This window comes from Dermacentor albipictus, chromosome 8 (genome assembly GCF_038994185.2).
Source record: "Dermacentor albipictus isolate Rhodes 1998 colony chromosome 8, USDA_Dalb.pri_finalv2, whole genome shotgun sequence".
NCBI lineage: Eukaryota > Metazoa > Arthropoda > Arachnida > Ixodida > Ixodidae > Dermacentor > Dermacentor albipictus.
Window position 1 is genome coordinate 36,032,777 of NC_091828.1, and position 72,089 is coordinate 36,104,865.

Genomic DNA, 72,089 nt, shown 5'->3' on the forward strand with positions numbered 1-72,089 from the left:
GCGTAAAAAATTATGGGGTTTTACGTGCCAAAACCACTTTCTGATTATGAGGCACGCCGTAGTGGAGGACTCCGGAAATTTCGACCACCTGGGGTTCTTAACGTGCACCTAAATCTAAGTACACGGGTGTTTTCGCATTTCGCCCCCATTGAAATGCGGCCGCCGAAGCCGGGATTCGATCCCGCGACCTCGTGCTCAGCAGCCCAACACCACCATAGCCACTGAGCAAGCACGACGGGGAAAAAAAGAAAAGGAAAAGAAACTGCGCGTAAGCGGCAGCGTCTATTTGCTGGAACGCACTGTAGTACTTGGTTGCACGCACATCGTACGCCAGCGCACACTTCTGGCATATACCACATAGGACAAATGCACGCTGCCGAGACATGTGGGTTTTTCGAGGAATCTTCGTGGGTAGCACGATCAACACGGAAGGCACGAGCGACAGGAGTGCAACCCGCGCACGTTAAACACGGCAACACGAAAGCAAGATACGGACGACAGGGGTGTAAGCTGCGCCACACGAGCAGATTTGATGATTTCCGACTGACACTGTTGCAACGGGCACTAAAACGTCGCACACTGCACATGTGTCGCTCGGAGATCGCGTCAACGATGTCTGAGGCTATATAGTTGATGTGAACGACAGCAGGAAGTTATTTAAATTGAAGTGACGGCGCAGGTAGCACGGGGAGCAGCGAAATGCGTAATTCACGGTTTTTATGAGAGGTAACTGAAGTGAAAATCGTTCGAATAGCGTCACCGCAACGGCTTTCTATAGGGTTAACATTTTCAGATCTCGAAGGCCATGCTTTTGCTGGCTGCAGATAGCCGAAGCGATTCAAATTGAAAATGCGTTATAGAATTTCTTTCTATGCCAAGCTATAGCTTACAATATAGACTTATCTTTGGTTCTCTTTGTCTTGCAACAGCTATGCGCAATTAGGCAGCCGCACAAATCCTCAGATGACGCTAGCCGAGACATTGGCTGGCCCCAACCGACCTGTTCGTGGCGCCACCTACCGTCCCGTTTCCTATCCAATCCAATCCAATCAGCCTGTCGCTCTGTTTTCGAGTCGGTCGGGTGTGCGAGCTGCAACGATGTGCTTGTTAGATCGTGTGTTTTTGTGTTTGCTGTAACCAAATGTGACTTAGTTCGCGTGCGCATAAGCGCCACAGACAACTTGTGTCTCGCTGCAAACTCGCCGTGTGCGTGGCGCGCCAGCGAAATGTGGACCAACGATGTTCATGCTGTGGAGTGCGTTCCCTTTGTCTCTGGTTGTCGTGGAAAGTTCGGTGGACGTCGCGAAGAAATAATGCGTGTTGTTAGCGTGCCACTGCTCGTCCACTATGCACCGGTATGTCTGCTGGGAGTAGCATCGAAGCACTGGCAACTTGGAGGGCGCTTTTCGACCGCGTCGGGCCGTTCAAAAGGTGAGTAACCGTGCTTGCTAACTACACACGTGTTGTGCGTGCTTCTCGTGTGGGCATAGGGTGCCTTGCGAACGTAGGAAAGAGAACTCCCACGACAACAGTGAAACCTATGCCGATGCTTGCTGGGTGTCAGAGTTTAGTTGCGCGAATTAATTGCCATAATGCAGAATTGAAAATCTTGATAAGCGTTTTCTTCTGATGAGAAAGATTACGTTCAGAAATAATCGTGTTCATCATGCGCGCTTGTGCGTGAGCTCCCGTTTTTCTGCTGAAGTCGCATGATAACGACTCATCTACCTCTTGACCGATTCTTACTGCTATGACGTTTCCTCGCTTATAAATGATTCGACGTTGTAGATAATCTCTGTTTACAAGGTTTTCGGTTTACGAGCAGTATTGGGGAAAAAAAAATGTAAGCAATCACAGCGTGCTACTAGTACAGGTTTGTTTTGAAGGGGTGTTGCCATAACTTCGACGTAAGTAAACATTACAAGGGATAGTTACTTGAGTTATGAAGGAAACTCTAGAATCGTTATGTAAACAAACATTCATGTAATGCGCTGCTGCTCCTGCGTGTGAAATTTTGCCTTGTTGAAGGGGTCCCTGTTATCGTGACATTCATCAGTAACTTTGACTTTGTGCTCTGTTGCCACCCTGCACCAGTGCATGCATTGTTTTCATGACTGTTTTTACATGCTCCTTGCATGTGTTCACTATGTGATAGTCTTACTGTGCCACAGCTATAAGTTAACACAGAATTCTCTTTGTAGTGGTGAAGCCGTGACCCATAACAGTGTCCACATAACCTGTGGCCATGGCTGCAGCAACACGGCGTGTAATCTGGATGGATATGTCAGGTATGCTTTAAGTGTACGTGTTCACAAAAGTAGGATCTCGGTATCATTAGTGGATAAGTGTAACGACATATTACTTAATGCATCTTGCTAAATAGGCTAAATATTTCTGCAACATCATTCCACTTGCTGCTTATTTGTGTTTGTAGATATTATGCACACATTATCTTGTTCTGTTAAAACTACACGTCGCATGTCCTGACGTTTAGTATTTTTCTCGCATCAATTGCTTGGCTCTAAGTCCATTTTATTTTTGCCTATTACACAGTATGTTTCTTTTTATCTTGGTTTTATTTGTTTGGAACTGTTTCTTATGCTGTAGCCCATATTTCCCTGTTTTCATTTCTGCTTATGATACACACATGTGCTGTTTTTGTCCATGTAAGAATTCGAAGTGTAGTGTGCCATATATGTCACAGGTCTCAGCACGCAGTGTGCCTACCATTGTTTAACATTGATATTTACAATCATGTCTGTCTTGTTCTCAGAATAACTTTCACTGGCAAATACACATTTGATGAACTAGAATTTCTTGAAATGAAATAGGAAGGCCAGTATTCATTGTGCTGCAGTTACTTAAGTAGTGAGGTGTTTTCTGGTAAGCTTTCTATTTTTTCTCTCACTTTCTTTGTATTCTTTTCTTTGCAAGCTGCCCTTATTCATGCTGGTAGGCATTGTAGCAGTTGTGAGTGTGTTTACTGCAGCAATGTCACAGCTAGTTTGCACACACTAGAGGATGCCAACAGATACCCATCACTGTTTTTGTGCATTTCTGAGAACCAGCTGTGTCCACTCGGCGAAACTTGTAGTGTCCATTTGAATTTACCAATCAGTTCATGTAACATTTCAGGACAAAATTTACGCAGTGAGAGAAGGGAGACTATGCAACATGACCTTGGCTAACAACTGACTGTTTAAGTTTGGAAGGAAGGACTAACAAAAATTGGAAGGACTAACAAAAATAGCACTGGATGTGCACTTGTGTTGTGCACCAGTTAATTTGAGAGGGATGGCAGAAGTTATAATTCAAAGGCATAAAATCATAGTAAATGGTGTCTGCATAAAAAGAAGTAAATAGGCACAGACTAATTTCTATCCCTTGTAATCTACAAAGGATGCCTTTCTTCATGCATTGATAATGGGGGCTGGCTCACACTTATTGTTATTTATGTGGTGCGCCTGACTGATTTCTCTTGCCAATTTTCAGCCATGGGTGAAAACAGATAAACAATCCTAATCTGGGCTGAAGCCCCATTGCAGATATGTGTGGCCAAGTCGGACGAGCATACTGGTCTTTTGAATGAAATATGGGGATCTCACAGGTACATATTTAGGCACCAGCCAGTCTGCGCTATGTACATTTGACCACATGTGAAAGGAATACAGCACAGTGCCTCTGACACGCACTGGACAAATTTGGTGCTACCTTTAACCAAGCAAGCCTCGCTTGCCTCCTTGCGTTTCTCGATTCAATTTTCAATTCAATCAGTTCATGTAACTTTTCAGGACAAAATTTGCGCAGCGAGGGAAGGGAGACCATACAACATGACTGTTGTGCATATGCTGCCTAATTTATTTTTGCTGAAAATATACGTGCATTGCAGTCCACAAGTGAATTGACAAAGGCACCCAGGCATTGGAGGCTTGCTTAGTTAAAAATACCCAAAATTTGTCTCGTATCTTTCAGGGTTAATGTAGGCTACTCTTTTGATCACGTGCATATTTGGTCCAATGTACATCGGGCACGCTGACTAGCCGGTGCCTCAGCATGCGCCTAGGAGGGCACCATAATTCACTCAAAGGACCAGTGTGCTCGTCTTATTTGACCATGCATTGACACGACAAGCTGTGCACTGGATTTAGCTTGTTTATCTGTTTCGTTCGCCTATGGCAACCGACTGATACAACAAAATCAGTGAAGAATACCACAGCCAAAAATGGGACGTGTGTCAGTCGACGCTCATTATGATTGCATGACAAAGAGGAATACTCTCTAATGACGTGGCATAGCAACCACCATGCTTATTTATTAAATTATTTTTATGCAAGCTTGTTTGTCATGCTTCTACGCATTTGTTTTTCAACTTGTGCCCTCCCTCTGAAAGCAGTGCTCGGGTGTAAATGATAAAAAACCCCAGACATGGTGTGGTGTATTTCTTGAATGGGATATATGCCATCATTCAGGAGGCCAACACATGCATGACATAGTAGGCTTGGAATGTATGAGAACTGTGCCCGTAGCTGATGCAAATATTCTATAACGACTGGCACTTGGATGTCTCTGGGATGCATTGGGTTGCCCATACACAAACACTCCTACGCTTATTTCCATGCCAAGTAATTAGTGAGAATTTCTCATTCACGCTAGCAATCCACAGACACTGCTGTCCTTTGTCAAGTGGAAACCGATATAGCTGAAGTAGTTCACGACATGTACACACGCCACAGCTGATCCATGTTGCACATTTGTTCAGCCAAGAGCAATTTCTGCTTACTGTAGTTACTGCTGCACCCAAAGGCCACACAGTGGTTCCTCAACTTTGTGTGAACCGACACCACATAAATTTTTCGCAGAACTAGCTATAACGTCTCCAGACCGTTCTGCAGCAAGTGATACAGCGTGTATTTCTGTGGTTCATTGCCAAGTTTTGTTAATTATCTGTCCTTTCTACCATGCAGGGTACACATGCACTTACTTCAAGATGACGACACTCCACCTCAAGAACAGCCTCTCCTCAGTGATAAGTAGCGAGATTAAATGAAAGGGAGATATCACATCCGTAACCAGGCTGATACTGTGTTTTCCTTTCATTTAACCTCCTTCTGCATTTAAGGAAGCATTGATATGCCCAATAAATGTTTTTGTTAAATTTCTTTCGTTGAGTAATGTCTAACATGCAGCATATGTAATGCCCATGTACATGTCAGAAGTGCTGCATCTTCACTGGACATACATGCATACAGGCTGCATATATATAGCACCAAAGATAGTCACGCACAGGTAACATATTTAAATAAGGTCTGACTGCCATTGGGACACATGAGAAAATGTTACCACACGTGGTGGCCAATTTTGTTATAGGAGTAATACGAGCACCGGCAGTCTAATGTATAAGCTCATTAGAGATTCGCTAGGAAGACGTGAGAAAGTCACAAGAAAACTGCTTTGGAGCGCACATTAGGAAGACATTTCATGCTCACAAGAAAAGCACTCGTCAAGAGTTCTACAGAAAGACGGTGGCCAATATGTTATAGAACGACATTAGGAATACATCAGAAAATTCCAAAGAAACTCATCAGAAAGTCTAATGGCTGTGATGTCAAAACTCGTCAGACTTTCATGTGAAACTCATCTCATATTTTCATAAGGGTTTAAAGCTACGACAAGATTTGGTAGCCTCACAAATCGGTGTTAGGGAAACGCGCGACATAGGGGCAAAATGCACGGAAAGAACTTGTACGACACTTAGACAACCGGATATCGACATGCCATGAACACGCGTTTCTGCATTTCGTATATCGTCGTTCCGTGCATTGTTGGTTGCAGATTAGTGTGTTTAAATTGAACATGAACAACAAGAACATTTGGTATGCTGGCTTGATAAATCCTGAAATTACCTGTTTCGCAGAAACAACAGGTGCAATTATACACATAGTAATTCACGTTGGCATGCATCATATGCTGGGCGGCGGAAATAATATTTTATCCTCCTGGACAGTTTGAAGCCCGGGTGTGCAATTTTCCATTGTATGTTGCTCGGATGATACGGCAAATACTGATACACTACACAAATTTAAGGCAATGAATATTACACATTGTTGATTTTGGACATGAATGTATTAAGCAAAGCAACAATATCATATAAGTTGATTAAGTAACTACTTTGCTTAGTAGGCTACTGATGTATTACGGTCCTACATTTTCAAAAGGTCATAATCATTATCAAGCAAAATTATTTAGTCTGATCAGGCTGCTTTAGCTGGGATGCAAAACACGAGTACAAACTATGTACAGTATGGCATAGCTAGAAAAAGCCTTATCAGTCTTTTTTTTTTTTTTCGCACTGTCATTGGCTTAACGCGGTATATGCTTTCTGGCCCACAACTGAATTTGCGGCACCTATTCATGTGATTGGAATTCCTCTGCGCCATCCATCCTCATGTATTCAAAAATATGTACAGGCCTCTATAATCGTAATCAGGCGCAATCTGTTTGTAGATGTGCATACATTTTTATCGATTGTCATTTTGTTTTGGGATGTCGACATCTCTAATTCATCGAAAGAAGGTTTGCCAAAATACACCGATCGAAAAACTTGAAGTGAGCTCTACCACCAAAATCGGAAGCCTTATGCCTCAACACGTGGTTCGAAAGGAGTGGTCTTGCCAGCGGAAAACGCTGAGCTACATCTAGAAAGCTCGTGCATACGTAATATAGTTTCAGCGTGTTCGCACGCTACAGTGATGCGGCTGCTTTCGTCGATGATCGAGGAAACCGCGATCCCCATTCCATTTCTCCAAACGAGAGGGAGTAAGGGCTTCTCACCATGCCGCATATTTGTTACTTTATTTCTTACATTATGCGGACCCAAGTACAAGTAGCGTGGGCATCGTAAAAAAAGCAGAGTGAAAGAGACAGATGCTATATTTTATTGATCTTGACGAGGTTTGCCCCGTTTGCATTCCTAGAATGCTGCTCCTGATGGGTAGGATGAAAAATGAAATGATGTGCATGGTTCACAGCATATATACAGAACATACGCGAAGCACACCGCAACACTGAACAAACTAAAACATCTCAATGTTACCAGTGCCTCGGAGGAAGTTCAAAAGTGCCTTCGTTGCACGCGATGCTCAGAAAGCTTTAGTCTACGGGCCAAGCACGTGTCTTAGCGGAAGAAACGAAAAACACGGTGTGAGTGAATAAACAACAGTAATTCAATTCAATGTGATTTCAGGTAATTTAATGGAATGTTCGAGGTAAGCAATTATAGCCATGCATTTACGTGAAAGAAAAACATCTCGAATGTGTCTGTGCCGGCAAACTAAGACCCCAGGGCATAATCACGATGGTTAACGGTATGTCTGGTTCCTTAAGTGGGACATAAATGGTAAAAAGTTCCACTGCCAGGTCCTATTGATGAGCGAGCTAAGAGTCTCTAATCGCAACTATCTGGGAAAAAATATCTCGTCTAGAAAATACATTTAACCCAGTAAGTATGGTCGCCAACTCCCACCTGGTCGCGGATGCCCGAACCCAAAGGCATTCCGAGAATTCATCCGAACATTTTGTTTCCACCTTGCTCCACTGCACGCTACACATGGCTACTGCCGTACTTCTTCGCCGTCCAATATGCAAAAAACTTTCACTATGTCAGAGTAATAAAATTATGACACGTTGTATTTAGGTGATCAGGAATAGCCATCCAGAGCTCTCGTTATTGTGGCGTCTAATATCAGGCCACCTGTACTTATTGAGGAGAGATTCTGTCGTTTCCGGGGCCATCAATAAAGGTGCAGAATAATACCTCGCCTAATTTGATAAGATCATAAGGCCTATCTATCGAATGCTCTCTACGGTATAAGAGCTGCCCCTGGTTTTGCGTCAATGCGTGCGATCACACCGGAATGAAACATGAAGATGAGAAAACAAACCAGAGAACAAATTTTCTTTCCCGCTTTGATTGTTTCACTCATACAGAAAGTCTGTGATGTATTCATATAGTTCTTCTCTATCTTTCTCTCTCTCTCTAATTTATGCCATCCCAATTTTGCGGACAGAGCGCTTTTAGCGCTAGACTGGACCACGATAACATATATTAAAATAATGTCTTCATATTAGTAGCGGTGTCAATTATTCCTTTTCTCTGTCTTCCTGTTTGATAGCTCATACATTGCAACGAATGATTTCAGGTCTTTCTTGGGGGCTAAAGTTTTCAGTATACAGTAGATATAAGACAAGGTTTCTGGCCCTTAGCACGAATTTGACATTGTGGTGCTTGCATTGCGTGCGCGCTGCATACTTGTGCGTGTGCGTGGGTGTAACATGATGGCACTGATGTGCCTACTTTGTTACACATGCAAGACAATGCCGTCTTTAAAAGTTAAGTAAATAAGTTTCCTTCAGGCGAGCGTGCGTTTGACAAGGACGCCCTAGACTGCATCTGCCACAGAGCGTCGTTTATCCAATCTCTCTCGCGTGCAAAACGTTAGGTATTGAACGTGTTCGACGCTTCACTGAGGCGCCTAACGAACAGAAGTAATCTCCAGAAAGCCCCACGAAAACATTTGTGAGTTCACTGTCCCCATTGCAAATAATTCATTGAAAGTTGCGCTAGACCAAAACGAAGGCCAGGCCACGTGGCTGGTTCTGCAGCGAAATAAATTTCGTGATTTGGGCACGTGTGCTTGAGCACACCGTCAGTCGCTGTTTAATTTAGAAATGTGTCTTAATATTTCGCTGCTCTGCTTGCAATATATATTATGGTATTCTGCCATTTGCGTTTAAAGAGAATGGCGATGAGGACGTAGCGTGGTCTGGCCGGTGAAGGCAGAGTGTCTGAAGAAACGGAGACCACTCGAACGACTAATCACAGGTATCACAGATAAAATGTCGACTAACTACGATTTTAATCTATAATAGTCGGGACTGCAAATTTGAAGCTTAGCAGATGATGATGCCCGTTTCAGAGTATATATATATATAAGGGGACTAGCGACAGATTGTATATTGCAGAATTCTGACAATAAATCTCTGGCTAAGTACAGTCACTGATATCCCTTTGCTTATATTTCCATGTGTACTTTTTGTTAATTTGACGAAAAAACGCGAATAATCTTATATCTAACAGCACAACCCTTATTTTTTATGAAAAGCGCCACACCAATAAGCTACAATTTCATGTATGGCAGTGTTGAATGCGTTTAGGCGTCCAAAGAAAGAAGTGTTTTCTGGAAGCGCTGTGAATTAGCAACTTTTTTGCAGTAACGAATCTTAAGCAGAAATACTATGACTGGCACCGCTTTTAGGATATCTAACTAAAACTTGCTGGGAGACACAATGGCATTCGCGTGAATGCTATTCAGGAAAGCCTCTGTCTAATAGTTTGGTGTGAGTGAGTGAGTGAGTGAATAAACTTTTATTTGGTCCAGCAAAGCGCGATAAAACGCGCACCTGGCTAATCCCACGACGGGACTAACAGATCTAGTCTGCCGGCCCGATCGCGGGCGCGCTGGACGGCCAGGATTTGATCCTCAAAGACGGGACTTCGCAGGAGGGCGTCCCACTCTTCCTTGGTGAACTGATTTATTGAGAAATCTAACGCCTCTTTTAACAGGCGTTTGCGACGGATATATTTCGACACTGGCCAAGGCGCGGCTTCACAACTGTTAGGCCTCATTTTCTCTACTGAATCCCGTTCAGTAGAGTGAAACGTTTTGCAGCGAATGTGTGAATAATTACCTGAATGCTGCTATTATGATGCATATAACCTCCACCGTTCGCAAAATTCTAGTCGTAGAAAACCCCGATCACAACGTACAAAATTAAAATGAAAGGAAACCACGTGGCTTATGAACACACGTGCGCATCAATGAACATAGTTCGGCCATACAGTGCTAGGCCTCGGCATAAATAAAAATTTCGAACCCAGTACGTCAGTCAGCTTTGGAAGTTTACGTGCACGACTCACAAACTTTGGGATTATGTGCATAAAATTCCTAGGTGAAAAAAAAAAAGGAAATGCGCTCTTTGAATCTACAGCATTATATGCCGTCGAAAGTTCCATGAAAGCATGTTATTTTGTTTTAAGAAAGTTGGTTTGCCTAATAAAATGAATCTCAGCTGCACCACTGGAGATGCTTTCAATTTTCCCTTACCTGGCTCAAAATTTCAGTGTTAGAGCTTGAACAAAATAATTTCACAGGAACAACTCTTCTGGCCGAATAGCGTTTTCGGACATTTAGGCTGTTATCGCATCCGTCAAAACGAGAATATTCACCCCGGCATTTGCACGGTTTTTCTCCTACCCTCACCTGAGTTATCGCGATCGAATAGATTGTTTGCGAATAAAGCATTATTTGAATTACCGGACGGTAATTCAATCAATACACAGCGCTGCTAAAAATGTTTTTTTTTCATGCCCCCACGTTTTCTCTTTTATTTGTTCCATGTTCACTGCTTTGTTTCATTAGTGTAAATGTTGCACGTGCTGGTTCAAGCTTCCGTCCAAGTTACAATACTTTATCTGTATAAAGAGTAGCCACCGAATGTGCATACTACAGTTCACCAAATAAATGTGAAAGACAAATTCGGCTTGCGTAGCGTAGCCTGGGCTGAACACCACGTGGTATAACCAAGATATTACTGCACATATTTATTTTTGTCCTCCCTACAGCAAGTAGCGATCATGTGTTCCATGAGAGACAGCGGAGCACAATTTAATTTATTGCAAGAAAGCAAAAATAATAACATTAACGTTGTGACGAGGGAGCACTTAGGCTGCTCATTCAAAAATGCATGGCCTGCTTCTAAATGAGCGTGAGCACACGCAGCGCGTGGAAGCATGGCGCAAATGCAACTGCTACACATAGCAAAGTGTACAATCCAGCGGGTTTGTTAACGCTCATTTGTGAACAGTGCAAGTGAGATGAACTAGGCGGGAATAAATAATTGCCAAATAGATTTGCTCGAAGGTATGTTTTTCTTTGGAATAAAGATTTAATTTGCCTGTCAGCAAATTCCTTGTGTACTTCCTCCCACGGTCGCTTTATTCAAAAAAAGCACGCTGCACCTAATGCGACCAGCGCAAATGCTGTTTCGACACGTATTCGTGGCCTGCGTAAGCGTTGTTTCCACCGATGAATTGCAACAAATATGCTATCCCATGGCGCGAGAGCAAAAACTGCACCGTGATTCCCAAAACACTTCCGCTTGAACTATTTGCAAGACTATGTGCCTACTAATAGTCATTTTGAACGTACGAGGGCAGCGCAAGAGACCGAACGCCAGGTGAATTTTCTGCATGACATCTGAACAAAAAAAAATTATTTTCCACGCAAACAGTTTCACTTCACCGTTAAAGATGCCGTGCGTACAAGGCATTCTTGAATATTCATGTGTAGAGTGCGCAAATGGAAAATTTATTGTTCTACATTTTTGCCTTCTCATCCAATTTATATCAATTACTACAAATATGTGCTCGAGTTAGTGCTTGTGCAGAAATTACATGGGCGCGTCACTGGTAGTCAGGCTATGGACTCAACTGAAATGCTCAAAACATTGCATATGTATTGGAACGGGCTAAAGCCTTAAATCATAATTAACAAAAACATGCAGGATTCAAGTTGTATATAATGCAGACGGTAATAATTACTTCGTTTAAATATATGTGAATATGGCCGCTAAACCAGCAGATAAATAGTTCGTTGACCTCTGAGTCAATATTTCACATCAAATTTAAGCAATAAAAATGTTTCATTACTTTTATTTTTCGATGTCCTTTCACTCAGGGTGCGTATGACCATCCCCGACTACAAGTGTAATGATTGATTTCCCAAAAGGAATGCGATTCTGGAAGTTGGCTTTAGAGTTTGTCTTCTTGGCCCGCAGCTACTCTTAGACCGTTTTCAAGGTCTGGAATTTTTTCTGTAGAACGAAGACAGGGAAATACCTTGAGGCGAGCAAGAAGTTCACGGGTATTGTTTGCTCAGTGGGAGACGGAAAGGGGGGATGAGCACTTGACTGCGGTTTGTTAGAAAAACAGAAACCTGCCTTCGGCAGTACCCCTGCTAGTCGTCGTTTATTCCCTTTCACTTTTTGCCTGCCTTATCTTTCTTTTCGCTAGTGCGCTTTATTCCTGCCCCCTGTTTCCTGCTTAAACGTGTTGCTCTTCTCAGAATATGTTCCCCTACTCAATCCGAATGCTGAGCCCCTCGTTCGCTCTATCGCTATTGTATGCAGAGAGAAGGCAGCGCAAGTGAGAGAAGGTACGGGTTTGGGCTAGTTGGTGAAGATTGTTCGCGTACTACTTGGAACGAGGAGAGGGGAACGATAGACACAAGCGGGCTTGACACAAGATGGGACACGAGAGGGGGCACAAGAGGGGTTAAGGTGAGAGAGGGGGAAAGTGAAAATTGCCAGCGACGTCATGATGGCGCCTAAAATCACGTGTTCCTTCCTCATTCCTCTTTCTCCCTAACAAAGGGAACAGATCCTTTAAAAGCGCACATTTCTTTGGCCAACAACTACAGCTCTCCAGCTACCATCAAGATGAAGCTGTCTACACTCCTCACTGCAGCCGTCCTTGGGCTCTACGTTACGGGGGCCGCCGACGCCCTGTTCCTGACCAGCTTGGCCCTGCTCCCGATCACTGCGATCACAAGTCTCGGCGGCATCGCCGGTCTCAAGCTCGCACTCGCAATGACGATCCTCGGCATGCTCGGCTGGTGGAACGTGAGTCGCTACGGTGTTGGCCTGCGAGCCGGCATAGAAAGCAGCAAGCTGCCCGATGGCTTGGTGCCGCTTCCCAAGCCCAAGAGCATTTTCTCCGGACCGACGATCTCGATCCCTATTGCTGCGTTGCCGTACTTCCTCGGGGGCCGCGTCCAGAGGCCGCTCAGCATCCGGCTGCCTGTCAAGGACTTCGTCATGCTCGTGAACGCCACCACCCAATTCGATACGGCCAAGGTCAATTTCTCGACGCGGGGCTCGGCGAGCGTCAAGGGAATTAAGGGATCCGCACTTCACGCCTCTGGAACGCTGAGGAGCCCCTTGCTCAACGTGGAGTCTCAGCAGAAGGCAACCTTGCGCGTAAGTAGCCACGTCAGTTGTTCCTACATGTCCTGATTTCTTTGTATCTGCGTTAACAGTTTCTATAGTTAACGTACTGTAAAGCAGCCGCCTGGCTGTTTCCTTATGACGCTGTCTTGGCTTCTACACATTCAAGCGTCTATGACTATAATGAATACGTGGTGTGTTCCCTCCTTTTGGTCTAGTGTTAGCATTTGCGTGCCCACAATGATTTCCTTTCGATACTCAAAAGCAGCCTTCACTTGCTGAAGGCCAGTGAATGATAAATTTCGGTGAAATGTTTGGAGGCAACGTTTCACTTGCTTAAGCAGTTATAGATGATCTAATTGAAAGCATCGCTTATTCAGTGGTATGCACCGCACGAAGTTATTCTGAAGCCTAACTTCCTGTTTTTCCCGTATTTTCGCAGGGCCGACGCAGCATCGAAGGAGACCCGCAGGTGATCAAGGACGCTGTCAACCTGGTGCACGAGTTGGATAGGGACCGCTGTATACTGCGGCTTTCGTGCGAGGTCAGTGCGGACGCCTCCAGCTACGGTCCATACGGCCGCCGCGTCGCGTCCTTCATGCGCAGTCTCGAACCCATAGGCAGAGACTTGGCCTTCGTCGACTTCGAGAAAGCCTACAGGCAAGGCAGGTCCTACGGCATGCCTGGCTGCACCCAGACGTACTCTTCATGCAAGGTGGACCTCAAGGCGCTGGTGGCCTTTGTGCAGTCATCTTGATCTGCGATGCATATGAAGATGCATCAAGATATTATCTTGATCTGCTACCTGTATCTGCTGATACCTGTACCTGTTATACCTGTACCGTATCTGTATCCGTATCTGTATACCTGTACCGTATCTGTACCCTACCTGATACCTGTATCTGTACCTGTACCAGCACCTGTATACCTGTACCTGTTAGACCTGCTACCTGTATCACCTGCTACCTGTACCGTATAGACACCTGTATCTGTACCTGATCTGCTACCTGCTACCTCAAGATGTATGAAGATATCACCTTGATCTGCTACCTGTGATATGCAAATAGTGTATATATTCTCTGTAAATAGTCCGAAATAAAAATTTAGCAAAATCACATCTTGTCTGGCAGTGTGTCGATGTAGCCTATCAGTCTCTTCGACTTGTTGCTCTCGACCTCGCGTGCAACTCGCGTCTTCGTATGCCCATCACAATCACGTGACCCATAATAAGGTAGAGAGTATGGGTCACGTCGTAGTGGCGGACTCCGGATTGATTTTTACACCATGGCTCTCTTACCGCGGATGTAGCGCGGTGGCGAGTGCATCCGCGACCTTGAGCCTGTGTACCATAGCGGCAAAGCTCCCACGGGAGTTTTAATTAACGCGGTTCTGCTTCTGCGCGGTTCTACATTAAAATCAAGTAGCATTGGCCAAGCCCACAGGTATTTTTCGCTCAGAAGTAGTTTCCACATGGGAGAGCACTCGTACGCTTTTCTTTATTCTTAAGGAGCTCTGGTTTGGTGAGGAAATAAAATCATCCGCGGACATCATATGCTGCCGTGACCATCTCAGACAAACTTCTCAGTCATCTGCGGTATATGGCGCTCATAAGCAGACCACGAATTCATCTTTTTCTCAATCTTCCATTTTGAAATGAAGCATTCACCTCACCCGTTTCGAAACTGCAGGCGTCTTGCATCGCCATCATATGCAATATTCCCATCAACGGCTGCTGTTGGCCGATATCTAAAGTCAGTCACAAAAGGGGGGGGTCTGGATCAGTGTGCTCCTTCCTTCTGTTTTTGTGTATATTTATTGACGCAGTTAACTCAACCGGCTATAACAGCCGAAAGCCTGTGTTTCAAATGTCGATAAGAGTTACGTATTTCTGGAATAAGCCGTCTACGCACGATCGCCCCCAGTACGAATGAAACATCGGCCACACGGCTTACCTGTGTCGTAGCCACTGGGTTTCGTTATTTTTGTTAGTTTCTAACACTCCCATAGCCTGGAACTACGTTAAACTTAACGTCAGACCACACGTACGTTTACATTCGAGAGAGGGCGTCACCTGGTGGCTCGTGGCTACACGCCTTCCAAGACATCGATATTTACTGAGCTAGTGATAGCACTTTACAATGCGCAATTTGCATGTGGATGTACTATCCATCGGTCAGGCTGACGCAGGACAAGGTAAGTCCGCAACTCGTAACACAGCCCGACAAAAGCACGTGAGCACCAGCACGCACTCCAGCCACATCGTGCAAGTGTAGCTGCGGTTACGGCTGCCGAAATGAGGCCGCTCGTTGTATTGCCTCTGAAAAAAAAAAGTTTGTCTAGTGACTCGAGTTCGATGCATATATGCCCCATATATGCATTCATAGGGAGCAGAGTTGCGCGTACCTTTTCTTTTCGGATAGATGCGAAGAGCGCCCCCTTTGGAACAGGGTGGTGGGTAGCGCCATGAATCATTTTTTTATTATATTGCCCCAATGTCCTACCTATGTGAAAAGAAAATCATGATAAATTCCCATAACCAAACTTTCCTGAACCCCTACTGTGAACTTTGTTTGTGGTCACCTATGTTGTTTGTCGTTTCCCTACTTTTCCACCAATGTTCTAGTCGCCTCTTACCGCGGTGAAGCTACTTAGACCGTGCCTCTTACTAATCTCTATTGCGGACACGTTTACTTTCCCCATGCTCTCGCTGAACCCAATGGCTTTAAGGAGGCCAGAGGTGCCTGAATCGACTGCTGGGCAGATATCTTCACATTCTAATAAAACATGCTCCATCGTTTCTGCCGCAGTTTAGCCGCAGCAAGCGCATGCTTCTTGTTGTTGTTGTATTTCCCTTTATGATTGCGAGATGGCACTCGCCGCTATATACCGAGCGCCATCTCACGGTACAAGATGAAGTCAAGTTCCGCGGCTATACTAAGATGCCAGCTTCACGAAAGGAAGACCATTCTTTTGTTACCTTCACTGCCATAACATCGCCACCAGCCGCTTCCATACTATGCATCACATGTCATGAATAGCATGTAATGACACGAATGACATAACGTGACATCAAGGGCTTGCATGTATGGCATCATGAATGACAGGAAATGCAGACTAGCATGAAATGCAACCTGCCCGCATGAAACAGATGACACGCATGACGCCTTACATACATAACATAAATGACACAGGATACGTGACATCATTATATGAATGACACTCACGTATGACATGTAATGATGAGTGACGTGACATCAATGGCATGCACGTATCACATGCCTCAAAAGAAAGAAGTGTCATGACATATGTGCATGACATGTTTGACAAAAATTGGGCAGGTTCGGTAAATTATTTACGTTGCATATTGCCCCAACGCTTACCTTCTTGAGGAGGAGGAGGGAGGAGGAATGAACTTTATTAGTTGAAATGAGCCGACGGTAAAATCGTCCGAGGTGTGCGGCGTCCCTAGTCCAGGATGCCGTCAGACTGAGCTGATAGCTTGGCCCTGCTCACCAGGCGATGCTGGTCTTCAGGGCTCGAGCTTGTCAGCTGGGCCTCCCACTGCTCGACGGTTGGTCCGGTGATGGGTGGTGTCGATGGGTTTTATTGACATTCCCATACCATGTGGTAGAGGGTATTGGGCGTAGAGCAGAAGGCGCATTTGTGAGTATAGCTCGTAGTATACTCTTGAGAGCTTTTTTTTTTCTTAGAGAGTGCACTGCACGATGTCATTGTGATACCCTACTCTGTTAGAAGCGCTATAAAGTTTGTTTTCGGAAGCATCATTTACTTGACCGGCACGCGCATTGATTGTGCGACATTCTGTTCCCGGCTGCAGCATTCACTTTACCGTAGGCAAGCGGAAAAAAAAGAAACTGTCGACCCATACGTTGAAGACGTCCAATACGTCGCATGGGTTGTACGCCAATACGACGAAAACGTCGAATCGCGAACGAAGTGCACGGGGGAAATTTTCGGGCATGTCGATGGTTTCCGTTCAGCCCCGTTAAGACTCTAAAGCAATTACGTCAGTTGTAAGCACGTTGTAGAGGCACTCGCATGCATGCGTTATTGTCAGCACAGACTCACTTCATGCTGCGCACACTGCTTATTAACCCGTCTCGCTGGTCACGGAAGCACGGTGGCATCGTGAATCGAAAAACAGCTCTTGCCGACGGTTAAAATATTTGTTCAAGCAGCTGGCAACGTGCGAGACACTTTGTAAGCGCGCGCTCTCCTTCGCTTTATGGCGAAGAAGAACGTAGCCTCGAACCAGCGCGCAGCACCGCTATGCTCCTCGCCCTGGCATGTGCGGATCCCCGTTTCTCCCATCGGTGCACTCATAGCGCGGTAATAGAGACGTTTAGCTTGTACGCTAATCCGGTAAACGGGAGCGGTTTGGGCGGGTTACCGGATGGTCGGGGCGTAAACGTGAGCGGTGAAGCCGCCTGGTGTTGTAGAGCTCAACCAGACAAACGCATAGCTAAAACTGCAGTAACTCACCATATCCTGCTTCGCCAATCGCGCAAATTTTTGGCAGCGGCGTAATTGTGAACACGATTACGCCACTGTCGAATATTTACCCCAGCAGCTAAGCAGAATACAGTAATTAGCTCTGTGGTTGTGTGGTTGAGCTTTGCGCCACCAGCTGGCGCCACCGATCGGGCCGCTCACCTTTACGCCCCCGCTAAACCGGAAAACCGCCCGCGCTTTCCCGGATACCGGACGCGCTAAAAGTCCCTAATGCTTAAGTTTACCGTTAGATGCACGCCACCTACAACACACAGGTGATGAGGTCACTAAGACAACTTGATATTTGTGTTTTTGTTAAGTTCCATCGCGGCTAGAGGTTACATATGTCACAAAGCAGCTACTCCAAAGGTTACTGCAATGTCAAATGTCTCCTAATTTTGAAATTGTAACTTGTAATAAATTTTATTCGTGGCTTGGGGGCTTATTTAATGGATTGGAAGGTTGCTGTTTATTGCGTCGTACTGTGATCCAGATATGTTTTGAGCCAGGACTGCCATGTAGAATAGGGTGTGCGGCCGCGGGACGTAGGCAGCTTGGACTAAATTAAATTGTTATTGGTGCCAGTTGAAAACAGATTATTAATGATTTCTCATGTTTGTTCCCTGTTCTCTTTATGCTAAACTAACAGTGCTTAGAAAAAAAAATGTATACACTTCCTTGTTTCCAATACTTCACGCTTTTGCTTTGACTATGATATGCCCCGGTTGTTGTTCATTTTGCTCTGCTTTGTTTAGTGTTCTGTTGTATAGCTTATCTACCTTATCTTTTGTATTTTGTTGAATATTGTTGCTTTTTCATTCTTTGTGTAACTCGCACATGTATTTATGTCGGGAAAAGAAAGTGTTCATGCCGGTCTGCTAGGCTCTCGGCTAAGAGCGGCAGTATTGTAAAATAAATAAATAAATAAATAAAAAATAAATCTTCGCTTTCGCAATGTAAAAAAACAAGCTTCAATCTTGCACGAGCGCATGCTCGAGTCAACCAGCAGCAATTCAGTGGTCAATGATCTATATTGTATGCGCATTGTTATAATGCAAAAGGAAACCACAGAAACAATGAACATACATCGGAGAAAATTGTGGCGAATGATGTGGCATAAATTATAAGTACTGTTCAATCTGGTGGAAAGCAACCCGCCACCACTGCAGGCACTTTAGGCCTTGGTATAAAATCTGCCTGCACAAAACTAAACGTGGATGTATTATGCCTGTTGAATATGCATTTGCACCCAATAATTTTTTTTTTACTTCCTTACTTATCAATGCATCCTTAAGTCGCGTTTGTGATATCTTCTCCGGAAACAGGACACCCTTTGACAGCCGGACGCACACTGAAGGACGCACACGGGCGCATGCTAGAGCACTGTAAAGGCATTACGACCGATAGAATAAAAGCGTCGACCAGCCCCAATAACTACTTTGTAGGGGAGAAAAATGCTTTGTTATAAAGCTTACTGTACACTGCAACGGAATGTAATACGCTGCCATGTTTTCTTTTATTTTGAATATCTAATGCATAAGAGGGGCTGGTTCCTAAATTGCAGCAAATGTCGGGTTCCTTAGAGGACGCCAGACACGCGCTACTTTTGCACGTTCACCAAGATGCGAGAAAGACGACGCTACATTTACATGGCAGCGGGCGACAGCTGCTCCAGTAAGGTCTCGTAGAAAGATGAACAAGCGCTCACGGTATGAGGCCACAATGGCGGCCGGCCAAATGAGGAGGGAGAAAATATGCAAATAAAGATGAACAGCAACCTCTGTAAACCATAAAATATTATAATGTTGATATATGTTTATGTGACGCTTTAACGGAACTGTAGGTTAATTTTTATTTTTAGTTGCGCTCTATAGGTGCCATAACCAAACGCGCTTCAGCTCGAGCCAAATATGAGCACAGACACGTCTCTCATGCGTTTATGTAGCGCTCAAGAAGCATGCCGGGAAGAGTATCACCGATGCGGTATTTTTTAAATGGTCGTGCCGCGCTTTGTTTCATTGCTTTAATTACATTTTAGCGCTATGTGATTCGGTGGCGTGCGCTTATTAAGCGTGTTGTGGGTCTGAGTCGCTCGTGACACGTGGTCCAGTTACCGAAAAGATTCCTAAAGATGCGCGAGCCACTGAAAAGAAGCCATGCCACCGTGGAGCAGCGACATGTTTGGCGCACTGCGTGGCTGCTGCAAGCAGCCGCCTTGCCGATGGACAATGGTAAAAGTTCTTCGCTAACGTGACATTGGTGAGCATCGCTTATGTTGTGGCCACTGTAACGAATTCTGAAGACAGCAATAAAAGTGACCCAGGTAAGCAATGCTTCTTGTTCAATCATATATTTGCTGGTGCGTGTGTGTTGTATATTTCACCGTCAATTCATGCTCATGCTTATGCTACTCAATTTTACTGAAGCGAACTACGTGCTCGCTTCATACACGTGTTTTTTGTATCTCTATCAGTCAGCGTGTTTGGTTATCCTTAAAGCTCGAGTATATGTTGCACTTTTGCACGTACACACAGCATTAGACCTCATACACGGAACTGGTGTTTTGTGCTGATATTTTACGAATGAATTTTTAGAATGAATTATTCAAATGAATTGTAAACTATCCTTAATTAAATATTATTAGTAGCAGTATATCAGTTGGTATTGACTTGATATTGCATTTCTACTGTTAAACTGTCTCATTCTTGGGTTGTTTTTGTACTAACCTGGAGAACGAACTTACTTGGCAAATAATTTGCATTGATTAGTTCTAATTGATTAATATTTTTTAGAATTAATCCTGATTCTATATTGCTATCGAAATTTCCTTGACAGAACATACTCAAATTTTGGGGGCCTAATTCTATCTTCTGTGGAAATATTTTATCTGTTTGTGGTTTACTTGTGCCTCTTTCATTACATGTTGATAGATGTTTACAGTGCGACTTAAGTAACTATAAGATTGTAAGATTGCTCATCTGTCCTTGTTGGCGCCACTGCCCAGAAAGGAGTTCGGAGAATCATCAAGTGAATACTGGTTGCAAGTGTACATGATTGTGCTCTCAACAGGGATGAAATCGTCTTCGTTATTATAGTCTAAACGTTATATGTTTTTGTATTGATACATATTGGACACAAACCTTCAACATTTATGCATATTTGCATCATTCCTGGTGCGTCTGTAGAAATAAATGTGTGCTGCCACGCAGCATGAAGATGATGGTGATGAAGCCTCAATCATTGTGATCGAAGGTCTTCGTTATTGCTTCATGGCCGTGAAGAAAAAAGAAACAAGACAAAAAAGAAACAGAGTAAGGCGAGATGCATTTTTCTTTGTGAAAGGAAAACTTTGAGTTGGCATGTTTTGTGTATGCAAATGAAGTAATGACATTTTCATTGAATGTTTTTGTCAACTTCTGTTCTCACAGTTGCTATGCACATAATTTCCATAATTTGGGTGTGGCCGCCTCATACCTCCATAAATTTCGCTTTGATGCAGGGAATTTGGCATGCAGAAATGCGTAGTGAGAAAAGGTTTATTGGCGGCTCCTAATGTAACGGCACAGCAACCGGGAACGGCGAAGCAGCCCGAAGCACTGTCCAAACGGACGCCAGCAATCAACAGCGCGAGCCGAGACGAGCCACGCGTTGGCGATGCGGCTGTGCCGCGAGGCGCGTCGTCTTCTTCACAATCTCCCCCCGGACAAAAAGAGCCAGCCTGGCGCCTTAAGAATCGGGAGGCAGAGGGTCGTGGTAGGGCTTGAGACGCGAGACGTGGACAATGTCACGTCCACGCCGGCGCAAGTCTTCAGGTAGTGACAGGGGCTCAATGAGAAAATTCACCGGGGATGTTTGCTCCAAGACTCGGTAAGGCCCTTCGAATTTTGGGACGAGTTTCGAGGAAAACCCCGGCTTTGGAAAGGGACCGACAACCACACAAGAACGCCTGGAGCGTAGGTCGTGCTTGGATGCGTGTCGAGGCGGTTTTCTTTCTGGCGCTGCTGTTGTTCTGCCGTAAAGGAGCGCGCTAGCTGGCGGCATTCTTCGGCTTGTCGGGCGACGTCGGAAACAGGTAGACACTCGGAGGCGTCAGGACGGTATGGAAGGAGCGTGTCGATGGTATGCGGAGGCTCGCGGCCATACAGGAGGAAGAAAGGGGAAAATCCCGTAGTGGCCTGGATCGCGGTGTTGTACGCGAACGTGATGAATGGAAGGATGCGGTCGCAGTTACCATGATCAGACGCCACGTACATAGAGAGCATATCACCAAGTGTGCGGTTAAATCGCTCTGTGAGCCCGTTAGTCTGTGGATGGTATGCCGTGCTTGTCCGATGAATAATATGGCATTGCGAAAGCAAACTTTCGACGACTTCGGAGAGGAAGGCGCGACCTCGATCGCTGAGGAGTTCCCGAGGTGCGCCGTGTCGAAGCACGAAGCGATGTAGGACGAAAGAGGCTACATCCCGCGCTGTAGCACTTGGTAAAGCAGCAGTTTCGGCGTAGCGTGTCAAATGATCAATAGCAACGACGATCCACCGATTGCCGTCTGGTGTCATAGGAAGCGGGCCGTATAGGTCGATGCCGACGCGATCGAAGGGTGTGGCAGGGCACGGGAGCGGCTGCAAGGCACCAGATGGGCGTAAAGGCGGCGATTTGCGGCGTTGACAGTCAAGACAGCACCGAACAAACTTGTGTACAAAATTGTACATGCCGCGCCAGTAGTAGCGGTGGCGAATTCGTTCGTACGTCTTGAAGACTCCGGCATGGCCACACTGCGGATCGTTGTGGAAAGCGGCACATATTTGAGACCTTAAGCTGCGGGGAACCACCAGAAGCCACCGACGACCATCAGGAGTGTAATTGCGTCGGTGCAGCAGCTGGTAACGAATGGCAAAATGAACTGCTTGGCGTCGGAGGGTTCGGGATACAGGGATGGTCGACGATCCAGAAAGATAGTCGAAAAGAGAAGCGACCCACGGGTCACGACGTTGTGCGGTTGCAAAGGAGTCCATGTCGAGAGATGACACGGAATGTGCGGAAGTTGTTGCGCAGGTCGAGTCTGGAGGTAAAGGTGAACGAGACAAGGCATCTGCGTCGGAGTGTGTGCGTCCACTGCGGTAGACGACGCGAATATCGTACTCCTGGATGCGTAGTGCCCAACGGGCTAGGCGGCCAGTGGGATCTTTCAAGTTGGCGAGCCAACAAAGCGCATGGTGATCTGTGACCAAGTCGAATGGGCGCCCGTACAGGTATGGTCGGAACTTGCCAAGTGCCCATACTAAAGCCAAGCACTCTTTTTCGGTCACGCTGTAATTGGCCTCAGGCTTCATCAGTGTGCGACTCGCATAGGCGACTACATATTCGGGGTAGCCCGCCTTTCGTTGGGCGAGTACGGCGCCGAGACCGACCCCGCTGGCATCTGTATGTACTTCAGTTGCAGCTGACGGGTCGAAATGGCGAAGAATAGGTGGGGAGATGAGAAGACGACGCAGCGTAGCAAAGGCGGAGTCACATGCAGGGGACCAGCAGGAGAGGGCGGCGTCACCGCGTAGAAGCTGAGTCAATGGCGCCATGATCGATGCGAAATTTCGAACAAAGCGCCGGAAATATGAGCATAGGCCCACGAAGCTTCGAAGTTCTTTGATGGTCTGAGGCTTCGGAAACTCAGCGACTGCTCGAAGTTTTGCAGGATCGGGTAGAACGCCGTGCTAGGACACAACGTGGCCTAAAATGGTGAGCTCTCGCGCGGCGAAGCGGCACTTCTTGAGGTTGAGTTGAAGGCCAGCGTTCGTTAGACAGGTCAAAACTTGTCTAAGGAGGAGCAGGTGAGTAGGAAAATCAGGCGAGAAAACCACGACATCGTCGAGGTAACACAGACATATAGACCACTTAAGGCCACGCAGCGTGTTGTCCATGAGTCGTTCAAAGGTGGCAGGGGCGTTACAAAGCCCGAAAGGCATCACCTTAAATTCATATAAACCGTCAGGTGTAATGAACGCGGTTTTCGGGCGATCGGCCGCAGCCATGGGGACCTGCCAGTACCCGGAACGCATGTCAAGGGACGAGAAAAATTCTGCGCCCTGAAGACTGTCGAGGGCGTCATCGATGCGCGGCAAAGGATACACGTCTTTGCGCGTTACCTTATTTAACCGACGGTAGTCGACGCAAAAGCGAATAGACCCGTCCTTCTTGCGAACGAGAACGACAGGAGATGCCCAGGGACTGTGCGAAGGTTGAATAACATCACGGCGCAGCATATCTTCGACTTGGGTGGTAATGACACGACGCTCTTCGGCAGAGACGCGATATGGTCGTTGACGTAACGGCTGATGTGAACCGGTGTCAATGTTGTGCTGCACTTCCGACGTGCGGCCCAGGTGAGGTTGTGAAACGTCGAATGAACTTCTAAATTTGTGCAGGAGATCAAGAAGGTCGGCGCGTTCGGCAGGTGTAAGGGTATCGGCGATGGCATGCGAGAACGCAACCCTGGACGTTTCTTCAAGCGCGGACATCGAAGATGCTTGGCCGGGGTCGACGTCAAAAGAGTCTCCAGGGACGTCAACCAAAGACGAAGAGTCGAGGAGTTCCACGAAGCCAAGGCATTCACCAACGAGCAACGTAAGAGGCGCACAGAGGGGATTGTAAAAGTAGATATTGCTGCAGCCGCCAGCCATGTCAAGCGTCGCGAAGGGTAGTGGGAGAGATTTACGGCCAACAGGGTCGAGGACCGGTAGATTATATAGCCCCATCGGAGCTCTCCTTCCTCAGGCGGTGGCCAGATATTGAGTCTTAGTGGCCTCATCTGCCAGCCGGACTGCCCAGAGTTGGTTCTCCAGGCATGCGCTGAGCTGGATTGTATACTGTAGCTGAGCAGCACAGCCTCCCACTGTTCGGGTTTGGTGATTTGAAATGTAGGGTTGGAGCTGTGTTTAATGGTGTGTGTCGACGTGGGACATGTCCAGTTTATGTGGTCGGCGCGAGTCACCCCGCTCGTCTTGCACTGTGGTGTGTAAACAACTGGGTAGATGTGACTGATAAAAGAAACGTGGGCGATTTGGGGGTTCGCTCATTATGCGAGAGTGATAATTAGACGGGTAAAAACGACTGTTGATGCTAGGGTGGCATTCAGGGCATGGGGTCCACCAAGCCCATCGGCTACGATGTCAAAAGTTGTAGAACTGAAGGAAAAAGGGTTTATTTAACTTAGTTACACGGCTCCAGTGCAGAAGCCCACTCCATGGAGGAGCAAGTTGAACGTCTCAGTTCCCATCAGGACCCTCTGCCCTCTCTCTCTTAAAGAAGTATCCGTTTTCAATCCCATCGTATTATCTAGGCAAGTCGACTAGGGAATGAGAAGACTGTCCAGCAGCAAATCACCATCGTCGACTCCATTGCGAAACCACGCCAGTGCTATCTATAACCCGCAGTAACTCCGCCTCGAAGGAACTGATTTGGAACTTGTAGAAGAAATAAGAAATCATCCAACGACACCTGGTTCGTTCTTCGCGACCAACCCCATTTTTCGCTCAATCTGCAGGGTCAAGGGCGGGCTGAGCGCCTTTCGTGGAATCCTGCAACAGCCGATTTACACGCTGTCTTGACTGCTACATAAGTGCTGGGGGATCGGTGGTGATTTGACTCGTTTAGTTAACTGCCCATATCTATTCGTTTTTGTAGTTCCCTCCCGTTCAGCCTTTTCTGCGGTTTCCAGGTATAATGGTGGGGTGAGCGCTTTTAGTCGTTGTCCACGCCGTGCTGATGTTTGGTTAGGAGCTGCGGTGGTTTGACACATGGCAAACGTTCCACTAATACCCTTCGAGGTTTTGAGACGTAACACAGTACATCTCTGTACTTAAAGACCCCCTGCGGAAACCACGTGTTTCAAAGCTTTACTGGGCGTCGGAACCCGTAGCATCCGGTTTGTTGCGCGCGGCTTAGAATGCTACAGGTCGAGCAGCTATCCGCAATTTTTGCTGCAGTTGGAGAAATATGGACTCGCTCATTGTTTAGTCCTAATCCTATCGTTCAGCCGGCGTCGCGTAGAATAGGGAAAACAGAGTGCTCTGCCAATCACATCGTACCTGATCACTTGAGGAAAGCAAGGTTCCAGATTTCGTTTTACAAGCCTTGGAACTAGGAGCAGGCGGGGACAAGTTCTGTGTACCCTTCATAAATATGAACGCTTCCACAGAGACACGTGAAAGAAAGAGAGCACCCAGAAAATTTCTGCAATTTTACTTTATCTGCAATTAAACTGGGCACAATGGCACACTAGCCTAACCGGGTTGACAGGTGGCATGCAGTCATGATGTACCATGCAGGGAGCGTTCTTTCTTTTTACCCCAGCAGCCACAATTGAATGAGGTTCCTTAGGACCACGTTTACTATGTTGCTGGTTGCAGACAGGGGCCTAAAGAAAACTGGGGTGGACGCCGCGACTAGAATTAGTCAGGCACTAAAATCTGGGGAAATAGTACTCCATCCGCGTCTTGCCCGCTTCCTAATGATTAGTGGCGCCACATTTGACAGCCGATGGAACCCATACGTGATACAGCGTGTTTTCTTTTGCACAGATGGCACCACCAGCACAAAAAGGCCTGTGAGGTTCATTATTAGAGAGCTTATTTTAGGGAACGCAAAGTGTTGGGGCCCTTAGCACTTGGGTGCGTTTGCGTACACAAGCAGAAACACGTTGTATGTAGGCGGCCCCTAACGCAAGCCCAGTTAGGTCGCATGCGCTCGAGGCGCCGTCAGCGTCTGATCCTTGCTGCGTTATCATTATCTAAAATATGAAATCAAGCATATGAAGTAAAGTACGTTAAACGATTTTTATGAAAAGCAATTATATATATGAAAGCGATGTCTGTGGACACTTGTCAAAATATTTGTAACATTATGTACGCGCCTATACGTTGCGAATGAGGCTGAGCGGAAGCAATCCAAACATAAGTTTGGTCCACTGCAGTTAGACATCTCGTGCAGCATAATCCGTTGTGGTCTGTGTTTTGTTTATTTAGGGCCTCCTACAAATTTTGCGATGCCGTGGTTGCGGCGACAGCACGCATGTGGGCTCTGCGACCAGCTTCTTTACCACGTCGGCCGTGAAAAGCACACGTGCACAGGTCCTCGCCGGCGCAGCCATGTTATCCGTCTGTGTGGTGGGATTACACGGTTCTAGAACACTGTAGGTGGGATGGACTGCTTGTCTCGGCTGGTCTCGCTTCTCGTAAGTTCTCGTACGCCGCGAGAGTCATGTGTAACGTGACCTTCTTGGGGGAGCGATGTTTTTAGCCACCCCAACAACCCAAGGACGCAAGTAGACGTAGCGGTCTGCGCATGCGCTGGACCGTCGCCCCTAGTTCTTGCGCACGCAAGCCGATTGCCTCCCCTGAACTAAAGCTCTCTATTTATTGGAAATAAACTCTCTGTCTACCTAATAAAACTCTCAATTTATTGGCACTGCTTCGTAAAACTCGTGAGTGCTAGTAATTTCAAGACATTGCATGGCTTTACGAATGTGCAACACTCATTGTGAATTAGTGTGTACATGGAAAATATTATCAATCTGCATGGACGTGGCCGGCAGAAAAATTCACTAAATTCACTGCTTCCTTGAGATTCCTTAATCAACATAAGACAATTTTCTCTTCGCAGAATTGCAAAAAAGGTCTTGCTGCTTGTTTCATGGAAATTTCAGTTGCATCTTGATTAGTTTTGCTCCTCCTTCGGTAATGCGTGAGCAACTACAGCCATAAATTGCAACGTTGAAGTAATGGTAAAGCACGAACTGATCTTCAAAACACGAAACAACTTCGCAGAGACTATAAGCGCAGTGTAGCCTAGAAAACCTATAAATTTTGTTGAACTGCGTTGAAAAATAAAAATAAAGATATTCATTCTCAAACTTCTATTGTTTAGCCCGTTCTATTCAGCGCCTACATGAATTTTAAATTGCTTTAGACGGAATGTCTCTTCATTGAAATCTTGCGTATCTGCTTGCATATTTCATGCATAACACTTCCACCGGAAACGCAGTGCAACGGAGGCTAGTACTGCAAAAACGCCGTTTCTTGCTCACACTGTTTCGACTGCAGTCGAAACTGAGTGAACTGACTGAGTGTGAACGCTACGGGCTAGGCGAAACACTAGGTGACATTGTAAAGCGCAGACAGCAAGCTTTCCAATGCAATGTAATTCACATGCGTCCAACGAACGCAGAAAGCTCAGTGTCTCCGCAAACAATGACTAAAATGCGGAGCGCGTGCCGCCTGACGGGCACCGCCACCTAAGAAGCGCATAGGTGTCATCGGAATTTTTTTTTTTGTTTTGCAATTTTCCCTGTAATAATTAGGTACGTCAACGCATGTCTTGTGGGTAGATTGCAGACATCGCTTGCTGATATCATTATTCTTCATCCTTATTCGACAAGGTACTACACTTTTAAAGAAGAAATATGATTTCTCGCGACGTCTTATTTATTAAAAACTGCGCTTGTATGGGCGTGTAAGTAACTTGTGCTTTTCTTGTTAGCTACTGACCTCTTTATAGCATCTGGTGGTGCAAATAAAGCGCCGTGGTTTCTCAGTGGCCATGGTGTTGGGCTGATGAGCACGAGGTCACGGGATCAAATCTCGGTCACGGCAGCTGCACGGCGGCTGCACGGCGGAGGCGAAATGCGAAAACAACCGTGTACTTAGATTTAGGTGCATGGTGGATCCACACGACGGACGAAATCCGTCTTTTCCGCGACGGACTGCGCAACACGTGACCTCGCGTCACGGATTTGTGCCGTCCGTGCGTCGTCCGCGACCCCCACGGACGGAAAATGCCGAGCTATTTTTCGCATCCGGATTTTGGGGGACGAATGCTGCGGATTTAGCCTAGCATGCTCTACAGTCTGGCAGCAAGCGCGGCTTTGGGATCTTTCTGAAACAGCTTCATCGCTGCTAACACCATTCGTGTCCAATTCGGACAAAACAACAGCCATTGCGGCCAACCGCCGTTTCCTTTCGATCTCCATTTTCATTCAGAATGAAAACACCTATGACAAAGTCTTTGTTACACCGATGACGCCATCTAGAGTGAGTAAAGACAAGCAATTATATTAACTTACGGCCACTGAGATCCGCCCGGGCCGCCGCAACATCTTCGAGGCCATGTTCAGCCAATACAGCCACTCTAAGCCTACACGCTGAGAATCTGAGTATCGCTTTCGGAAACGGTGTCCACTCATCACGAATACATTGCTGTCGAAGCTTCTGGACACAAATATAAGCCAAATACAATCCTCAGTTTGAAAGTTACGGGCCACACAGTGGACGACGACGACTTGACAGGTTCGAGGCGGACGGCAGTCGCTTCGGGCCACCTCGGGCGTAGGCGCCATCTTTATTTTTCCGGCGCGGTCGGCTGCTCAGTCCGTCCGTCGTCTGGATGCGCTTAGCAGCCGGACGGGCGGCGGAATAAGCGTCCGCGGCACAGATAGTCAAATTGGTTTTGGCACGTAAAACCCCGTATTTTTTTTGTTGTACAAATACCTAAGATGAAAAAGAAACAACCATGTCTGCTTTGTTTTTTTTATGCGTGCCTGCGCCATGCCGCTTGACCGGGCAGGTTTAGAAACACCGGTGGCTTTTCTTAGGTATCTGCTAGGATTCGTTGGTACGTGACAGCGCGAAAAAAAGAAACACAGAGACAACAAAAGCACAGCACGAGCGCGACAATCCGCAAACGCACAATCTTTTAGGAACCGTCATTCAGTGGCCAATTTTACGCTATCACTTTGCTCCTGACCGACACAGCAGGAAAGTGACTCTGCGAGGTTATATTTATTATAGCCTTGTTAACCAGTTTCTATTTTTTTTTTCTTGCTGATCGGAATATGGTCGCTTGCATGAACAGGGCACTTCCAGTAAGGTCAATGTATTCGCCGGTTTTGTAGGTCGAAATAGAGGAATAGAAAATATCCAGATCACACGCACTGTGGGAATCGATGTAAGCGAAGGTTTCCGTGCTGAACGCTTTGATTGACGATAATTAGGGGTAATGTTGACGGCTAAAGCTTAATTTCTTGAACGTTTAGGCTAACACGAGGGTGGTGAGTTGATGTTGAACGTTCCCTTGAGTGCACCACTGCTGTTCGTCTGTGAAGTACACAGAACACACAGGGAGAAGTGTTTCCTTGAGCAGCTGTTATGCGCCATAGTTCATAACCTGTGAGAGGATTGAGCGTTGTCATTGCCTTACATGGCACATCGCATGTGGCAGAAGTATTACACTTGAATTGAATCAGGGTCTGTACGTGCCAAAACCACACTCGGATTATGAAGCACGGCGTAGTTGCGGACTCCGGATTAATTCTGACATCATGATGTTATTTAACGCGTCCCAACATCAAAGTGCACGTGAGTTTTCATTTCACCCCCGTCGAAATGCGGCTGCTGCGATTGGGATCAAATCCATGACCTCTTGCCATGCTCTAGCCGTAAAGATAACGCAGCGGGCACAGAAGTGTTGATTTCACAGTCTACCGCTTCCGTAGGGTCGCTTGGACCCTGCGGTGCGCTTTAATTAATGCGACTCTGCTTCTGGGAACCCTGCGTATGTTGCCCGCTTGACATATTTGCGCGGCGCTTGTTTTTCAGAAATAGCAGCAACGCAGCAGCGAGCTTATCCTGTGCCCCCTCTCCTTCTCTCCTCTCTACAGTTCTATCTGCGCCCGCTCTGGCCTCGCACGTCCTCTCTGGCCTCGTACAGAAAGGGGAGCGCTGCAGCTTCTGCAATGCTTCTGAAGAGAGTCACGGATAATTACAGCTGACAAGCGGAAAATTTGGCGACGGCCAGGGCGCCCCAGAGGGTATTGTGCGCATTCGACGTGGTGGGGTGAGGCTGAGTTTCTCCCGTCGCCTTTCCTATCTTACTCGCGCTTGTCATCTATGTACAAGCTCTGAACCACCCCCCGACGCGGTGTGCGCGACAGCAGCAGTGGGAAAGTCTAAGGAAGAGGCAAAACAAGTTCGCTTTAAAAGAAGTCATGTCAGGCTTGGGATAATGAGGTTGTCATACGAGCATAAGTTACGAAAGTTCTAGGTAGGAGTAGTTTTTTTTTAATTATGAGGTTTTACGTGCCAAAACCACTTTTCGATTATGAGTCACGCCGTGGTGAAGTGCTCCGGAAATTTTGACCACCTGGGGTTCTTTAACGTGCGGCTAAATCTAAGTACAGGGGTGTTTTAGCATTTCGCATCCATCAAATTGCCGCCGCCGTGGCCGGGATACGATCCCGCGACCTCGTGCTCAGCAGCCCAACATCATAGTAGGCGTAGATACGAGGATTTCATTAGGAGGTGTTCCAAACAAGAAAAAGGCGCTCCGTTAGCGCCAAATCAAATGTCAGCACTTGCCCTTATTATCCGCTGCCGTAGCTTTTCACAGCTTTCAGCGAGACACTGACATATTGGAACCGAGCAGGCTGTATAAGTACATCTGCTCTGCCTACAGTCAGCCGGGAAATTTCGTGGCTTACACTGGACGTTGGTAATAAATGGAAATATTTTTTTGTAGGTGTTGTCAATTACAGTTTGTCTGAGTTGACTAGCATTCGAGGAAATCTTTTTTTTTTGTCACCTTCCGAATTTAGCATGTAGCCTTAGAATGGCGGCCGGCCTAGGTGGGAATAAATACGGTATTCACATGGTCCCATTTCTCTTTTCTACCGTGGGTGGCCGTAAATACAGCACTACTACTACAGCACGGCTGCGTCCGCACCCGTGCTGTAGTAGAAGTCAACACCGCGACGAATGCTTGCACGTGGATTTCGCAAAATTTCAAACAGTGCAAAGAAGACGATACGTGAACAGAAATATAGGCGTGCTCATAAAGCGCGCATACACGAATTAACCAGCCCCAAAGCGCCTTTATTACTTCACGTGGGTTTATTCGTTTTTTCTTGAGCCGCGAGCGAACAGAGTATTCACTAGAGGATGCACTCTTATTATTATTATTTTTTTTGCAGGTGCATTGCTGAGCTTGACACCTCCATTGCCACATTCAAGTTAACGAAATGGAATTATTGATTACTTCCCAGCTTGCAGATGCTGAAAAAAAAAGCGTGCGATACCATGCTTTTTTTCGTTTAAGCCACCTTTGTCGGTTTGCTGCAGAACTCTTCGTGTAGCCAAAATCGACCTCTCCCGCCATGAGTACCGAATTCAGCAGTCGCAAAAAATCTTGCTGTGCAAGTGCTGCACAGCAGTCCGTAGAACCTTCCCCATTTTCCAGCATCGCCTTAAGCATCCTCGAACCCCGCGCTCCCCTCTATTTCACAGAATAGCCGTCAAGACTATTGATTCGCCACAGTGCATTCCCTCTGGATGTCCCCCCGCAGGGCGTGGCAGAGCTTTGACCCCTACACGACAGGAAATAGGCGGAGTAATTATGGGATTTTCTTCGCCCTCATACGTCCTCGGTGGCGGGCGAAAATATTGCCTTTGACGAGCACTGTCATCTGTAGACACGAGGGAAATGCTAAGGCGAAACTCAGCAGTCGACTAACCCGTATGGTCACCTTTTCCCGTGACTAGTTCGACTGTGCACACACCTGCCGTGTTGTGCGCTTTTGTTTGCCTCTATCGTGTGTGCGATAGAGGCAAACGATATCGCGTGACAAGGAACTACAGTAGTCAGCGCACGTGGTGCCTGCCCCAGTGCGCAGACCGAGTGGCGCAAAACCATCAAATTCCGCCGCGAAAGAATGCGCAGTCAGGCTGGGGATCGGCGAGCCTGCAGCATCGCCTGAAGCGATATTCTCGGAAGAATAATTAAGGTGAACTCGACACAGCCAGAGACGAAGCACAAAAATAAAAAAAAAGAAGGGCATGCGCTAGCACACGCAGTAGTGTCACGTTTCTCTGTCCTATTTATATTGTGGGCGCGCAGTTTGTGTGACGTTTTATAACTTCAATGGACAAATTATTTGTAGCATGTTTTATTAAACGTTTATATGTTATCATAAATAAAAGTTGAAAAAAATCCTTTTCTCTTTTCCTGACGGTGAAAGACGTTAAGATAATAATATGTTTTCAAAGCTTTTCAATTACCCCGAACCCCGGTGAATAATTTTCATCATCTGCCTAGTGTTCAGGGTGCAACCTATAAAAACTGGCACTTTTCGGCGCTTGACGGAGCACTTACCATCTAAAAAAACGCACTTCAAATAGCTGAGAGATAAAATGGTATTGCCTGTCGGACATGGAAGATTATCGTTTTTTTTTTGCTCTTCTTGGTGTGTACTCGTAGTTCCGGTTCAACGTAGTCCATAAAGAGGCGTCATTAAAGCGGTGTGGTGTCACACATTTGTCACAGCGTCCTACACAACACGCTTTCGAGCCCTGTTCCGCTAAACCATTTTGGCGATGCGGCTTTCTTTCATTGCGATATGCGGCATCGTGCAATGTAACACAGATGTCGCTAGAGTGTTCATCAATCAATAAATACAGAAGTACGTAACTCTAGCGAGAGAACAAGCTAAAACGGATCTGTAAGCACACCGCCTGTCTTTTTGTTGCTTAGAGCATCTGCTGACGCGAATATTCGATTTCAAACCACGTGGAAGAGCCACTGATTCTGGCGCTACAGAACGCTCCAAATTAAACGAAAAAATATCGATAGTGAGCTCATTGGGCATGCCTATCCAAATGTATGGAATTAACATACCGAAATCCCACTGTGGGTGTATGTGGCACACCGTAAAGCTTCGAGTCTACATGCAATTACTCAGTGTTGGTTATATTCGGGCAAAACATGGTATACGCGCATTTATACGTTACAGTACGTTGGAATGTGGCTGGCGTGACCCAGTGTGAAAGATGTCTTGGACGTTGGCAGGAGAATGCCATAGCCATGCTCGCGGCCACCGAGGAGCACGGTGTTTCAACAGTTATCTTTCCGGGGGGAAGAGGGGGGGACTCCATGCATCCTGATCAATTAGACGAAGGCGAGAGCTGATGCGAACACGTTCTTTTACTGCAGCAAAGTAATGCTCTTCACATCCGTTACACCGACATTTAAAAGCTCTGAGCGTGGGCAGTGCAATATGCGACCTTACAAGTACCAGCAGTCCCCCACCTTGTTATATCCTCCGAAGCGAACAAGCCGAAGAGCAAGGAGGAATAAGAAGACATTTCACCGCAAAATTATACTAAGATAACTTATTTCTTATGACATACTATACATTATAAAACTCGCACTTCGCTAGCGCAGGTTACTAAGAAGAAAATTGGCGATTTAAAGACCTCTATTGTCTTACTATGGCTACAAGTACGTAATAACTACCTAATACAAGTACATAATACCTACATAATACCCGGCCACATTAGTTTAGGGACCACGTGATCTCAGAAAACTTTCCAACCCGAGCAGCCTGTAGCAGTAGCCAGTAAAACTGCATACGACAGTGTTGCTAGCATTTTTTAGTCAAGTCCCGAAATGCAAATACCAGGCTGCGCTGTGAGGTTGCGGAAATATTGAGGTTTTTCTCAGATTTAGAGGTATGTAATATTTTGTGGCCCGGTGTACATGATGGCGGTAGCCTGTATTAAAAGCTACGACAAGATTTGGTAGCCTCCCAAATCGGTGTAAAGGAAACGCGCGACATAGCTGCAAACTGCATGGAAAGAACTCGTACGACACTTAGACAACCGAATATCCACATGCCATGAACACGCGTTTCTGCATGTCATATATCGTCATTCCTTGCATTGTTGGTTGCAGATTATTGTGTTTAAATTGAACATGAACAACAAGAACATTTGGTGTTCTGGCTTGATAAATCCTAAAATTACCCGTTTCGCAGAAACAACAGGTGCCATTATACACATAGAAATTCACGTTGGCATGCATCACATGCTGGGCCGCGAAAACGATATTTTATCCTCCTGGCCAGTTTGAAGCCCGGGTGTGCAATTTTCCATTGTATGTTGCTCGGATGATACGGCAAATACTCATACACTACACGAATTAAGGGCAATGAATATTACACACTCATTGTTGATTTTGGACATGAATGTAGTAAGCAAAGCAACAATATCCTATAAGTTGATTAAGTAATTACTTTGCTTAGTAAGCTACTGATGTATCACAGTCCTACGTTTTCAAGAGGTCATAATCATTATCAAGCAAAATTCTGTAGTCTGATCAGCCTGCTATAGCTGGGATGCAAAAGACGAGTACAAACTACAGTATGGCATAGCTAGAATAAGGCCTTATCAGTTTTTTTTCGCACTGTCATTGGCTTAACGCGGTAGAAGCTTTCTGGCCCACAAATGACTTTGCGGCACCTATTCATGTGATTTGAATTCCTCTGCGCCATCCATCCTCATGCATTCAAAAATATGTAGAGGCCTCTATAATCGTAATCGGGCGCAATCTGTTTGTAGATGTGCATACATTTTATCGATTGTCATTTTGTTTTGGGATGTCGACATCTCTTATTCGTCGAAAGAAGGTTTGCCAAAATACACCGATCGAAAAACTTGAAGCGAGCTCTACAACCAAAATCGGAAGCCTTATGCCTCGCCACGTGGTTCGAAAAGGAGTGGTCTTGCCAGCGGAAACGCTGAGCTACATCTAGAAAGCTCGTGCATACGTAATATAGTTTCAGCGTGTTCGCATGCTACAGTGATGCGGCTGCTTTCGTCGATGATCGAGGAAACCGCGATCCCCATTCCATTTCTCCAAACGAGAGGGAGTAAGGGCTTCTCACCATGCCGCATATTTGTAACATTATTTCTGACATTATGCGGACCCAAGTACAAGTAGCGTGGGCATCGTAAAGAAAGCAGAGTGAGAGAGACAGATGCTATATTTTATTGATCCTGACGAGGTTTGCCCCGTTTGCATTCCTAGAATGCTGCTCCTGATGGGTAGGATGAAAAATGAAATGATGTGCATGGTTCACAGCATATATACAGAACACACGTGAAGCACACCGCAACACTGAACAAACTAAAACATCTCAATGTTTCCAGTGCGTCGGAGGAAGTTCAAAAGTGCTTTCGTTGCACGCGATGCTCAAAAAGCTTTAGTCTACGGGCCAAGCAGGTGTCTTAGCGGAAGGAACGAAAAACACGGTGGGAGTGAATAAACAACAGTAATTTAATTTAATGTGATTTCAGGTAATGTAATTGAATGTTCGAGCTAAGCAAATATAGCCATGCATTTACGTGAAAGAAAAACATCTCGAATGTGTCTGTGCCGGCAAGCTAAGACCCCAGGGCATAATCATGATGGTTAACGGTATGTCTGGTTCGTTAAGTGGGACATAAATGGTAAAAAGTTCCACTGCCAGTTCCTATTGATGAGCGAGCTAAAAGTCTCTAATCGCAACTATTTGGGAAAAAATCTCCAAGTCAGCTTAATTGCAAGGCTGTTTTTTAACAAAAAATATCTCGTCTAGAAAATACATTTAACCTTGTAAGTATGGTCACCAACTCCCACCTCGTCGCGGATGCCCGAACCCAAAGGCATTCCGAGAATTCATCCGAACATTTTGTTTCCACCTTGCTCCAATGCATGCTACACTTGGCTACTGCCATACTTCTTCGCCGTCCAATATGCAAAAAAACTTTCACTATGTCAGAGTAATAAAATTATGACACGTTGAATTTAGGTGATCAGGAATAGCCATCCGGAGCTCTCGTTATTGTGGCGTGTAATATCAGTCCACCTGTACTTATTCAGGAGAGATTCTGTCTTTTCCGGGGCCATCAATAAAGGTGCAAAATAGTACCTCGCTTTATTTGATAAGACCATAAGGCCTATCTATCGAATGCTCTCTACGGTATAGGAGCTGCCCCTAATTTTCGTCAATGCGTGCGATCACACCGGAATGAAACATGAAGATGAAAAAACAAACCAGAGAATGAATTTTCTTTCCCGCTTTGCCTGTTTCACTCATACAGGAAGTGTTTGATGTATTCATATAGTTCTTCTCTATCTTTCTCTCTCTCTCTAATTTATGCCACCCCAATTTTGCGGACAGAGCGCTTTTAGCGCCAGACTGGACCACGATAACATATACTAAAATAATGCCTTCATATCAGTAGCGGTGTCAATTATTCCTTTCCTGTGTCTACTTGTTTGATAGCTCATACACTGTAACGAATGATTTCAGGTCTTTCTTGGGGGCTAAAGTTTTCAGTATACAGTAGATATAAGACAAGGTTTCCGGCCCTTAGCACGAATTTGACATTGTGGTGCTTGCATTGCGTGCGCGCTGCATATGTGTGTGTGTGCGTGGGTGTAACATGATGGCACTGATGTGCCTACTTTGTTACACATGCAAGACAACGCCCTGTTTAAAATAAAAGATAAGTAAATAAGTTTCCTTCAGCCAAGCGTGCGTTTGACAAGGACGCCCTAGACTGCATCTGCCACAGAGCGTCGTTTATCCAATCTCTCTCGCGTGCAAAACGTTAGGTATTGAACGTGTTCAACGCTTCACTGAGGCGCCTAACGAACAGAAGTAATCTCCAGAAAGCCCCACGAAAACATTTGTGAGTTCACTGTCCCCATTGCAAATAATTCATTGAAAGTTGCGCTAGACCAAAACGAAGGCCAGGCCACGTGGCTGGTTCTGCAGCGAAATAAATTTCGTGATTTGGGCACGTGTGCTTGAGCACACCGTCAGTCGCTGTTTAATTTAGAAATGTGTCTTAATATTTCGCTGCTCTGCTTGCAATATATATTATGGTATTCTGCCATTTGCGTTTAAAGAGAATGGCGATGAGAACGTAGCGTGGTCTGGCCGGTGAAGGCAAAGTGTCTGAAGAAACGGAGACCACTCGAACGACTAATCACAGGTATCACAGATAAAATGTCGACTAACTACGATTTTAATCTATAATAGTCGGGACTGCAAATTTGAAGCTTAGCAGATGATGATGCCCGTTTCAGAGTATATATATATATAAGGGGACTAGCGACAGATTGTATATTGCAGAATTCTGACAATAAATCTCTGGCTAAGTACAGTCACTGATATCCCTTTGCTTATATTTCCATGTGTACGTTTTGTTAATTTGACGAAAAAACGCGAATAATCTTATATCTAACAGCACAACCCTTATTTTTTATGAAAAGCGCCACACCAATAAGCTACAATTTCATGTATGGCAGTGTTGAATGCGTTTAGGCGTCCAAAGAAAGAAGTGTTTTCTGGAAGCGCTGTGAATTAGCAACTTTTTTGCAGTAACAAATCTTAAGCAGAAATACTATGACTGGCACCGCTTTTAGGATATCTAACTAAAACTTGCTGGGAGACACAATGGCATTCGCGTGAATGCTATTCAGGAAAGCCTCTGTCTAATAGTTTGGTGTGATTTATTGAGAAATCTAACACCTCTTTTAACAGGCGTTTGCGACGGATATATTTCGACACTGGCCAAGGCGCGGCTTCACAACTGTTAGGCCTCATTTTCTCTACTGAATCCCGTTCAGTAGAGTGAAACGTTTTGCAGCGAATGTATGAATAATTACCTGAATGCTGCTATTATGATGCATATAACCACCACCGTTCGCAAAATTCTAGTCGTAGAAAACCACGATCACAACGTACAAAATTAAAATGAAAAGAAACCACGTGGCTTATGAACACACGTGCGCATCAATGAATATAGTTCGGCCATACAGTGCTAGGCCTCGGCATAAATAAAAATTTCGAACCCAGTACCTCAGTCAGCTTTGGAAGTTTACGTGCACGACTCACAAATTTTGGGATTATGTGCATAAAATTCCTAGGTGAAAAAAAAAGGAAATGCGCTCTTTGAGCCTACAGCATTATATGCCGTCGAAAGATGCATGAAAGCATGTTATTTTGTTTTAAGAAAGTTGGTTTGCCTAATAAAATGAATCTCAGCTGCACCACTGGAGATGCTTTCAATTTTCCCTTACCTGGTTCAAAATTTCAGTGTTAGAGCTTGAACAAAATAATTTCACAGGAACAACTCTTCTGGCCGAATAGCGTTTTCGGACATTTAGGCTGTTGTCGCATCCGTCAAAACGAGAATATTCACCCCGGCATTTGCACGGTTTTTCTCCTACCCTCACCTGAGTTATCGCGATCGAATAGATTGTTTGCGAATAAAACATTATTTGAATTACCGGACGGTAATTCAATCAATACACAGCGCTGCTAATTATGTTTTTTTTTCATGCCCCCACGTTTCCTTTTTTATTTGTTCCATGTTCACTGCTTTGTTTCATTAGTGTAAATGTTGCACGTGCTGGTTCAAGCTTCCGTCCAAGTTACAATACTTTATCTGTATAAAGAGTAGCCACCGAATGTGCATACTACAGTTCACCAAATAAATGTGAAAGACAAATTCGGCTTGCGTAGCGTAGCCTGGGCTGAACACCACGTGGTATAACCAAGATATTACTGCACATATTTATTTTTGTCCTCTCTACAGCAAGTAGCGATCATGTGTTCCATGAGAGACAGCGGAGCACAATTTAATTTATTGGAAGAAAGCAAAAATAATAACATTAACGTTGTGGCGAGGGAGCCCTTAGGCTGCTCATTCAAAAATGCACGGCCTGCTTCTAAATCAGCGCGAGCACACGCAGCGCGTGGAAGCATGGCGCAAATGCAACTACTACACATAGCAAAGTGTACAATCCAGCGGGTTTGTTAACGCTCATTTGTGAACAGTGCAAGTGGGATGAACTAGGCGGGAATAAATAATTGCCAAATAGATTTGCTCCAAGGTGCGGTTGCCTGAGTCTGTCCATGCACTGGCCGACCTTTCCATTCATGGACGTTTTTCTTTGGAATAAAGATTTAATTTGCCTGTCAGCAAATTCCTTGTGTACTTCCTCCCATGGTCGCTTTATTCAAAAAAAGCAGGCTACACCTAATGCGACCAGCGCAAATGCTGTTTCGACACGTATTCGCGGCCTGCGTAAGCGTTGTTTCCACCGATGAATTGCAACAAATATGCTATCCCATGGCGCGAGAGCAAAAACTGCACCGTGATTCCCAAAACACTTCCGCTTGAACTATTTGCAAGAATATGTGCCTACTAATTGTCATTTTGAACGTACGAGGGCAGCGCAAAAGACCGAACGCCAGATGAATTTTCTGCGTGACATCTGAACAAAAAAAAATTATTTTCCATGCAAACAGTTTCACTTCACCGTTAAAGATGCCGTGCGTACAAGGCATTCTTGAATATTCGTGTGTAGAATGCGCAAATGGAAAATTTATTGTTCTACATTTTTGCCTTCTCATCCAATTTATATCAATTACTGCAAATATGTGCTCGAGTTAGTGCTTGTGCAGAAATTACACGGGCGCGTCACTGGTAGTCAGGCTATGGACTCAACTGAAATGCTCAAAACATTGCATATGTATTGGAACGGGCTAAAGCCTTAAATCTAATTAACAAAAACATGAAGAATTCAAGTTGTATTTAATGCAGCCGGTAATAATTACTTCGTTTAAATATATGTGAATATGGCCGCTAAACCAGCAGATAAATAGTTCGTTGACCTCTGAATCAATATTTCACATCAAATTTAAGCAATAAAAATGTTTCATTACGTTTATTTTTCGATGTCCTTTCACTCAGGGTGCGTATGACCATCCCCGACTACAAGTGTAATGATTGATTTCCCAAATGGAATGCGATTCTGGAAGTTGGCTTTAGAGTTTGTCTTCTTGACCCGCGGCTACTCTTAGACCGTTTTCAAGGTCTGGAATTTTTTCTGTAGAACGAAGACAGGGAAATCCCTTGATGCGAGCAAGAAGTTCACGCGTATTGTTTGCTCAGTGGGAGACGGAAAGGGGGGATGAGCACTTGACTGCGGTTTGTTAGAAAAAGAGAAACCTGCCTTCGGCAGTACCCCTGCTAGTCGTCGTTTATTCCCTTTCACTTTTTGCCTGCCTTATCTTTCTTTTCGCTAGTGCGCTTTATTCCTGCCCCCTGTTTCCTGCTTAAACATGTTGCTCTTCTCAGAATATGTTCCCCTACTCAATCCGAATGCTAAGCCCCTGACTCGCTCTATCGCTATTGTATGCAGAGAGAAGGCGGCGCAAGTGAGAGAAGGTACGGGTTTGGGCTAGTTCGTGAAGATTGTTCGCGTACTACTTGGAACGAGGAGAGGGGAACGATAGACACAAGCGGGCTTGACACAAGAGGGGACACAAGAGGGGACACAAGAGGGGACACAAGAGGGGACACAAGATGGGACACGAGAGGGGGCACAAGAGGGGTTAAAGTGAGAGAGGGGAAAGTGAAAATTGCCAGCGACGTCATGATGGCGCCTAAAATCACGTGTTCCTTCCTCCTTCCTCTTTCTCCCTAACAAAGGGAACAGATCCTTTAAAAGCGCACATTTCTTTAGCCAACAACCACAGCTCTCCAGCTACCATCAAGATGAAGCTGTCTACACTCCTCACTGCAGCCGTCCTTGGGCTCTACGTTACGGGGGCCGCCGACGCCCTGTTCCTGACCAGCTTGGCCCTGCTCCCGATCACTGCGATCACAAGTCTCGGCGGCATCGCCGGTCTCAAGCTCGCACTCGCCATGAAGATCCTCGGCATGCTCGGCTGGTGGAACGTGAGTCGCTACGGTGTTGGCCTGCGAGCCGGCATAGAAAGCAGCAAGCTGCCCGATCGCTTCGTGCCGCTTCCCAAGCCCAAGAGCATTTTCTCCGGCCCGACGATCTCGGTCCCTATTGCTGCGTTGCCGTACTTCCTCGGGGGCCGCGTCCAGCGGCCGCTCAGCATCCGGCTGCCTGTCAAGGACTTCATCATGCTCGCGAACGCCACCACCCAATTCGATTCGGCCAAGGTCAATTTCTCGACGCGGGGCTCGGCGAGCGTCAAGGGAATTAAGGGATCCGCACTTCACGCCTCTGGAACGCTGAGGAGCCCCTTGCTCAACGTGGAGTCTCAGCAGAAGGCAACCTTGCGCGTAAGTAGCCACGTCAGTTGTTCCTACATGTCCTGATTTCTTTGTATCTGCGTTAACAGTTTCTATAGTTAACGTACTGTAAAGCAGCCGACTGGCTGTTTCCTTATGACGCTGTCTTGGCTTCTACACATTCAAGCGTCTATGACTATAATGAATACGTGGTGTGTTCCCTCCTTTTGGTCTAGTGTTAGCATTTGCGTGCCCACAATGATTTGCTTTCGACACTCAAAAGCAGCCTTCACTTGCATAAAGGCCAGTGAATGATAAATTTCGGTGAAATGTTGGGAGGCAACGTTTCACTTGCTTAAGCAGTTATAGATGATCTAATTGAAAGCATCGCTTCTTCAGTGTTAAGCACCGCACGAAGTTATTCTGAAGCCTAACTTCCTGTTTTTCCCGTGTTTTCGCAGGGCCGACGCAGCATCGAAGGAGACCCGCAGGTGATCAAGGACGCTGTCAACCTGGTGCACGAGTTGGATAGGGACCGCTGTATACTGCGGCTTTCGTGCGAGGTCAGTGCGGACGCCTCCAGCTACGGTCCATACGGCCGCCGCGTCGCGTCCTTCATGCGCAGTCTCGGACCCATAGGCAGAGACTCGGCCTTCGTCGACTTCGAGAAAGCCTACAGGCAAGGCAGGTCCTACGGCATGCCTGGCTGCACCCAGACGTACTCTTCATGCAAGGTGGACCTCAAGGCGCTGGTGGCCTTTGTGCAGTCATCTTGATCTGCGATGCATATGAAGATGCATCAAGATCAAGATGTATCAAGATATTATCTTGATCTGCTACCTGTATCTGCTGATACCTGTACCTGTTATACCTGTACCTGTTATACCTGTACCGTATCTGTATACCTGTACCGTATCTGTACCCTACCTGATACCTGTATCTGTACCTACCAGCACCTGTATCACCTGCTACCTGTATCACCTGCTACCTGTATCACCTGATACCTGTACCGTATAGATACCTGTATCTGTACCTGATCTGCTACCTCAAGATGTATCAAGATATCACCTTGATCTGCTACCTGTGATATGTAAATAGTGTATATATTCTCTGTAAATAGTCCGAAATAAAAATTTAGCAAAATCACATCTTGCCTGGCAGTGTGTTGATGTAGCCTATCAGTCTCTTCGACTTGTGGCTCTCGACCTCGCGTGCAACTCGCGTCTTCGTATGCCCATCACAATCACGTGACCCATAATAAGGTAGAGAGTATGGGTCACGTCGTAGTGGCGGACTCCGGATTGATTTTTACACCATGGCTCTCTTACCGCGGATGTAGCGCGGTGGCGAGTGCATCCGCGACCTTGAGCCTGTGTACCATAGCGGCAAAGCTGTGGTACACATAGCTTTGCCGCACATTCTGCTTCTGCATGCCGTGCAGAAGCAGAACATATTTGCATGCTGTTTACTTTTTAGAAATAGCAGAAACGCATGAATATATGAACGCATCTATATAAACTATAAAAAGGCAAAAAAATATATCTAAAAAAAGGCTGTAAATCTTATACATTACAAGGCACACACTCTAGACCAACGTGGCGAGCCTGACGACTTGTGATCCCACCGCTGGAGAAGATAGTCGTATATGGGCCGAATCGCGTCAGTTTGGGAATTTTCTGTGCTTCTCGTCAGAAAAAATTCCCCGAGATTGCTAAACGAATAGGTATTTAGATTACGGCATTTTTATAGGTCTCTCTCTCCATCCAAATTGTGCGTCAGTAATTGGGCAAATGAAAGGCTGCCGTGAAATCGCTGGCCGCTTTATTAAGTTACACTGCTAAATACATTAAAATCAAGTAGCATTGGCCAACCCCACAGGTATTTTTCAGGAAGTAGTTTCCACATGGGAGAGCACTCGTACGTTTTTCTTTATTCTTAAGGAAATAAAATCATCCGCGGACATCATATGCTGCCGTGACCATCTCAGACAAACTTCTCAGTCATCTGCGGTATATGGCGCTCATAAGCAGAACACGAATTCATCTTTTTCTCAATCTGCCATTTTGAAATGAAGCATTCACCTCACCCGTTTCGAAACTGCAGGCGTCTTGCATCGCCATCATATGCAATATTCCCATCAACGGCTGCTGTTGGCCGATATCTAAAGTCAGTCACAAGGGGGGGGGGGGGGGTCTGGATCAGTGTGCTCCTTCCTTATGTTTTTGTGTATATTTATTGACGCAGTTAACTCAACCGGCTATAACAGCCGAAAGCCTGTGTTTCAAATGTCGATAAGAGTTACGTATTTCTGGAATAAGCCGCCTATTGTCTACGCACGATCGCCCCCAGTACGAATGAAACATCGGCCACACGGCTTACCTGTGTCGTAGCCACTGGGTTTCGTTATTTTTGTTAGTTTCTAACACTCCCATAGCCTGGAACTACGTTAAACTTAACGTCAGACCACACGTACGTTTACATTCGAGAGAGGGCGTCACCTGGTGGCTCGTGGCTACACGCCTTCCAAGACATCGATATTTACTGAGCTAGTGATAGCACTTTACAATGCGCAATTTGCATGTGGATGTACTATCCATCGGTCAGGCTGACGCAGGACAAGGTAAGTCCGCAACTCGTAACACAGCCCGACAAAAGCACGTGAGCACCAGCACGCACTCCAGCCACATCGTGCAAGTGTAGCTGCGGTTACGGCTGCCGAAATGAGGCCGCTCGTTGTATTGCCTCTGAAAAAAAAAAGTTTGTCTAGTGACTCGAGTTCGATGCATATATGCCCCATATATGCATTCATAGGGAGCAGAGTTGCGCGTACCTTTTCTTTTCGGATAGATGCGAAGAGCGCCCCCTTTGGAACAGGGTGGTGGGTAGCGCCATGAATCATTTTTTTATTATATTGCCCCAATGTCCTACCTATGTGAAAAGAAAATCATGATAAATTCCCATAACCAAACTTTCCTGAACCCCTACTGTGAACTTTGTTTGTGGTCACCTATGTTGTTTGTCGTTTCCCTACTTTTCCACCAATGTTCTAGTCGCCTCTTACCGCGGTGAAGCTACTTAGACCGTGCCTCTTACTAATCTCTATTGCGGACACGTTTACTTTCCCCATGCTCTCGCTGAACCCAATGGCTTTAAGGAGGCCAGAGGTGCCTGAATCGACTGCTGGGCAGATATCTTCACATTCTAATAAAACATGCTCCATCGTTTCTGCCGCAGTTTAGCCGCAGCAAGCGCATGCTTCTTGTTGTTGTTGTATTTCCCTTTATGATTGCGAGATGGCACTCGCCGCTATATACCGAGCGCCATCTCACGGTACAAGATGAAGTCAAGTTCCGCGGCTATACTAAGATGCCAGCTTCACGAAAGGAAGACCATTCTTTTGTTACCTTCACTGCCATAACATCGCCACCAGCCGCTTCCATACTATGCATCACATGTCATGAATAGCATGTAATGACACGAATGACATAACGTGACATCAAGGGCTTGCATGTATGGCATCATGAATGACAGGAAATGCAGACTAGCATGAAATGCAACCTGCCCGCATGAAACAGATGACACGCATGACGCCTTACATACATAACATAAATGACACAGGATACGTGACATCATTATATGAATGACACTCACGTATGACATGTAATGATGAGTGACGTGACATCAATGGCATGCACGTATCACATGCCTCAAAAGAAAGAAGTGTCATGACATATGTGCATGACATGTTTGACAAAAATTGGGCAGGTTCGGTAAATTATTTACGTTGCATATTGCCCCAACGCTTACCCTCTTGAGGAGGAGGAGGGAGGAGGAATGAACTTTATTAGTTGAAATGAGCCGACGGTAAAATCGTCCGAGCTGTGCGGCGTCCCTAGTCCAGGATGCCGTCAGACTGAGCTGATAGCTTGGCCCTGCTCACCAGGCGATGCTGGTCTTCAGGGCTCGAGCATGTCAGCTGGGCCTCCCACTGCTCGACGGTTGGCCCGGTGATGGGTGGTGTCGATGGGTTTTATTGACATTCCCATACCATGTGGTAGAGGGTATTGGGCGTAGAGCAGAAGGCGCATTTGTGAGTATAGCTCGTAGTATACTCTTGAGAGCTTTTTTTTTCTTAGAGAGTGCACCGCACGATGTCAGTGTGATACCCTACTCTGTTAGAAGCGCTATAAAGTTTGTTTTCGGAAGCATCATATACTTAACCGGCACGCGCATTGATTGTGCGACATTCTGTTCCCGGCTGCAGCATTCACTTTACCGTAGGCAAGCGGAAAAAAAAGAAACTGTCGACCCATACGTTGAAGACGTCCAATACGTCGCATGGGTTGTACGCCAATACGACGAAAACGTCGAATCGCGAACGAAGTGCACGGTGGAAATTTTCGGGCATGTCGATGGTTTCCGTTCAGCCCCGTTAAGACTCTAAAGCAATTACGTCAGTTGTAAGCACGTTGTAGAGGCACTCGCATGCATGCGTTATTGTCAGCACAGACTCACTTCATGCTGCGCAGACTGCTTATTAACCCGTCTCGCTGGTCACGGAAGCACGGTGGCATCGTGAATCGAAAAACAGCTCTTGCCGACGGTTAAAATATTTGTTCAAGCAGCTGGCAACGTGCGAGACACTTTGTAAGCGCGCGCTTTCCTTCGCTTTATGGCGAAGAAGAACGTTGCCTCGAACCAGCGCGCAGCACCGCTATGCTCCTCGCCCTGGCATGTGCGGATCCCCGTTTCTCCCATCGGTGCACTCATAGCGCGGTAATAGAGACGTTTAGCTTGTACGCTAATCCGGTAAACGGGAGTGGTTTGGGCGGGTTACCGGATGGTCGGGGCGTAAACGTGAGCGGTGAAGCCGCCTGGTGTTGTAGAGCTCAACCAGACAAACGCATAGCTAAAACTGCAGTAACTCATCATATCCTGCTTCGCCAATCGCGCAAATTTTTGGCAGCGGCGTAATTGTGAACACGATTACGCCACCGTCGAATATTTACCCCAGCAGCTAAGCAGAATACAGTAATTAGCTGTGTGGTTGTGTGGTTGAGCTTTGCGCCACCAGCTGGCGCCACCGATCGGGCCGCTCACCTTTACGCCCCCGCTAAACCGGAAAACCGCCCGCGCCTTCCCGGATACCGGACGCGCTAAAAGTCCCTAATGCTTAAGTTTACCGTTAGATACACGCCACCTACAACACACAGGTGATGAGGTCACTAAAACAACTTGATATTTGTGTTTTTGTTAAGTTCCATCGCGGCTAGAGGTTACATATGTCACAAAGCAGCTACTTCAAAGGTTACTGCAATGTCAAATGTCTCCTAATTTTGAAATTGTAACTTGTAATAAATTTTATTCGTGGCTTGGGGGACTTATTTAATGGATTGGAAGGTTGCTGATTATTGCGTCGTACTGTGATCCAGATATGTTTTGAGCCAGGACTGCCATGTAGAATAGGGTGTGCGGCCGCGGGACGTAGGCAGCTTGGACTAAATTAAATTGTTATTGGTGCCAGTTGAAAAGAGATTATTAATGATTTCTCATGTTTGTTCCCTGTTCTCTTTATGCTAAACTAACAGTGCTTAGAAAAAAAAATGTATACACTTCCTTGTTTCCAATACTTCACGTTTTTGCTTTGACTATGATATGCCCCGGTTGTTGTTCATTTTGCTCTGCTTTGTTTAGTGTTCTGTTGTATAGCTTATCTACCTTATCTTTTGTATTTTGTTGAATATTGTTGCTTTTTCATTCTTTGTGTAACTCGCACATGTATTTATGTCGGGAAAAGAAAGTGTTCATGCCGGTCTGCTAGGCTCTCGGCTGAGAGCGGCAGTATTGTAAAATAAATAAATAAATAAATAAATAATAAATAAATCTTCGCTTTCGCAATGTAAAAAAAACAAGCTTCAATCTTGCACGAGCGCATGCTCGAGTCAACCAGCAGCAATTCAGTGGTCAATGATCTATATTGTATGCGCATTGTTATAATGTAAAAGGAAACCACAGAAACAATGAACATACATCGGAGAAAATTGTGGCGAATGATGTGGCATAAATTATAACTACTGTTCAATCTGGTGGAAAGCAACCCGCCACCACTGCAGGCACTTTAGGCCTTGGTATAAAATCTGCCTGCACAAAACTAAACGTGGATGTATTATGCTTGTTGAATATGCATTTGCACCCAATAATTTTTTTTTACTTCCTTACTTATCAATGCATCCTTAAGTCGCGTTTGTGATATCTTCTCCGGAAACAGGACACCCTTTGACAGCCGGACGCACACTGAAGGACGCACACGGGCGCATGCTAGAGCACTGTAAAGGCATTACGACCGATAGAATAAAAGCGTCGCCCAGCCACAATAACTACTTTGTAGGGGAGAAAAATGCTTTGTTATAAAGCTTACTGTACACTGCAACGGAATGTAATACGCTGCCATGTTTTCTTTTATTTTGAATATCTAATGCATAAGAGGGGCTGGTTCCTAAATTGCAGCAAATGTCGGGTTCCTTAGAGGACGCCAGACACGCGCTACTTTTGCCCGTTCACCAAGATGCGAGAAAGACGCCGCTACATTTACGTGGCAGCGGGCGACAGCTGCTCAAGTAAGGTCTCGTAGAAAGATGAACAAGCGCTCACGGTATGAGTCCACAATGGCGGCCGGCCAAATGAGGAGGGAGAAAATATGCAAATAAAGATGAACAGCAACCTTTGTAAACCATAAAATATTATAATGTTGATATATGTTTATGTGACGCTTTAACGGAACTGTAGGTTAATTTTTATATTTCGTTGCGCTCTATAGGTGCCATAACCAAACGCGCTTCAGCTCGAGCCAAATAGGAGCACAGACACGTCTCTCATGCGTTTATGTAGCGCTCAAGAAGCATGCCGGGAAGAGTATCACCGATGCGGTATTTTTTAAATGGTCGTGCCGTGCTTTGTTTCATTGCTTTAATTACATTTTAGCGCTATGCGATTCGGTGGCGTGCGCTTATTAAGCGTGTTGTGGGTCTGAGTCGCTCGTGACACGTGGTCCAGTTACCGAAAAGATTCCTAAAGATGCGCGAGCCACTGAAAAGAAGCCATGCCGCCGTGGAGCAGCGACATGTTTGGCGCACTGCGTGGCTGCTGCAAGCAGCCGCCTTGCCGATGGACAATGGTAAAAGTTCTTCGCTAACGTGACATTGGTGAGCATCGCTTATGTTGTGGCCACTGTAACGAATTCTGAAGACAGCAATAAAAGTGACCCAGGTAAGCAATGCTTCTTGTTCAATCATATATTTGCTGGTGCGTGTGTGTCGTATATTTCACCGTCAATTCATGCTCATGCTTATGCTACTCAATTTTACTGAAGCGAACTACGTGCTCGCTTCACACACGTGTTTTTTGTATCTCTATCAGACAGCGTGTTTGGTTATCCTTAAAGCTCGAGTATATGTTGCACTTTTGCACGTACACACAGCATTAGACCTCATACACGGAACTGGTGTTTTGTGCTGATATTTTACGAATGAATTTTCCTAAGTTTAGGCAACCTAAGGCAACTGTAAAACGTTTAAGTGCCAGGCGCTATCTAATATTTGTGATACACCGGAATCGTTCTCAAGCATTTGAAGTCTACTAGACTTGAAATCACTATGATATGTCTACGCATGACTCCTGTATGATGCCGATGGCGCTGCTCAACACAGCGATCACTGCAGTTGGTGAACCAACATGATACATGCATAAGCTATGTGCTTCGGCATGGCCTTTTTTTGCCCTGTAAGGTCGTAATGTCCGAGAGGGATCACATAAAAAGAATGCTACGGCTACTTGTGAGGTCAAAATTTCCGTGATATGTGAGTACGTCGTAGAGAACAGCACGAACAAAAAAAAAATGGCTGTCATCCTCTTTTTCGAAAATAAATGACAAACGTTGATGTCGCATGCTTGGACCATGTGCTATATAGAGCAAAGATATGTGTAATCCAGCACCTACCACTGCTTCGGACGCTCGCGCAGTTCGTCAACGGTTGCTTTGCTGGACAAGTGTAATTCACGCTTTAAGGTATGTTGTTATTAAAAGCAGTTTATTTATGGGTGGAAACCTCACCCACCGAACCAAATAGTCACGCAATGTAATCTGCAGCTAGCAGCTTGAACGCTTGTCGAAGTATAACAGCACAGCTCTTATCGTATAGCAGAACGGTATCCACGCTGTTACGATCGTCGCGCATGTTTCACTGCTCCTAAACCGCAGCTTAGAACTAGCGGATAATACTGCAATAGGGTCACATTAGTGAATGGAACTTTCAGAAATACACAATTGATCTCCGAGGGGGATTGAAGGCTCAAACACGCCCGCATACATCGCGCTGCATGTTCCGTCCACCCGAACGCCAGCAGGAAGTCTGGAAATGTCGACTTAAACCACATCAGTACGTCTCCCAGAACCGTGTTCCGCGTAGAAGACGCCACGTCACACTAAACAGATCGCGCGAGCGCGAAGACAAACGCCAAGAACCAGCGCCGAGCGTATACCTGACATACAATGCAGAGCGCTCGCCCAAGACAGCATGCCGACTGCCCATAGATGGCGTCACGATGTAGCAATATGGGGGCGCCAATGAAAAAATGGTCTATATATACTGTAGTGAGAAAAGCATGTGTCACCTTGAAGAAGACAAGTACTTTTGTCGAAACGTTGGCTCCTGCTTACATCTTCTTCTCGTTTGCTCACGGTCTTGAATTTCCATCTCCGGCCTTCCCCCTGTTTTCCCTTTTTTCCATCTTGGCATTTCTAAAACGGCTTAGGTTAACTTAAAATGGAGCATTCCTCGACTTCGATAACAAGCGTTTCAGGTCCCTCGAACATGCGCGATTAGCGGCGAGAGGACTCGTGCGACGTTTATTTGTGCTGTTCACTGGGTGTATTTTATTTCACAACATCATGCTTCTTTGAGCAGTCCAAGAGATTTTCTTGTCCATGGTGGTACGTGATTTAGCCGCCACTCTCTTTCATTATGTCATCGCATAGATGTCCCGCTTCACATCACAGGCACGATTGCCGTCCCCATATACATGCGTTCCCTCACACCGGGGGCTGCAGGATGAGCAAAAAGGCGGGTATACACACCACGGCAGTGCGACTTATTGCTGAATTGAACCAATCAGCAATGTAATGGAATGCTGAGGCTTGAGCATGCAAGACGACCGGGAATCGTCCAAGAGGAACACGTTTTGACAAATCGAGATGTTTATGTGCTCTGTCACAATTTTATTTCGCATGAAAAAGCACGGCCGCAAATGCGTCTGGGAAAATAGTCATCCGTAGGCCTATCAGCGCGGGCGAGATTAAAGTAGAAACAAAAAGAGAAAGAATAGAAGTCTTCAAACGAGATAAATGACAAAATTGAGGTTGTCACGGACGAATACTAAACTTCTGTTTCCTAATACACCATGGAATGTCGTGCCGAGTAAGAAAAGTCAAGCTATTGCGATTCCCAATAAGCGTATGTTCGCAGTAGAACAACCCACGCCCCACCCATTTATGCTCTCAAACGTCACTAGAATACACTTTGAGAGGGCCAATCAGAGTGCACGGCTATGATGGAATCACCCGTCATCCTCGGCTCTCAAGCCCCGTTTACATGAATGCGACAGTGGTGCATCGCTTTTCCAAGCGCATTTGGGAAAGGCGATGCGACGCCGTTTACATGTATCGCCTTAACTGGCTGGATGGATGGATGTTATGAGCGTCCCCTTTGGAACGGGGCGGTGGGTTGCGCCACCAAGCTCTTGCTACTATACTGCCTAATATTCTACCTAGGATAAACAATGAAAAAAGACACATAAAAAACACTATGAACTACCACGCCCAAATTTTCTGGATCCCCTATTGCGAACTGTGCTTTTGTACGTCTCCGTCTTTTGTCAATTCCCTACTTTTCTTCCACCAATCATCCAGTCGCCTCTTACTAATGTCTATTGCGGACACGTTTGCTTTACCACTGCTCCCTCTGAACCCAAGGGCTTCAAGGAGGCCAGTGGTGCCTAAATCGACCACTGGGTAGACGTCTTCACATTCTAATAAAACATGCTCCGTAGATTCCCTAGCTTTACCACAGCAAGCACATGCTTCTTCTTCCTTCTTATATCTCGCTTTATAGGTGCGTGTTCTAAGGCATCCTGATCTCGCTTCGAAAAGTAACGAGCTTCCCTTTGAGTTATCATAAATGGTTTCTTTCCTGATTTCGTTTTTTCCTCTTAAGTAGTTATTCATGGCATGTTTCCTTTCCATTGCCGCCACCCATGAGAATAATTCAGCTTCTCTGACTTTCCGCTTGACCTTTGTTGTTGTGTTGCCCACCATACAGGAAGCATACTTGCAGGTAAGATTCCTAGTTCTTTTCCTCCACTGTGAAATAATGTTTTTCCTGTACAGATACCTGAACACTCTCCAAGCCCATTCACTTTCTTCCATATTCCTCAGCCGTTCTTCATACTCTATTTTACTGCGAGCTTCCCTCACTTCAAAACTAGTCCAGCCCATATCACCCTGCACAGCTTCATTTGTAGTCTTCCCGTGAGCGCCCAACGCGAGGCGACCCACTGACCTTTGGTTCCCGTCGAGTCCTGATTGTACCCCTGATTTATAGCAAACAACCGCATTTCTAAAAGTAAGTCCTGGAACCATTACACCTTACCACATACCTCGGAGGACCTCGTACCTATTCTGTCCTCATAGCGCTCTGTGCTTCATTATGGCTGCACTTCTCTTCCCGTTTACTGTTATGGTTTTTTCCTGTGTTTCCATATATCCATTGCCTTCGTTTATTCATATACCAAGGTATTTATATTCTGTTACTTGAGGTATTTCTTAGCCCTGTATCTCCACTGTCTGTTCACTGTTTTCATTGAATACCATAACACCTGATTTTCTAACACTAAACTTCAAACCTAAATCGTTGCCTTCCTGTCCACAGATATTAGCCAGACGTTGCAAATCACTTTGCTGGTTAGCTAGCAACACAATGTCGTCCGCATAAAATAAACCTGGGAGTTGCTGGGAGTACTGTACCCGCCTGTTTGTATGACAGATTAAACCCGATATTACTTCCTTCTAGCGCCCTCTCTATCCTCACCATGTACATCATAAACAACAGCGAGGATAAAGGGCACCCCTGCCTCAGTCCCTTGTTGATATGAACTTTCTCCTCGCTCCTCATCCCTTCCCATTCAACGCAAACGGTATTTTCTAGGTAAATCTCTCTCAAAAGCTGTATACAATCGTTACCTAAGCCTTCCCCTTCCAGGAAATCCCACAAAATGTTGCGGTCCACGTTGTCGTAGGCTCCTGTAATGTCTAAAAGGCCACATACAACGGTCTGCTTTCTGCTTTTGATATTTCAATACACTGAGTAAGAACAAACAAGTTGTCATCCAAACGCCTACCTATTCTGAAGCCATTCTGAAGCTCTCCCAAAATGCCATTATTCTCTGTCCATGTTTGAAGCTTTAATTTGATTGCCTGCATTGCTAGCCTGTATATTACCGATGTAATGGTCAACGGTCTATACGAGTGAATTCTGTCTTTCTCCCCCTTTCATTTATAAATCAAATTCATTCTACTTTGTCGCCAACTGTCTGGTATTCGTCTATCTTTTAAAGTTCTTTCCACTGCTTTCACCAGAGCTTCCTTACTTTTTGGTCCTAGTTCATTTATCAACCTAATGGGAACCTCGTCTAGCCCTGTGGCTGTACGCTTAGGAATTTTCTCTTCCGCTTTCTTCCAGTTTAAATTTGTTAGCACCAGCTACTTTTCCCCTTGGGTCTCTTTCATGCTCTTTTTTTCAACAAGTATAACCTCGTCATTGCCTTGGAAAGATTCGGCTGTTGCTTTTCGGATGTAATTTATTGCCGGTTCTCCTTCGAGTCTGTTTTCATCTTCGTCTAGGATATGTTGTTGTATAGTTGTTGACTTCCTGCCTAATAATTTTATGTGGTTCCAAAATATTCTAGGTGCGGCCTCCTGTTTCTCACATATTTCTGACAACCAACGTTCACTTTCACCTTTTAATTTTGCTGGCACCAGTATTTGAACCATAGACTTTTTCTCCCGGTACATTTCCCATTTACTAGTTACTTCATCCTATGGCAACTGCGCCTTCTTTGCCTGCCTGTGCTCTCGAGATGCTTTCTGTCGTTCGGCGATCGCTTCTCGTATCTCCTTGTTCCACCAGCTTTTTCTTTTTTCTTTTTTCCTTTCCAACGAACATGTTGGTTCTCTTTCCGTATTTTTGTCTTTATTACACTTTAAGCTCACCATATTCCCACTCTTTACTTGGCCATTTGCCAAGTTCTTCCCCAACTCTAGTGACTGTATTTTCTATTTGGTCAGCGTTCAAATTTGGACTGGCCATTTTGCTCTCCTTGCTCTCATTCCCAACTACATATCCCATTTTCAATATGATGCGTTTATGGTCACTTCCTATGCTGTTAAACCCTTCCTCGTCGATTACCATTTCTCTCAACTTATCATGAATTCCTTCTGTCATCCGGCAGTAATCAATGGTCGATTGCCGGTTTCCCACTTCCCACGTGATCTGTCCTTCACACTTAGGCCCTGTATTCACGATCACGAGGTTATTTTGCTCACAAAGGTCCAGCATTGACTTCCCGTTATTGTCGGTATAGCCATCTAAATCCTGTATGTGGGCATTCATGTCACCTAATAGGACAATTTCAGCACCACTCCCGAAACCCTAAATATCAGCGCTTATGCACTCCACTAACTCTTTATTCTTCTCTGTGCAATTTTTTCCGGTCCACAAATACGTAACGCCCAGCCAAGTTTCTTTCCCAGTCATTGTACCTGATAACCAAAGATGCTCTTGACGTTGTGAATTTACTCTTTTCCATTTGGCTCCCTGATGGATGAGCGCTCCGACTCCTCCTCCCTTTCTTTCCGACTTAGTTCTGTTGCACCCTTCCCAAACATAATTGCCAATAACTGGTGGCTCTTCTGAGTCTCTAAGGTGCGTTTCTGTAACCGCATACACCCCTATTTGTTCTCTGTGTAACTGCTCCTCAATCTCTGCCCACTTTTCCTTTCTTCTGCCGCCCTGCATGTTTATGTCACCTATTGCATGGCGAGCTCTTTTTCTTGTTTTCCTCCTTTTTCTATTATTGACGGCGATGCTCTTCTGATGTTCCCCAAGGGAACCTTCTTCATTACTATCTACTCTGACCTCCTGAGCGCCCGCGGGCCCCCTAAAAAAGCAACAGCGCGACCACCAAGTCGCCAGCCCACTTCTCGCGCTAACCTGTAATTGAAGTGGATCCCGTCTCGTTTAAAACCACCGCAACTCCTCACTTCCCTGTCTACTTCGACAACCTCGAAGCCTTTCTCTCGGCTCATTTTCCATATTGCTTCATTAGCAGCCACTACGGCTCTTTGTACGTGACTGTCACGCACAGGCACCTCCGGCACCGTGAACACCACGATCTGCACCAGAGGGGATAGCTCACGCAAGTCGTCCACCCCCTTCGCCAAGCGCTAGGCTAGTCCTGGCCCTTTCCTGTTTAGGACGTCATTTAGCCCACCTGCTACTATGACGAGATTGCGCACGTGGGCATCTTGCGCGAGCTTTTCTTTTGCTCGCTCCATGACAGAACCCAGTGTGCGCCCTGGAAATGTCCCTACCGCCACTCTTTTGTCGCCTTTCACTCTCTCCACAATTGCTTTTGAGCCCCCAGCCAGGTTTGAATCGCCTGCAATAATCACCCTTTCACTCTCTCCTACCTCTCCCTGCTTCCCTTTGTCATTTTTCGCGTGATTCGGACTCGACAAGGGGCATTGTCACCTCGGCTCCTGCTTTTTCTGCGTAGCGGCCTCAAGGTAGGTGCTGCTCTTTCCAGCTAACCCAACATCACCCTTCCACGTATTTCCACGCGTTCCACGTATTTCTTTGAGCCTCCCGCGCCTGTCGCGTCGGAGGTCTGCGTTCCATTGTCACGCACATTCTCGGTCACAATGGCGGTCCTGTTCAGCTTTTTCTCGGCTCCTTGAAGTCTCTTTTCAACTACCTTCCGTGCCTCACGCTCCGTGTTTAGCTCATTTTTGAGCTCCTGCACCTGTTTGAGAAGCTCTTCCTGGAAACTCTCCATTCTCTGCAGCCTAGTATCGACATCACATTGTGTGTCGGTTGATTCGACGCCTCTCCATTCTCACCCGTATCCTCATCTGCCTTGAGGGTCGCCGCCCGCACTGCATGCTTTACCGGCTTTCTCGCCATGTATTGCACGGCTTTTTACAAATACTATAATACTATCAATGCAGAGCACGCGCCTTCTAGAAAAAACCGATACGCACAGGATACAAATCCTCAAAATGCCGCAAAGCAACTCTCACCACTGTTTCAAAAACCATCAATGCCGTGGAGACTGAAGGTATGACCCGCTCAACCACGCGGTCACGCTCTCACTTTTCTACCAAACACGCACAGTAAAACCACTAATAGCTATTTCTCTTGCCACTTCCAAGCTACTACTTAAAGACTACAAACACTCAACGTCCCACTAGGCTGCACATGTTGGAACACGTGGCACGAAAGGACGCTCTAGTCACCCTCCAATACAAACGTACACGAAGCACACCAACGCACCCGAAATACGAGAGACAAATGAAAAAGGAAAGAAACGAAAAAACCCCCAATTAATATTTAAGTGCAAAAAACAGCAAATAAAAACAGGAGCAAGCTCGCGAGAACGTAGCGCCACATGGTGTTGTATAAGGGAAGTGCAACCGACTTCCGGTGAAACTGGTTTCCGGTAGTAGGCTGAGTGCACGTTGGTGGTTGAGTGTCGAGAAGCAAACAGTTTTAGTTTAGCGTACGCTATACGCTGTAGTGTAGCGGACGCAAAGTCGCACATGTGTTTTGCAGCTTTAGTTGGCCAGCGAGATCTCCGGATCTCAGAGGCCATATGCCGTCGTTGCGGCTATTTTTCGTCTCTAGCGATAGGTAGCGCTGACATCTTGAACGTTTCTTTCGTTAGGCTTCGACTCGTTCGAAACGAGAAGCGATCTCGAAAACACCACAAGGGTATCCATAATACTCTGTCATCGAAGCGGCCTGAGACTAAACGAAAGCCGTTTACACAATCATTTGCTGAGAATGAAGGGCATTTTACAAAAGCAACGCCAAATTCAGTTCGAAGCGGGCAGCCGGGACCGCCGCCATGCTGATGGCTAATTCCTTCCCGTCATTCCTAATGCGACGATGCTGCGTTTACGTGCTCCGCGAGAGTCCACTCGCGCCCGTAAATCTACCCTCGCCTGGCGCATTAATGCAATGCATCTTCCTAGCGTATTAGTGCTGTTTACATGAATGCGATGTGCTAGAAATGCGATGCGATGTGTCACTGTCGCATTCATGTAAACGCGGCTTCACTTGCCGCTTTTAGCACAATCGGCTGCATCAACAGGTTCCTTCGTTTACCAGAGACCGCTCGAGAGGTGCAGATCGTCATAATTGAGCACGTAAAACAGCTGTGTTCTTATCGTATAATTTCCTTGTTACATCAGGGCCGCGATGGCTGCTTATATATTGTGATTCGACTTATGGTTACTCTAGATGTAGGTACTGATGTAGATATGTGTGCTGTAACGTTGCACGTACGCCTGTTGTCGAATACAGCGCTCATTTCATAGCAGCAGGCAACGCAAGCTCTTAAAGACGGAGCATGTTTTTGCACGTTTCCACGACTTCTCGCTATCGGGTATTTTTCTGAACTGTTTCTCCAGCCACTCCCGGCGATTAGGCAGCCTAGGAATGTGGGGCGATATGTGCCACAAGGTATGAGCACTTGGAACGCCTGCACTCACCGCAAAGTAGTGTCTTCTACGTGACCATCCCCTATATATTTGTCACAGTCGGTAATGTGGAAAGAAGACGACGCTGATGGTGGTCTTAGAGACGACGAAGAAGTGTTTAGCAGTATCGATGCTCTACACTTGTTGGCTCAGCCAGTAAAAGCTACCTGTAAATAGACGAACGCTCCTTCCCTCCCGTAACATCATTGGTGGACGTGCGGGGTAATCGAGCAAGACGGAGCTCCGCAGCGGACGTAACATGGCCGCCATGTCTACCGAAGGAGACAGTTCAACCACTGCCCCGTCGTCGCCACCGACGGTCATCTTGGCCCAGCCTTGCGACCCTGGCATGTTTTCCGGGATTGACAACGTTGACGTCGATGACTGGTTACAGAGTTATGAACGGGTCAGCGCAGACAACAGGTGGGATAACACGCTTATGCTGGCTAATGTAATATTCTACATCAAGAAAACAGCACGGGTCTGGTTCGAAACACATGAAGAAGAGATTACGAGTTGGGACCAGTGTAAACAGAGGCTTAGACATTTGTTCGGCAAACCCGTCGGCCGCCAACGTGCTGCAAAGAAGGACCTTGGGACCCGTGTACAGACGTTCACTGAATCTTACGTGGCGTACATCCAGGACGTCCTCGCTCTTTGCCGCAAAATAGATAACAATATGGCAGAGGCAGACAAGGTCAGCCACGTCCTAAAGGGTATCGCGGACGACGCGTTTAACCTGCTTGTTTATAAGAACATCACAACGGTCAATGAGATCATTAACGAATGTCGCCGCTTTGAAGACGCGAAGAGTCGCCGCATAGTTCAACAGTTTACGCGTCTAACTAATACCGCAGCTTCATCGACGTGCGAAGACATTTGTCCACCGCGTGAGCCCACCTCCTCCGAGAACGTCATCCGTATCGTTCGGCGAGAAATCGAAGCAGCGTCTCCTGCCACGCCTGTGACCCAGTGCTTTGACGATTCCCGGCCGCTTGTGTCACTCATTCAGTCGGTCATTCGCCAAGAACTTGCCAATGTAGGTCTTCCATCCATCTGCTCCGCCAGCCGTCCTGACTTTGCTTCGCCTGCTGCCACTGCCCCTGTTCACCGGAGCCAATACGGTCCATATCCGAGCTATCGCAACCCGGCCGAATGGCGCACTCATGATGATAGACCCATCTGCTTTTACTGTGGACGTGTGGGCCACATCTCTCGCCACTGTCGAAGTTCCTGGCCAGCCCAATCTCTACCAAGCTTTCCCGCCTACCGCCGCCCCCCACTGAATCCTCTCCCGCCATCCCTCACCACCGAGCTTGAAGACGCACTTGACAACACTCGAGCCACCGCGACCAGCTGATCGCCATCACCACATAGTCGCCGCTCCCGTTCGCCCCAGTTGCGTCGCTCTCCATCCCCAGCTTACCGTCGCCGCTCTCCGACGGGAAACTAACTGGGGCAACTCCTGGAGGTGACGCTGCTCTAGAACACCGGCCTGAAATTCCTCTGCTGACCCTGCCTACTAATCGGAACCCTCTGGACGTGGACGTGGATGGTTTGCCCGTAAAACACTCATCGACACTGGAGCCCAAATTTCCATCATGAGTGCGGAGCTTCGAACGCGTTTGAAAAAGGTACTTACTCCTGCTCCGACTCGACTGCTCCAGGTCGCCGATGGTGGAACTCCGGCTGTGCTTGGAATGTGTACTGCTCGTGTCAGTGTCGCCGGTCGCCACACGTCCGTTTTGTTAAGTGTGCTTGAACGTTGCCCTCACAATGTGATCCTCGGACTCGACTTTTTGTCCGCCCATTCTGCTCTGATTGACTGTTCCGCCGGTGTTGTACAACTTGACTTACCCCTACCTGTTCCCATTGACCTTCCTGCTCAAGCTCCAGCTCAGCTTTGTTCCGCGGATTTTATACGCCTGCCATCTCTTGCAGCAACCTTCATCCCTGTTTTAGCCAGCCCACCTGTACGTGATGGAGACTATGTCCTTACTCCCGCGACGTCAGTCTTGCTTTCTCACAATGTCTCCTTCTCACACACCATCGTTTCTGTTGCGGACAATCAGACATGTCTTCCGAGCCTAAATTTCGAACAGTGCCCGCAAGTGGTTCCTCGAGGCATGTCTCTTGCCACGTTGTCACCAACACACGAGTGCCACATTTCTGCTCTATCTGTTGCGCCGTCTTCGACCACTTCTCATTTTGCGCCTTCTGCATCAGCCCCGACCGAGGACTTTACAAAGATAATTGCACCGGACCTCTCCACCCAACAAGCCGCACAGCTCCATGGCCTCCTCGAACGATCGCCCTTTGTGTCAAACTACGGTCGTGACGCATCGGATAAATACCGGCGATGCAGCACCTGTTCGCAGACGCCCATACCGGGTGTCGCCCTCTGAACGACAAGTTATCCAGAGCGAGGTTGACAAGATGCTTGCCAAACGGATTATTGAACACTCTTCCAGTCCATGGGCGTCCCCTGTTCTCGTCAAAAAGAAGGATAACAGCTGGCGTTTCTGCATTGACTATCGTCATCTAAACACGATCACCAAGAAAGACGTATATCCACTACCCCGCATTGAAGATGCTCTGGATTGTCTCCACGGTGCCACTTATTTTTCATCTATAGACCTTCGCTCTGGATATTGGCAAATTGCCGTCGATGAAATGGACCGTGAAAAGACCGCATTCGTCACACCAGACGGCCTATATCAATTCCGAGTAATGTCATTTGGCTTGTGCAATGCCCCGGCGACCTTTGAACGGATGATGGACATGCTCTTGCGTGGTTTGAAATGGTCCATCTGTTTGTGCTACTTGGATGACGTCATCATATTCTCTTCAACTTTTGCCACTCATCTTGAAAGACTTTCATCTGATCTTTCTGTTTTTCGCACCGCTGGCTTACAGCTCAACTCGTCCAAGTGCCACTTCGGTCACCGCCAATTAACTATGCTCGGACACCTTGTCGATTCGTCAGGCATTCGCCCCGGCCCCGCTAAAGTTCATGCTGTGCAGAATTTCCCTGTACCAACTTGTGCCATAGATGTTCGCAGCTTTATGGGCCTTTGCTCTTACTTCCGCAGGTTTGTGGAAAATTTCGCCCATGTTGCCCGTCCCCTGACTGACCTCCAGAAGAAAGACGTTCCTTTCTATTGAGGCTCTGAACAAGCGTCTGCTTTCTCGCAGCTCATCACGCTGCTTACTACACCTCCTGTTCTCGCCCCTTTTGACCCCTCCGCTCCGACAGAAATCCGCACTGACGCTAGTGGCTACGGAATCGGCGCAGTTTTAGCTCAACGCCAATGGGGGAATGACCGCGTTATCGCCTACGCCAGTCGCCTCCTCTCTCCCGCCGAGCGCAATTACTCGATTACTGAGCGCGAGTGCCTCGCCCTCATTTGGGCGGTGGGCAAGTTCCGACCATGCATATATGGACGACCATTTACAGTTCCAACCAACCACCACGCCCTTTGTTGGCTTTCCTCCCTCAAGGATCCTACCAGCCGCCTCGGTCGCTGGGCCCTACGGCTGCAAGAATACACATACAGTGTGGTCTACAAGTCGGGTCGTCTACATCAGGACGCCGACTGCCTGTCTCGTCATCCCGTCGATGTACCGGACGGTTTAGTGGATGTTGCACCGATCTGCGTTCTTTCGCTCTCAGCCTTGGAAGACTTTGGCGCTGAACAACGACGCGACGAGTCGTTACGCCCCATTATGGAACGCCTGCTCTCTGCTCCGTCTGACCCATCCCTTCACATGTTCGTACTACAACATGGCATCCTGTATCACCGCAACATGCACCCCGACGGGCCCGAGCTCCTAACCGTCATTCTGTCTCCTCTGCAAACGATTGTACTGCAGCAACTGCACGACGTTCCCACCGCTGGACACCTTGGTGTCACGCAGACCTATGACCGACTACGGCGACGGTTTTTCTGGCCGCGTCTCAACCGCTCCGTCCGGCGCTATGTTGCCGCGTGTGAGTCGTGTCAACGCCAAAAAAGACCAGCTGTGCCTCCTGCCGGACTGCTGCAGCCTTTGGATATACCGGCCTTCCCTTTTTTTTCGCGTTGGCCTTGATCTCCTCGGACCATTCCCTACATCCAAGGACGGAAATAGGTGGATTGCCGTCGCTACGGACTATACAACTTGCTATGCCATTACTAGAGCCCTACCGACCAGCTGCGCTACAGACGTCGCTGATTTCTTGCTTCACGACGTTATCTTGCACCACAGTGCACCTCGTGAACTTCTCACCGATCGTGGCAGATACTTTCTTGCCAAAGTCATAGACGACCTCCTTCGATCATGTGCTACTAAACATAAACTTATTACCGCTTACCATCCTCAAACTAACGGTCTTACCGAACGCCTGAACCGCACATTAACGGACATGCTAGCAATGTATGTTTCCTCCGATCATCGCGACTGGGACATTGCTCTACCATTTGTCACGTTCGCCTACAATTCCTCGCGCCATGACACAGCTGGCTATTCACCCTTCTATCTCCTCTTCGGCCGCGAGCCAACTTTGCCTTTCGAGACACTCCTCTCGACCACGCTCGACTCGCCGACAGAGTACACTCGGGATGTAATAGCCACAGCGACCCAAGCACGCCAGATTGACTGCATTCGTCTTTCTGCTTCCCAGACACGCCAGAAGTGCCGTTACGACCAGCGCCATCACGACGTGAACTATGAACCAGGCGCTCTTGTGCTAGTATGGTATCCAGCTCAGCATGTTGGTCTTTCCGAGAAATTCCTCTCGCGATACTATGGCCCTTACCGCATCCTTCGCCAGGTGACCCCTGTCACATATGAAGTGTCTCCGCTGAATGCCACGGTGCCTTCACCCCTCTCTGACATCATCCACGTCAGCCGTCTCAAACCTTACCTTTCTCCGACCGATGAGCCGCACCAATCAGGTGCTTTTTCCGACGGGGGTGATGTTACAGTCGGTAATGTGGAAAGAAGACGACGCTGATCGTGGTCTTAGAGACGACGAAGAAGTGTTTAGCAGCATCGATGCTCTAGGCTTCTTGGCTCAGCCCTTAAAAGCTACCTGTAAATAGACGAACGCTTCTTCCTTCCCGTAAATATATATATATATATATATATATATATATATATATATATATATATATATATATATATATATATATATATATATATATATATATATATATATATATGAGCATGTCTGCCAGCCGGATTTGCTTATTAAACCGCGAGCCACAGCAGCCCGAAGCACGCTACACTAACCATTTCTCCACACAAGCGTGCCGCAAGAGGCCGAATGGCACACTGCTAAGAACTTCCCTCGTGCAGGCCAGCGCGTCTGCACTTGCTTGCTTGGACGTCGCCTCTAACTCACTCAGGATATGATTTCACCATAAACTCACTGCATCTCGCTCCAACTCACTCACTCATATCTGACCCCCAGATTGCTAAGGAAGATTTTGTCATTCATCGATGTCCACTGGAGGCTAAATCGCCCTCAAACTTTTTACCTTTGTGAATGGGCTTTTCTCGTAAGCTTTTTCTTACGCTAAAATTTGTTCCTATGTTGGCTTTGTCAATTACGTCTCGTATACCTCTAGACGTATATCAAACAGTGAAACATTAATTTTTTCGTTTTTTTCCCCATTACCGCATCTGCTCAATCGCATATAATGTAGATATATTTCATGAAGGCATTGTGGAATAAGCAGTTCAAAGTAGTGCTTGTCCCGTGTCCACCCTCATTTTCTTTCGTGTTCTGCTTCTTGCAGCGTAATTATGCCATTCACAGCCACTACTTCATATATTCTCTGGTGTCTCTGCGTGCTAGGAAAAAGTGAATGACGACGCTACGGCGCGGAGCTCTGCATACGTGACGAACTAATTATCGAAGGCAAGATGCCGCAATTTCTTTTTCCCATATCAAAAAACAAGTACTGAAAGGAATCCTTCCCGAAGGATTACAGAAACATAGGCGATTTGATGAACTTGGGACATGAGCTTTTCATGATCCTTTCGACGAGCTGCTCAGCGGAAAAGTGTCGGTGCCCTTTCTAGCTCTTGCACGAAGAGGAGGGTGTGTACGACAAATGCAGCCTTCTTGCTCCATCTCCTTTGATGTGTGCGGGGCGGCTAATAAGTGCTCGTTACCAACTCGCCGAATGGGGGGCCCTAATCGGTGCTTGGGAGTCTATAATGAGCAGTTTCGCTGGGTCCATACACGTCTGGTTGTCGCTTTTATTTCTAGCTTGCTCGAGCGCAAATATTTATTCGGGTTCACGCTCTCTAGACTGTGCGCGAGTTGTTGATCCAACGTAGGAATAGCTCACTGAACCACTTTCATTCTTCAAGGAAACTTTTTTTATGCTAAAGGGCAACAAACTCTCCTCACTGGTGATGAATTATTATTTTCACACTGTGTTGATTCAAACATATTTAACGTGATCAGCGATTTTAGGTGAAAAAGAGAGATAATAGGGATAATGGTCCTAATATTGAGTGGATGAGCCTTGAAGGAAGAACATTTCTAGAATTTAGTAGTGCAGGATAAAAGGAACTAAAGACAAGCGACATCGGAAATTTTCGGTGTTTATTCGCGGTCTTAAGTTATTGCCGCTACAGCACTCTCCAATCGCAGAAACTGCCATATTTTTAAATATTAGCTGCCTCGGAGGAACGTCATCCGCGATCAAAACATAACCTTGTATTGTTTCTTTACACCTTTATTCCTACTTTACGTGAATAGATAAAATGCTGAATACATTAGCACCCTATCCCGCATTTTCCCGTCAAGATCATGCACCAGAATGCTTGCAGGTACTTTGGACGCACCGATGTGCATAAATGTTGTTTCTTTACCACACGCAATCACCATATGGAACTGGTTGCCGCAGGCCGATACGGAATGCGATACCGCTGAAAATTTTCGACCATATTTGGTTCACGGCAGTTTGCAGCTTTTGAGTACAGATTAACAGAGTGCTCTTGATGGTTAGTTACCCGGCGTTCGTGTATTTTTTTTAATACACATTTAGCCTCAGGACAATGTGCACCGAGGCAAAGCTTACGGGAATCTCTTTTATACTTGCCACATGCACTTTTCTCTACAATAAAAGAAAACAAAGACATGACAACAACGAACTAAGAAATAAATAATGAAACGTTAGCCGTAAGGGTGGTGTGGTGGGTGAGTTCGTCCATGGTATTTCGAGGTGGAATGCCACCAAACGCGAAGGAATCCAGAAAAGAGGGAGAGGAACTTAACCTTTTCCGTCTCCGCCTCTCTTTCTTCCTCGCGGTATATCCTGTTTGCTTTCCAGTTTGCTGGCAATCAACCGTATAATATAGCCTACGTGGTGTCAATGTGCGCCTGTCCCGTCTCGCTTGCTGTGTGTTGTGTTTTTTTCGGCGCTACAGCCCTCTTCTGTCAATGTCATACCTACCCTGAGTATCTATGGTGAAGTTCTTGTTCACGCAGTTTCGAACTCTCTTCGACTCGAAGCTCCCCCTCCAATGCTACGAGTTTGGCACAGTGCCGTACTTCGACTCAGTAATCTGCTCTGCTTCGCAGGAAAGACCGCGCGGTGTCACTGAAACCCAGTCACCACTCCTGGCGACAGGCGGAGCTGCCATCAAATTCCTTCGCTGACTTTGCAAACCTTCTTCCAAAAAACGTCCACCTTTATGAAGTGCTGGGATTTAAAACTGATGGGAGCATTCTATTGCGAACAGTCGAGATAAGTAAGGGACGTTAAGATTTCTTCTGGAAAAAAACTGTGGAAATAAATTGATAGTACTAGATTCACTAAAGGGCAAAGGTAATTGTACAAAGTAGACGTAGGTGTTTGAAGAAACAGAGAAAACAAATGAAGTATAGACATTATGGTACACTAGTAAACGTGTATACTAGAGTGTACTAGAAAAAATGAAGGCAGTTTCATTCAACGTGAAAGCTGTCGGAAATGTGGAGCATTGATTCGCCAGTGTTTTCCTTGTGTTAATGCTGTGGATATCTTGTGTTCATCTTCTGTTTATTTGTGTTTTGCTTTTATTTTTAAGTGTTTTATTCTGATATTTTTGATGCGCCTAGCTTTTCTTTTTCTTAGTGCTTCACATTATCGCACAGATGAATGGGCCCTCTGCCGTCGCTGTGTTTCCCGAGCAAGGGCCCGCTGTCGCTCGATCCGTGCTAACTGCTCCGCGTCCATGGCGGGAAAAACCTGCTCATTTTTCGCAGGGTCTATTCAGAGAGGCTGTGGCGCCCTCTCTTGACTAGTTTTGGTGTCAGCCTGAGTGTTGTGGCGCCCTCTTCGTATTAGTTTCGGCAGCAGCCTGGGTTCTGAGGCAACCTCTTCTGACTAGTGTTGGTATCAGTTTGGGTGTGTGACGCCTAAGAAGCTGCGGCGCCACTCTTGACTAGTTTCGATGTTAGCTTTGGTTCTGTAGCGCCCAGTTTTGACTAGTTACGGTAACAGCCTGGGTGCGTGACACCCAAGAGGCTGTGGCGCCCTCTTTTGACTAGTTTCGGTATCAGCCATGGTGCGTGCCGGATGGATGAACGGATGGATGTTATGAGCGTCCCCTTTGGGACGGGGTGGTGGGTTGCGCCACCAAGCTCTTGCTAGTATACTGCCAAATGACCTACCTAATCTAAACAATAAAAAATAAGCACTATGAACTCCCACACCTAAATTTTCTGAACTCCTATTGCTAACTGTGCTTTTGTACGTCTCCGTTTTTTGTCGTTTCCCTACTTTTCGTCCACCAATCCCCCAATCACCTCTTACTAATGCCAATTGCGGACATGTTTACTTTTCCACTGCTGCAGCTGAACCCAAGGGCTTCAAGGAGGCCAGTGGTGCCTAAATCGCCCTTTGGGTAGACGTCTTCACATTCTAATAAAACATGCTCCATAGTTTCCCTAGCATTACCGCAGCAAGCACATGCTTCTTGTTCCTTCTTAAATCTCGCTTTATAGGTGCGTGTTCTAAGGCATACGGATCTCGTTTCGAAAAGTAATGAGCTTTCCTTTGAGATATCATAAATTGTTTCGTTCCTGATTTCGTTTTTCCCTCTTAAGAAGTTACACATGGCAGGTTTACTTTCCATTGCCGCCACCCATGAGAATATTTCAGCCTCGTTGACTTTCCGCTTGACCTTTTTTGTTGCTGTGTTGCCCACCCTAAAGGCCACATACTTGCTGGTAAGCTTCCTAGTTTTTTCCTCCACTGTGAATCAATGTTTTTTCTGTACAGATACCTCAACACTCTCCCAGCCCATTTACTTCCTTCCATAGTCCTCAGGCGTTCTTCATACTCAATTTTACTGCGAGCTTCCCTCACTTAAAAACTAGTACAGCCCATATCACCCTGCACAACTTCATTTGTAATCTTCCCGTGAGCGCACAATGGGAGGCGACCCACTGACCTTTGGTTCCCATCGAGTCCTCATTGTACCCCTGATTTAATGCAAACAAATGCATTTCCAAAAGTAAGTCCTGGAACCATTACACCTTTCCACATAGCTCGGAGGACCTCGGACCTATTGTATCCCCATAGCGCTCTGTGCTTCATTATGGCTGCATTTATCCTCCCTTTCACTGTTATTGTTTTTTCCTGTGTTTCCATATATCTATTGTCTTCGTTTATCCATATACTAAGGTATTTATATTCTGTTAGCCGAGGTATTTCTTGGCCCTGCATCTCCACTGTCTGTTCAGAGTTTTCATTGAACACCACCATTGAACACCAGATTTCCTAACACAAAATTTCAAGCCTAAATTGTTGCCTTCCTGTCCACAGATATTAGCCAGACGTTGCAAATCCCTTTGCTTGTTAGCTAGCAACACAATGTCGTCCGCATAAAATAAACGTGGGAGTTGCTGCTCCATTACTCTACCCACCTGTTCGTATGAGAGATTAAACCCGATATTACTTCCTTCTAGCGCCCTCTTCATCCCCACCATGTACATCATAAACAGCAGCGGGGATAAAGGACACCCGTGTCTCAGTCCCTTGTTGACATGAACTTTCTCCTCGCTTCTCATCCCTTTCCATTCAACGCAAACGGTATTTTCTAGGTAAATCTCTCTCAAAAGCTGTAGACAATCGTCACTTAAGCCTTCCCCTTTCAGAATATCCCGCAAGATGCTGCCGTCTACGTTGTCATAGGCTGCTGTAATGTCTAAAAAGGCCACATATAATGGTCTGCTTTCTACTTTTGATATTTGAATACACTGATTAACAACAAATAAGTTATCATCTAAACGCCAATCTATTCTGAAGCCATCCTGAAGTTCTCCCAAAATGCCATTATTTTCTGCCCAAGTTTGAAGCTTTAATTTGATTGACTTCATTGCTAGCCTGTACATTACTCATGTAATCGTCAACTGTCTATACGAGTGAATTCTATCTTTCTCCCCCTTGACTTTATAAATTAAATTCATTCTACTTTGTCGCCAACTGTCTGGTATTCGTCTATCTTAAAGTTTGTTCTACTGCTTTCACCAGAGCTTCCTTACTTTTTGGTCCTAGTTCATTATTAGCCTAATGGGAACCTCGTCTAGCCGCATGGCTGTGCACATAGAACACCCAAGAGGCTGTGGCGCCCTCTCTTGACTAGTTTTCGTATCAGCGTGGGTGCGTCACGATCAACGACATTGGACGGACTACATCCTGGGCCCCTATGTGGGCCCCTGAAGTGCTCCGCATTTAATATTGGCCTCGAGCTCCACTACTGGAAAAGCTGGCGCCACCATCGGCGTGACGTGCTATTTAGGGATCACGTGGACATAGCGTCCGTGTCCGCTTCTTGGGGAGCGCCGAAGCGAGCTGAAAACAAAAGTTTAAATTCCCTCGTGCGCTGCGTTCCTCATTTACTGGCGAGATTCTGCCGCTTCGAGTGTCTCCTTTACAACGCTTGAAAGCACCACAATAGGTAGTGGCTGCCTTTGAAGGTGCGCAACATGGTAGGCTACTGCTCGGTGCCGCAGTGCCGGACGTACGCAACGGAGCCCGGTGTCAGCCTTATTTACACGTAGCCGCAGGACAAGAAGCTGCGTGAAGGTTGACTCGCGAAACATAAAACCGGCAAGCAGCCATCGGCTACAACTCGGGTATGCAGCAAGCACAGACGCTAGGAAGACTTCTGCTACGGCGCCGGGTCTGTGATGTTCGGAAAACGCGCACTGAGACGCTCGTCTGAGTCCGCTGCCCGACTAATGTCATGACGGTTTGGTCTATGAACTAGTCGATGCTATAGATACTGGCAAGTTCACTGGAGTGGAAAGGAAGCGGTAAGAAGCACATAAAAAAAAATCATGGCATATGGTCATGTTTGTGTTATGAAATAATGCACTGGATTACAAAAAAGAAGCAGCGGGAAATCGCACGCTGAGAACACCGATAAACATACAGTGCGACGCAACTCGAGAAATAATATTGAAACGTCCAAGAATTTAGAAGAGGCGAAAAAAGATTGAATCGTCGCGACGGCACATCAAAGTCCCCCTCGAAGTCTCTAAATTATTTTTGAACAACTCTGATAGCGCCCACGCAACAACGGTTGCTTGTATACTGTCAAATGCTCATATTATGCGTCCTAAAGCTCATGACACGGTGCGAAAACGCGCACGCGGTGAAAGCGAAACAGTGCGTGGATAAGCATACGGACGCGCAGTCGGTCGCTGCGAATCTGTGCGATCGCTGCATTGAGGCTTCATTCTATTACGCTCCACTCAGTTATACAAACACTATAAGAACATATTTCACATAGTTTGCTCTCAGCGTTTACCTACCTTTCACGCAAGAAGCCGGTTCGGGAGACTCCATCCCGGCAACCACGCGCAGTGGCGTTCACTGTACGTATTCGGTGAGAGATGGCATCTGTAAACGATTCTGTGCTTTCAGTTTGCCCATGATTATTATATAGACAGTAACAAACATCTCTCGTTTCGAAAGTACTTACAGAAATGTCCGGGGAGCTCGTGCGTGGTGTTTTCAGTGAGCGCTGACAAAAAAACCTATGAGGAGCGCGCCACGCGATCCCTCATACTACGCCAGCCAGGCGCTTCCGATAGATGGCGACTCCGTAGCTCCTCGCCGCCAGTGGTTGAGTGGGGCGAGCGGCAGGAGCAGCGCATGCTTGGCAGCGAGGCGCTCGATGAAGAAAGATACTGTGGCGGCACTGCGACCGAAGTGCGCTGGACCGCTTCATGGTCGCGCCGTTGGAAACTGCTGGCGATCCTGCTTGGCGGGGTCGCTTGTACTGATTCACGCGCTGCTGTTTGCGAAGAGACCACTCCAATTGTGTTCTTTAGTACATAATTAGGATGTGTTTATATGTCTCAAGAATAATTTCCTTTCTGTGTTTTTTATGCCGCGCCGTGAGTGCGTGTGCATTGTAGCAGCACTTTCGGCTTTCATTCTGCTTTGTTATTGTAGTTGCCTTTCGGAACAATTTTGCTTGTTCTACAAGCTGCATGTGTCTCTCATGTGTCAGTATTTTTGCGAAATTCAGACGAAACAAAACTAAGCTTGCTGCTTCCCGCTTTAACAAATGAGACATGGCTGTCTCATTCAGCAATCTGTTGGGCTGTTCTCAGATTTGCGTGAAACATACTGAGAAAAAGAAAACGCAGCACAACATTCCGTTAATAGAGCTTTAGAATTGGGGGCCCAAGCGGCTTGGGGACCCAAGAAAATTGCGGGCCGCCATTGCGCATGCGCAGAACCCAAGCCAGTCTCGGGTTCTTGCGTTCGCGTTAACCCAAGACCCAAAAATCGAAAGCTAGCGTGGGCCCCCAAGCCGTCTTGGGCCGCCCTCGCGGGTGACGAGATATGACGAGATAGCCAAAAGAGCCGAACGAGCCGCAGCCATCCAAAGCAGCTGTCTCTCAGGCGCCAAGCATGACTGCTCCGAGGACGTCGTACGCGCGCTCACATTTTACTACAGACGATGATCTCTGCATATTGCGAGAAGTACTGGGAACCAATCCGTTTCAAGACGCCAGGCTGTGGCCGCAGGTTGCGTAAAATCTTGTAGAGGCCACACGCAAAACGTTTTCGCTGCGGTCGATACGCAACCGCTGCGAATTGCTTATGGCACAGTTTTTGCACAAGGATACTGCAAATCTGAAAAAGTAAGTACATGTTTACTGTACAACTCCTTCCGCTTGCAGTAGGTGCAGGCTAGCTGTGTGCTTTGCTTGCCCTTATGTATTGTTTATTTGACTTCGATATGCTGCCTCCGTAATCTTGCGAGAGTAACGCGAATCCGCTTCGCCTGTCACGTGTAGCTACCCGCGGCGATGGAACTTGTATATGCTGGCGCCCACCTCTGAACAGCTGTAATCACGGCACTATGGTTTCTAACGGATTAGAAACCAGTAAGATATGAGCTTTTGCCAGCTCAACAAAGGGAAACCGCCCGTGAGACGAATTCGACACTAATCGCCGCGCGCCCGCGTACGCCGGATACATGAGTGGTAGTCGCCGCGCCGGGAAATGACACACAAGGCCGTGGAAATGAAACACAAGGCCGACGGCGTCAGAAAAATATTTATTGCGTCCCTACAGTGTATAACCCAGGATTAGAAAAAGAATTGAAAAATTGGCACGTATTTGAAACATCCAGATACTGCCGTAAATAACGGCATCGGCCATTTGAGACTTGTTCGCAGCGCCATATATTACGTCAGTGACTCCCAAAGGGTTAACACAATAGGGAAACAAGTCTAAATAGAGCATGTGACGTACAGAAAACATACGAAGCTAACTATCTGTTATGGCAGGTCTGGAAACGAGGAGCTGTATGCCGAAAAAGAGCAGCTTCTGACAGAAATTTTAGCCGTCGCAAAGGAATTCGGATATGTTATTAGAGGAACCACCTTGAAAAAGGTAGTTGCTCGAACGCAGCCTGACGTATCACCTGGGACTCCAAATGACGGCAGAGCTGCAAATTTTCAGCGATTGGCTGCAGCCCAAACAAGGGATACGGCAGCAGCAGCTCATTATACCCAAGTTACAGAAGGGGACAATAATGCATGTTTCTCAATCAAATAATGAAGATGGAATGAGAAGTGTGATGCTATAATGTGCTTGTACCTAATCGCATGTTGTGGCATTTTGTTAAGCATCAGCATGTATCCTGCAAATTATCAGTTAGTATATAATAAACGTTTGTTTAGCCACTGCATCCAGTACGATTTACCTTAAACGATTCAAAGCTTATGGAGTTATGACTACATGAATAATAAACCAATGTGAAATGTTAATTATACTTTCGCTCTCCTTGCAGGCATGGGAAATTTTCAGCCCACGCGGAGGCGTCACAAATTCTAAATAGCATATATAGTGGCAATTATGTAGATGTGACGCCTCCAAGTACGCCAAGTGTAGTAATATACACTAACCCAAGCAGCCCACAAGGAGACGCCACCTCTCCACTACCCCAAGACAGCGAGCCGCAACCTCCAGCTGTCAGCCTCTCAAAAGGCACCGAGTCACCTGGACCACAGTCCAATCCCGACATGGGCAGTTTGACACAAGGAGGAAGGAGGATTACCGTTCCAACGTAATCCTCAGCAATCATATGCACGCAGGAGCAGCACCCAGCATATGAAAAGAGGCAGGCGGCTCAATTTTCTCCTCTGTGTAGAGCATTCTGCACTAAATATCTGTGCTGCCTTATGCAATTCAGTGTTAGCCTTT

General features: G+C 46.4%; 2 protein-coding genes and 1 long non-coding RNA gene across 3 annotated transcripts; all 3 read left to right on the forward strand.

Moving 5' to 3' along the window:
* The first annotated feature begins 1,037 nt into the window (after positions 1–1,037).
* Positions 1,038–5,159, forward strand: LOC135918108 (uncharacterized). The gene is made up of 3 exons (XR_010569552.2): positions 1,038–1,431; positions 2,202–2,288; positions 4,965–5,159. It is a non-coding gene; the product is annotated as an uncharacterized lncRNA (long non-coding RNA).
* A 7,396-nt stretch (positions 5,160–12,555) lies between these two features.
* On the forward strand, positions 12,556–13,819 carry LOC135901495 (uncharacterized). The gene is made up of 2 exons (XM_065431288.2): positions 12,556–13,095; positions 13,505–13,819. The coding sequence occupies exons 1-2, from the start codon at positions 12,556–12,558 to the stop codon at positions 13,817–13,819; spliced, it is 855 nt and encodes a 284-aa protein (XP_065287360.2).
* Positions 13,820–40,994: 27,175 nt separating this feature from the next.
* LOC135901530 (uncharacterized) lies at positions 40,995–42,318 on the forward strand. Its single transcript, XM_065431368.2, has 2 exons — positions 40,995–41,549; positions 41,960–42,318. Exons 1-2 carry the CDS (start codon positions 41,010–41,012, stop codon positions 42,272–42,274), a joined length of 855 nt encoding a protein of 284 aa, XP_065287440.2. The 5' UTR covers positions 40,995–41,009; the 3' UTR covers positions 42,275–42,318.
* The last annotated feature ends 29,771 nt before the right edge of the window (positions 42,319–72,089 follow it).

Bases quoted from the DNA above. Each gene is read 5' to 3' on its own strand.
- LOC135901495 (XM_065431288.2), top strand. From the start codon at position 12,556: ATGAAGCTGTCTACACTCCTCACTGCAGCCGTCCTTGGGCTCTACGTT. The intron at 13,096-13,504 runs GTAAGTAGCCAC...GTATTTTCGCAG, and splicing joins AGCAGAAGGCAACCTTGCGC to GGCCGACGCAGCATCGAAGG.
- LOC135901530 (XM_065431368.2), top strand. From the start codon at position 41,010: ATGAAGCTGTCTACACTCCTCACTGCAGCCGTCCTTGGGCTCTACGTT. The intron at 41,550-41,959 runs GTAAGTAGCCAC...GTGTTTTCGCAG, and splicing joins AGCAGAAGGCAACCTTGCGC to GGCCGACGCAGCATCGAAGG.